Source organism: Nicotiana tabacum, chromosome 15, assembly GCF_000715075.1.
Source record: "Nicotiana tabacum cultivar K326 chromosome 15, ASM71507v2, whole genome shotgun sequence".
Taxonomy (NCBI): Eukaryota; Viridiplantae; Streptophyta; class Magnoliopsida; order Solanales; family Solanaceae; genus Nicotiana; species Nicotiana tabacum.
The window spans coordinates 82,857,103-82,929,191 of record NC_134094.1 but is presented as its reverse complement, the minus strand read 5'-3'; the positions used below and the strand labels follow the sequence as shown (position 1 = coordinate 82,929,191).

The window sequence follows — 72,089 nt, the reverse complement described above, 5'->3', positions numbered from 1 at the left end:
TCATGGCTGGGGAGAATTTGGCGATCGCGAATGCGATCAGTAACCCGCGAACGCGCAGTGTTGGGGCAGGAAAACCTTCGCGAACGCGACTAGTGGCCCCCGAACAGGATGAAGGGCCTAGCAGAAGCTTTATAACGGTGAGCTCGATGGTTAAGCTCATTTTATCCAATTTCTCTCTGTTGATGTGATTTGGGGAGATTTTGAAGGGGAATTTTCACCATCTATCACAAGGTAAGTGATTCCAACTTGTTGTGAGTTAAATACACGGATTATGTATGTATTTAAATATGAAAATTTATAGAAATTGTGAGATATTGGAAGAAAATCTAGAAATGGTATTTTGAGTTTTGACCACAAAAGTGGGCATCAAATTTTGAATAAGTTATATATTTGAGTTCGTGGTGCTATGGGTAATATTTATCTTCAAGAATTATCGAAATCCGGGCGCATGAGGGCGGGGGTTGACTTTGTTCACTTTTCATGCGGAGTTGAGAAATGTTTCTAATTGTTAAATTACGAGTCTTTGAGTATATTTTGATTGGTTTACATGCTCTTTGTCTAGTTTCTGATCGTTTGGCATTGGTTTGAGGCGTTAAAGAGTCGTTGAAGCCGATTATCGGATTTCAAAGCAAGGTAAGTCTCATGTCTAACCTTGTAAGAGGGAATTTACCCCTATATGTGACATATTTGTTATGTGCTATGTGTTATGGGAGCTACACACGTATGAGGTGACAAGTATCTGTGCGTATGCTAGATTCTTGATTTTGTCCGGGTAGACATAGACTCACACCATGATTTAATTGTACTACTTGAGTTATTCTTGCCTGTTTAAATGCTTTAATTTATGTTTCAGCCTGAGACTAGACTTGCATAGAGTATCGAACTTTGCTATTCTAGAAACTTGGCGGACTACTTGGCTAGCTACAAAAATTATACTTTCTCTTATGGATTTCTCCCGTGTTGTGCATATTTGTCCGAATGTTTCTTGATTTCATAACTCGCATATATATTCGCGAGTTAGGTTAATGACCCGTCAAAAGCTTCACTATTCTTATGGGACCAGATTGAATGCCTCGACAGTACTATTATGGGATCGGGTTGAATGCCTCAGCAGTACTATTATGGTATCGGACTGAACACCTTAGCAATACCATTATGAAATCGGATCGTTCGCCTCGACAGTATTATGATATGCATCTATGGATCGGGCCGTATGATCGTGACTGTATTATGGGAGTGGATCGTACGACCATGGCGGGATATTGTACAATCACTATTATAGGATCGGGTCATTCACCTCGGCAGACTCGTGCGTTATAGTCGATAGGGAGTTAGCGTGCATATGAGTTTTCCTGATTTGAGATTTGACATTGTATATGATATTGGTTAGCTTTGTTTCCTTTATAGAAGTTTAAGGTATTAGATAATTTCATAATTATTCTTACGTTGGGAATCATGTTATTTATAATTATCGATTTCGTCGCTACTTGTTGTGTTTCATACCTTTCTACTTTTATATACATTCTTATTGTATTACTAGTAAGCATCGATGTCAATCCCTCTATACTACTTCTTATGGGTTAGACTAGATACTTACTAGGTACGCGTTGATTTACGTACTCATACTACACATCTGCACTAATTATGCAGGCACTGAGACATGTACATTTGGTGGTCATCTAGGCACTTAGGCACAACTGCTGAGAAGACTTTGTGGTGAGTTGTATTCCATATTACGATCCGCAGCACACGGAGTCCCGTCCTATTTATTTACTGTATTCTGTGTATTTTTTACTCTAGACAGTTGTTGTAGTAGTATTGTATATTCCAGCAGATGCATGTGCACTTGTAACATCGGGTTATGGGAAATTAGACTATTATTCTTGGGTTCTTTCGCTTATTTATTTTACCATTGATTAATTATTAACTTGCCTAATAGCAGCGTTGGGCACAATCACTGCCTATGATGGAAATTGGGCCATGAAAACTAGACCAAATCCAAAAGGAAATACAAGAAGGATATTTCTAAGTATGGAAGCAATTCAACGCAAGGTAAAGAGCCACAAAAGAAAAACTCACAAAAACATTTCAATTAATAACAAGGGGTCTGAGATCGGGAATTATAATAAAAAGCTTAAGAAGGATCAAGAAGCCTAGAACTAGGATCTGATGCCAGGATTCGAGGGCCAAAAGTCGAAAGTACATTTGGAGTTGTAATGGCTGGAGGAGGCGAAGACTCGGGATGTGAGGCAAGATCTTTTTCTTCATCACCTTTGCCACTGCCCTCCAAGTCATCTTCGCCCAACCAAAGGCTATGATGTTGCCTCTCAGGAAATGGGATATTAAGCATCCTCCAAATATCTCTTGCTTAAATCTCAAGGAAAGGAATATCATTTTCTATATTTGGCTTAAGGGCATGAATTTCGTGGATAATATTTAAATGAGACTCAAACGCAACCCTGTATGGATCTACTTTATATTCCTTATGATCACATTGAGCTTATGAGTTCCTCGAGGGTCACTCAATCGGTATTATTGACCCGGGCCCTTTCTTTAGCTTCTTCTAGATTGGATCTCAGCTCTCGCTTTTCGGCCTCTAAACTGGGAGCATCTTAACTAAACTTATGTGTCCGCCTTCGAAGCTAACTTGACTTGGGTGAATAAGAGTCTGTCATTGGCCCTATTTCGTTCAACAATAAATGTTACCTCGTAGTCAAGAATCTCTTGTCGTCTTCGATCGGTACTTTTCTTAGCCGCTTTAGTCCTTACAATGAGAGTTTTCTTCTCAAACTTAAGGCTATTGATCTCCTGCCTAAGATTCTCATTCTCATCTTTCAACTCTCGGTCGATCTTCACCACCTCCTTCCCAAATCTTGTAAAGCTTCCGAGAAGAGCAATCTGAACTGCATAAATAAAAAAATACAAGTTAGTAAGAAGAGCATAATTTCGATACAAATAAGAAATAAAAAAGAGTATAACTTACCTTGATAGCTTCATAATCCATTTGGGTGGCCAACCCCTTTGCAGCTATCTCTGCCATTTTTCCCTTCTCCTTGGATCCCACTAGCTCATGGAGAAAGGCAACAACATGTTTGAGATCTCTAAAGAGATCAACTACGTTGGGAACAGAGAAGGTGATGGACTAATGCTCACTGCCAACGGTAGAAGGGAAAACTGTACCCTCTGAAACTTGCACTACCACCTCCCATGTGCCTTCCGACTGAACTCCCTTTTGTGTGAGAGGATTATTTAGGATGATAACACTTTCTGTCCTTGAGGAAGCTTTATGGTTTCTCCTCGAGACATCTTTAGCTAGATCATTCGGAATCAAGTTTGCATCTTCTTCCCTAAAAAGGACAATATCTAGTGGACCTTCTTCTTCAAACTCAACCACTACAATGTCATGGCATTCAAGTTCTCCTATGGTGCCATAGTAATGTAATGACCTGATTGATCATTTTGAGCTTTAGCGTTTCGTTTGGTAGTTTGAAATTTTCAGTAATTTTATATGATGTATTATTACTTACGAGTATGGTTTGTTTTGTTTTTCGAGTGGTTCAGAATTGATTTAGAAGAATGACCCTCAATTTGGAAGCTTTAAATTGGAAGAGTTGACCAAAGTTTGACTTTTGGGTAAATAGACTCAGAATCTGGTTTCAATGGTTCTGATAGGTCGTATGATGATTTTGGACATGTATGTATGTTCGTATTTGATTTTGTAGGTTGCTCGAAAATTCGACACTATTTGTTGAAAGTTGGTAATTTAAAGAACTTAAGAGTTCATCAGTTTGACCAAGGATTGACTTAAATATTATTGGACTCCAATTGGTGTTCCAAGACTTTGGATAGGACTATATAGTTGAATATAACTTATTTGTAAAGTTTGGAAGTAATGCGAAGTGTTTAAGTATAATTCGGACACTCTTTTGGAAGAATGATGATACAATTAAGAGAAATTCCTTTTAGGTTTGAGCCTCAATTCTTTGACGTGATGTTCTCATGGGTGTTTTGAGGCTATAAAAAATTTTGGATAATGTATTTGTACTTGTTGGCATGATTGGATGGGGTCCCTAGGGGCTCGGATGTGTTTTATTATTGATTGAGAGACTAGTTAAGTTCGGGATTTAAAGTTTGACCACGATCAATATCGGGCCAAGATGACCTTTTTTGGTGTTTTGAGTGCACGAGCGGCTTCGTGTGTTTTCTGATTGAAATGCATTTATGGTTTGTGTCCGGAAGGTTCTGAATGAATTTTGGGTGCTAAAACGAAGATTTTGTAATTACTGATTTTTTGGTGCAATAATTCAGAAAATACCAGTTATGTCCCTGAGTTAGTACATAAATTTCAGCCTTTCTTTAAAACTTAAAAATATTATATCTCCCTCATTTTAAGACCAAATTGGGTGATTCAAAAGGCTATCATGGGTGTAATATCGCACGGAATATATTAGGCTATTCAAAAATAAGTTTTGGGGTCCACTAGTATCTTATTTGAGTTGGGATGGCTGTTGTATGTGTTTTACTTGTTTCGGGATATAGTCACTTAATTTTTGAGGATATTTTCATCACTACTTTGTGGGCACATAATTTATACTTAGATTTGGTTATATATATATTGATTCTCCATGAATTTCTATATCTAAAATATGGATTTTTAAAGTAAAATTTGGGGATTTTGTCTACAAAATAAGAAAGTATATTTTGGGGGTTTAAACACCGACTTGAACTCGGTTTTGGAATTCAATCATATATTAAGACTCGTTGGGTTATGAATAGTCGGGATCTACCTCTCGACTTGGGTTTTGATCGAGTGAATCCGGGGTTGACTTTTCTTGATTTTTTGGTTATTGGATAAAGATTAAAACTTTATTATTTGGAATTTATTTTTATAGCGTTATTTGATGTTATTGAGTTATTTTGTGCTAAATTTAAGACGGACTGAGGTGATTTTTTAGGGAGGAGTCTATTTTAGAATTTTGATTTGGGCTTATTGAGGTAAGGGTCTTGCCTAGCTTTGGTTTGAGAGAATTTTTCCTAATAGATAGTAATGTTTGTTGCATGTGAGGGTAATGTATATGAGAGACGACGAGTATACATGCATGTGCCATGGGTATTCATGCTCGGGGCAAATTCTAGGTTACCTGATGCCCTGTTAAATTGTGTGTTCTTATTGACTTATGATTCACTTGATTCATATGATAACATTAGCACAAATATCCATGCTAGAGATCATATCTTAGTTTATGATATTCTAATTGAACATGATGGACTATTCTTAAGATTGTTAACTTATTCGATTAAGTTGAGGTCATACTTTATATCATAAACACATATCTATATCCGTTATTCTTGTGATACTTGAGTTTTCATATCCATGCTAAAAATCATGCTTAAGTTTTGTTAAGATACTTGAACAATATGGTTCTTGAAATGTTAGTTTTCCTATTAGTGCAAAAGATATGATTATCTCTCACGCGAAGTATTATGCGTAATCACTCTTCTTGATGTTATCTATGCTCCCCGCCTTACTTGGTACTGTTTTATATAAGCTTGGTGAGGAAGAGTGTATTGCACATAGGGTGTTTTCTTTCTTGTGAGAAAGAGTGATTTATGCACGAAGGGTATTTTCGTGCCTCTTGATATTATTAATTATGAAAGAAGAGTGTTTCCATGATTCTTGACATATTATTATTGCACGAAGGGTATTTTCTTGCTTGTAAGAAAAGGTGATTTATGCACGAAGGGTATTTCCATGCAAGTGAGGATGAGAGTTCTGGCACGAAGGGTGTTTTCGTGCAAGCGAGGACGAGAGAGATGCATATTATATTGTGTTACCTTTCCCCTACGTATATATTTATGCTTTTATCTTGATTTGTTATTGTTGCACCTATGCGTTCTATCTTACTTGTTGTTGTTATATATATGCCTTGTACCTTATTTGTTATTGTTCCCTCTATGCCTTATATTTATTTGTTATTGTGCTACCTATGTCTTCTATTTTTCTATTATTGTTACATTCATGCTTCCTTTCTTGTTATATTTACATATGTACCTTTTAGCTCGTTTGTTGTTATTTTATTTATACCCCCTATCTTGTCAGTTATTGAAATCTGTTTTCTCCTACCTTATTTGCTATTGTTACTTCTATGCCTCATACCTTGTCTTTTACTGTTATCTATATGTTTCTTCCTTATATGTTACTGTTATCTGCATACCTTCTACTATTGTTACTGTTATTAGTATACCTTCTACCTAGTTTGTATTGTTATACATATTCTTGGTGAGGATGAGATAGATGCATAAAGGGTATTTTCATCCATTTGATTTGACATACATACATACATATGTTTGGTAAGGATAAGGTAAATGCATGAAGGGTGTTGTTGTGCCATTTGATTTGATATCTTGAACACATTCCTCTTATTATGCAGATTTCGGGGTTGACTATGTCATTTCGGGGTTGACTATGTCATTTTCGTGGATGTTGCCTTAACCTCTTGACTTGAACTGTTAAGAAAAGGGTTGGTTGTGATATTGATGAACCTGATCGTTATTTCTTTTAGTTAATCATTTTACCATTTCTCGTATTTGTTCATGTTATCTACATTGCTATTTCTATTATTGTTTCTATTGCAATTTAATTGCACAGGTTATATTAGTGAGTATCTTTTGACTTAAAAATTTCGTCACTACTTAACCGAGGTTAGTCAAGATACTTACTGAGTACACGGGGTCGGTTGTACCCACATTACACTTCTGCACCTTGCATGCAGATCTTGGAGCTGAGCTGTTGTGGATGACGAAGGCTGACATTGAAGTTGTAGCGGTGTTCTATGTTCAAGCTATCATTTGTTCATGGTAGGTTAAGACTTCATTTCTGTTTATGTAAACTTTAAACAAATATTGTATATATTCTTTTACCAGCTTTGTGAATCTAAATCTTAGTAGCTCATGACTTATACTACCAGTCCTTGGAATAGTTGTATTGAATTCTTTTGCTATTTTATTCATTACCGTTGTTGGTTTCTCATTATAATAGTGACTTATGTTGTTTGGCTTACCTAGCGGGTTAGGTTAGGTGCCATGACGACTTGGTGGAATTTTGGGTTCTGACAAGTGAACGGCCTGGGGAGTGGCTTGGGACTGTCCTCTTCAAACTCGGGTTGTACAATTTTTCCTCTTAGAGGACTAAGGAGGCATTACTACAGGATTATCCTATTTCCCCCTGTTGTTGACTGTAAAGTAATTTCTTAACTCTCCGGGAGGCATTATTTCCAAAATTAGGGAGACCCACAGGAGGTTGCACTCGGGGCCAGGTACTCTTGTCAATTCCCACACTTGCGAAAATCTACCAATATTAAGAAAAGTACATGAATAAACAGTGTATCAAAATCGAAAGTGAAGTTATTCTGATAATTCTCTCGAAGGCTGCCCAGTTCGGCGACAATGGATTTTCGGATTTTCATAGAGGTGGAGGAAGGCCTACAACTTTAGATGCCCAATCCACAATGTTGAAGACCCCGTTGAGCTCTAGATCAGCGGGTGCAAGTCATGGAGACGTTAACCAAAGTTCTCAAATAAAAAAATGAAAAGAAAGAGATGGTTAAGGTTAAGGTTCCTTTTTTTCGGGAACCAAAATTTGTCATTTGAAACAAGGTACTTGGTCTCTATCACCAAGTACCACTCAAACTATCTCTGATCGAAGTCATTGCCACAATTGGTGTAGATTCATATTAATTATTCCCTCGCAGTAGACTTTGGGAGAATAGAGATGGACGTGGTACAAAAAGGTAAAGGGGACACCAACCTTCATAAAAAAGTGGCAAAGGCATGTGAGCAACCTCTATACCTGGGGACCAATCAGGGCTAGACAAACATGGTACCTCACGCAAATCTCGGCTATAATTTTATCCCATAGAAGCCTAAACTCAATAGTAAAAGGGTACGTGTAGAAGGAGTGGCCAAGTCAATAACTGTTAAGTTTCTCATCCTCTCGGGGACACATAACAATGAGGCCTTTTTTATCAGTCCACCCGCCGTTCTTCCAAACTCAGGGAAGCTTATCCCTAGTAATAAAGGAAGGAAATATGAACACATGAGCATTTTGATCCCCCGTCTGCTTCTCTGTCTTCTCCTTGACCTTGCAGTCATTTTCCTTCTTCAACTCCCTCGGGATGATGTCAAAAAAAATCTATTTTAGCAAAGTTATAGGATCAATGTTTTCATCTGTCCTTCTCATATTTGCCAGTGGTAAAGCAACCTAAGCCACTACCATTTTAGCGGCAGCAGGAGCAACAACGATGCCGGAGGTACATTCCATAGTACCAAGAATGTAAGCGGATGTAAGACGCACTTATGATGAGTTTCCACTTTGAGAATCCATTGATGAAGGTTAAGAAGTTTGAGGAAGAAATCACAAAGTCTTTTATATCAGAGAAGGCAAGGTCTTTGTAATTGCTAAAGGGAATAAGAATTTGGAGAAAGTAAAGGTTGAAGATAAACACGGTAAGAATTGCTCCTTTTATAAGAAGAAATCACTATTACCTCTAGCCGTAGATGATGTCATCCACAATCGGATCCGGCCACATGTGTTGAAAATTAAATGGAAGCAATATGTGATATTTCAGATTCGAAATCGTGGTGTCAGATATGATTCGTTTCCCACCCAAAAAACTCCTTCCACTTCCCGAATACTTTTCAGAACCTCCTGAAAAATGAAGAGATTAGGGTACAATTATGTTACGTGCAAAACGTGATGCATGTTACAAACGTGTCAAGCGACACTATATACTCGAGGCCAAGAAGTTTTCGGTTAGTTGAGTATCGTGCTCGATTTTCGGGATCATACCTCCAGGGGTCGGAAAAGAGCCCATCCAGAATGAAACATCCGAGATAGCTAAGAAAACTTTTGGAATATCTGAAATATTCAGGAATGCTAGGAAACATTTTTGTAAAATATTTCTAAGGTATAGAAAAATATGAAAAACATAACTCGTTCATTGATAAAAGGCTCAATGGCCAACAAAAAGAGGTGTTCGATTAACACCCATAACTAGCAAAAAAAGGTAAAACAATAAAGGAAAAACTTTCAAAACATCCAAATACTGGTCACTAATAACTTTACTTCACTGGTCTCCAAACAAAAAAGAATGAGCTTGAGGATTCAGAGAGGCAGAATTAGAAGGCGGTAGAACAGAGGAAGAAGGATCAACTTGAGGAATTATGGAGTTAAGATGTGATTCAGTACGCTCTTCTTAGGCATCCTCATTCAGAAGGTCTGCAGATGTTCCCTCTCCGAAAATCTTCTTTGGGAGAAGACGAGTTTTTATAGCCTAGTGGGTCGTTTCCATTGTTTGTCTTGTCTTTTCAATCTCCTCCTCAAGGTATGGAATCCCTATATGAATAGATTCTAACATTGATAGCTTAGACTCCAAGAAAATAACATTTTGAGCAAGGTCGTTCCACTATCAATCTGTTAAAATCCGAGATTACATTATATTGTTTACTCCGAAGCTTCTACTCCTCAACCTTGAAAGATTCGGTAGAGTCTTTCCAAGATCAAAGACCCTAAAGGAATCTCCCTCGATCTTTCGCCCGACTATGCTTAGTTACTAGCTTCACATGCTCATCAACAAGATAACTTGAATACACCTCCTTCCAAGCGAGCGAAGCCTCAAGGCACCCATGCTCTTTACCTTGCTCAACTCCTCCTTAGCCAACTTAGCCAGAAATTCAAAAGTCTATTTTTCTTCGTGTACCTTTTCAAATTTAGACTCTCAAACTTTAATACTTTCCCTTAGCTCTAATATTGTTTCCTCGTAATGTAAGAACCTTTTCACAATTTAGGTTGAAACCAAATTAGCATGCAATAAAAATATGATATAAGTGTACGACACAATGCCACTTACAAAACTAAAAAGGTTTTAGCACATAAAAAGAGGGGAGGTCCTAAAGCATACTCGAAGGGTGTAAGCAGTACATCATTCACTAGGCCAACATCGGATAACAACTTATTCAAACACGCAGGATTCTTCCTTGGACATTCCAGGAGATCCACGCATTCGGGTACTTCAATTATCTCCCAACGTTTGACAGCACTTGACAAAGGGTCGGCTTGGGAAGGGTGTTAGATCGGAATCTCCAACAAAGTGGCGAGGTTAAGCTAAGAAACTCAAAAATCAAACGACCAATCATAACCGTCTTCCATAGCAACCTTTCTTAGGGCTAGAGTGGAAACCCCATCTCTATTGGTTCCTAAATCGAGGATTCCATTTCCTCGATTTCAATCAAAATGGACTCATTGTCTTGAAGATGTACAGACCGAGGGTTCACTCAGGTACTATCTCGAATTTTCTCGAACTCTATCTTGAAATTTGACCTATCTCTTCCTTGGAAAAGCAACAGAACCACTAGCCAGAACAAGCTTCGATGAACTTTCTTTTCTCTTCAGTGAAAATAGTTGTCGGATCCTATCTTGGGGGCATCAATGGTCACGGGAAGATCAATCATCACTTGAGTAATAGTTTTTCTTGTTGCAATGCCTACCATAGAAAAGGTAACATAGAGACATGAAACATCAAACAGAAAGACATCGACACAAAGGCTTACCATGATTCTTAGCCCTCCATCTTGAGATCTCAGAGATATACTTCCAGGACCTCTCAGTTATTGGGGAAGATAATAACATTTTCTCAAACCATTATTTAATATCGGGAACTTCATTGGGCGCCTCCAGAACACCTGTAATTAAAAAATCATAAGTCATAAAATAGAAGATATATATCAATCCGAAATAAAGAAAAGATATTTACGCTTGTTGTTCTACCTTTTTGAAAATAAGTAGACCCTCAGAGTGGATTAGTTCTCTGGTCAGGACGCAGAAGAATAACAAACTTACCATATCCTATTATTATTGTTCTCCGTATTCGTAAGAGCCAGCTTGCCGTGATTAACAACAATTATGATACTACCCTTGAATGGCTTCGAAGCATAAAGATAGATGAGATGCTGTCACGACCCAAAATCCGTCAAGTCGTGATGGCACCTAACCCAACCCGCTAGGTAAGACAATTAACCACTAACCAATTTCAATAACAATTTATAAAAAAATTGAAGTAAAGAAATATCTGAATCGGATACATTCCCCAAGGACTGGTAGTACAAATCATGAGCTTCTAAGAATAGAGTTTACAAAGCTGATATGAAATAAATACATCATCTGTTTGAAAAGTACATAAACAAATTTTTTTTTATGAATCTAAGGCTACCATGAACAAGAGGTAGCTACAACCGGAAAGAAGGTACATCTTCAGATCCAGCTCCCAACGAACACTGCAACATCAGCAGCCATCATCTGCACGCAAGGTGCAGAAGTGTAGTATGAGTACAACCGACCACATATACTCAATAATTACCAAACCTAACCTTAGGTTGAAAGTAGTGACGAGCTTGTACCAAGGTCAGAGTCCAACTCTAATAACTAACAACAGTTCATAACAACATACAGAAAGTAATACAAGAAGTAACTCAAGGATAAAATTCTCAGCTTAATCATGATTTCTGAAAATAGTTCTGCCTTTCAAGTATATCAGTGAAAACCCAAATCGTTTAACGAAATTGCCAAACATAGTAAGTTTGAAAACAGTAATTTTCCCAAAAATCCTTTCAATAATAAATAAGATATTTCATTTTCTTTCTAGATAACCAGTGTAAAACATATGCATCACTATGCCAATATGTCAACATGTGTGAGAAATCATGAATGACGTGATACTGTACAACATGAGGAAAATACATCTATATGCTTGTATGTCATGTGTGCATGTCAATGCAACGTATCTCAGAGATGAACTCATGTACTCACACTCTCATAGTACTCAATCTCACTTTCTCACACATTTCACTCATCATGCTCAATCACTCGGTACTGTATATGCCCAATCCGACCCAAGGAAGATCCATCCCGGAATATACACATCAACTGATCATCAGTCACTCAGTATCAAGTAGGGCCAATCCAGCCTGTGGAGAAGATCCATCTCCAGGTATATAATGCTTCGGACAAGATCCATGTCTAGGGAAGATCCATCCCTCAATAATATCAACAGCGATCACTGGGGTGTGTGCAGACTCTGGAGGGGCTCCTGCAACCCAAGCGCTATAATCCGCACGGACAACTCACGTGCCATAGTATCAATATCATAATCAATCAGGCCCTCGGACTCAATCAGTCATCAATCTCTCTAGTCTCTCTCTCACGGGCTCGCAATGTCATGAAACTAGCCCGAAAATGATGATATGATGTATCAATAAATAACAACAGAAACTGAGATATGATATGCATATGAATGCGTATGACTGAGTATGTAATGCAATGAAAGCAGATAACTCAACAGCAGAAATGACCTCGGTGAGTCCCAACAGGATAAGCATGTAGCCTAAACATAGTTTATAGCATGAATCACATTTTGATAACTCTAGTACGTAGAGATTTTATGATTTCAGACAAGTTCGGGTAACTACACAGTACCACAAAAATAATAGAGACACAGCTCACACGGTGCACGCCCACACGCCCGTCACTTTACATGTGCGTCACCTCAACACCAAACACATAACACGTATATTCAGGGTTCATACCCTCAGCTCCAAGATTAGAAGAGTTACTTACCTCGAACCAAACAAATCCAATGTCGAGCAAGCTACACAATGCTCCAAAAATTCCATTATGCACATATCAACTCCTGAACGGCTCGAATCTAGTCACAATTAATTTGATTCAGTCCACACAATTTATAGAAATTAATTCCATATCAAAATACTAATGTTTCCCACAAAAATCTAAAAATTACACTCCAAAAATCACATGTGGGGCCCACGTCTCGAAATCCGACGAAACTCACAAAATCCGACAACCCATCCAATTACAAGTTCAACCGTACAAATTTCACTCAAATCAGACTTCGAATCGATGTTCAAATCACGAAAATTTATTTTATGAAATTGTAGAAAATTCCTCCGATTTCTCTCGAAAAATCATAATCTAACGCCGAAAATGAAGATTAATTCATGGAATATAATCACAAGGGAGTCAAGAACACATATCCCAAGTTGTGTGGAAACATTCCACTCCAAAATTGCCCAAGCCGAGCTCCAAAATCCAAAAATGGCTACAAATAGCGAAACCCCGAATTTAAGGCTTCTGCCCAGCGACTTCCGCATCTGCGGTGGAATAGTCGCATCTGCGACATCCGTTTCTGCGGACGAAGCTCGCACCTCCGAATGTCTCTTCTGCGGACGAAGCTCGCACCTCCGAAGGTCGCTTCTGCGGCGTGAAAAATGCATTTCCGGTCGCGCGTTAGGCCGCTTCTGTGCCCTTTGCTTCTGCGACTGCCTTGTCGCACCTACGACCATCGCACCTGCGAGCCCATTTCCACAGGTGCGATCACACCAGAACCAGAAATCTTCAGCAATGCAACATGAAGTGAAAATGATCTGAACCTCGTACAAAACTCACCTGAGCCATTCAAGACCCCGTCCAAATATACCGACAAGTCTCATAACATAACACGGACCTACTCGAAGTCTCAAATTACATCAAAGAACGTCAAAATCACAAATGATACTCCAATTCAAGCCTAATGAACTTTGAAATTTTCAAATTCTACAAACAACGTCGATACTTATCAAATCAAGTCCGATTGACCTCAAATTTTGCACACAGGTCATAAATGACATAATGGTCCTATTCCAATTTCCAGAATCGGATTCCGACCCCGATATCAATAAGTCAACCCCCCAGTCAAACTTTCCAAAATTTTAACTTTCGCAATTTCAAGCCTAATTCTACTACGGACCTCCAAATAATTTTCCGGACGCGCTCCTAAGTTCAAAATCACCATGTAGAGCTATTGGAATCATCAGAATTCAAATCCGAGGTCGTTTACACATAAGTCAACATCCGGTCAATTTTTCCGACTTAAGTTTTCAATTATGAGACTAAAGTGTCTCATTTTACTCCGAAATCCTTTCATACATGAACCAACTAATACGGTAAGTCATAAAACAACTATAAAGCATACGTTGAGCAGTAAATGGGGGAACGGGGCTGTAACACTCAAAACGACCGGCCGGGTCGTTACATTCTCCCCCACTTAAACATACGTCCGTCCTCGAACATGCCAAGAGTTGTTCCCAAGCCATCAAATCACTATTCCATCTTACCACGCACATACCCGGGGGTGATCCCACGCCACCTTATTCCGTGTAGATTGTATAAGCCTAACAACACAACATAATTGAAAGTCATTAATTTAACCTTAGCCCATAAACCTTGAAATTCAATTTCCAACCTTCAAAATTTCATTTCAAGACCCGAATCTCACATCTACACATCGTATGAGTCTGAACAAGTTGTATCAAGCTATAACCATAACCCCAGATATAATCACATACATACTACACAACTCGCATGCTCGCAGCACCATTCCCGATCACCGTAACTACTCCAACTAACCCGGTACTAGCATTAAACCCCATATCAAATAAAACCTCGTTCCAAAGCCTTCGTACACTGCTGCTAATGAAATAAACACACAGAAATCTCATGACCCCTTATTAGATCAACAAGTCATGGAGCTCTCTCGCCCCGAACAGAACCATAATCACTTTCTAAGATAATTTTCAATATTATGCTCCCGAATATACCGTAATCAAACCTGATAGTACCCATTCTAGGTCCAATGACCTTATATTATTAAACACAACTATCCCACAGACACGCCACACCAATATAATTCAGAGCCACAAACCGTGACATCCGTGCGCCAATACGCAACAATTCAAATGTACTCAGTCATGGAAAATGACTCAAATGAGAAAACTGTCCCGCAAGATTAACAAGTACCGCCACAACGAAATGCTGAAAAATCCATCACACCGTAGAACCATTACACGATTCCAACACAAGGTTCATACCTTAACATAACTCCGCTGCAATGCGTGACCCTATCCAAACGCTGGTCCATATTATATACCTCGATCCACCCTACTCAAAATCAATAACCACGGAGAGGTAAATGACACAATGCCAGACAAAACCTGAAAGAACATAACCAATATGCAATCGATCATGCAATACCCAAATACTCACCTCGCTCAAATTCAGCCATCAGACCCTCAATGGAACTGCACCGTGTGTGCATATAACCAATGAATCACAACTCCTCGTAGCATAAAAGAGTAACTCACAGATCATTTCAGAGCACGAATAAGTCCAACACCAACCGAATGACATATCCCTCAATAATAGCAGTGTGGAGCCAAACAATCCGACTCGGTGTAGAATACACATCCTAATTGGGCCTACCAATGGACCCCAAATCAACTCTGGTCACCCATAAATAGATAAATAACCCTCAGAAAATCCACAATGACTGAATCATAATACATACTATCACCTGGCTAGCTTCGGCCACGACTTCACAGTCCGCAACCACGAAACAATCTGCTCATGTAAACTCCCAGTCTCCAAATCCATAGAACACACGAATCACTATATCTGATCCCATCTCCACCGCCCGAATGTCTAACACATATCTCATACACGATAATCCCACGAGGAATACTTCTCCCACTCCTTTGTGCCACATAATAACATCTTAAAACCAGCAGACGATCAATCAGGAGAGTGCCGCAATACCTATGACATGTCCATAATTCAAAACATAGTGCGTGTTCTGAAATGTACACTCTATTCACGAAATACCAATAGTTATAGCATTCATCTAAACATCGAAAACTATCCATGCCATCTAAGAATTTATGACCTCCCCTTCAAAACTAAACCGTGACCTTGCACATGCAAACCTTAATCCCGCAAAACTTTACCACTGAAGCTATCGAGCTCAAGCTGTAGTCTAACCATGGCCTCAAGTCCTCTAGACTAGCCCATCACCAAAACACATAATACACATCTCGAACCTCGTTCATAGAATCACAAGCCGGTGATGCACAGCTAATATCGAGCGCTCATGTGCGAATACGAATGCGTGGAAGAAATTCAAAGATTTATGTCATAAGATGAATCAATTCCGCACGATAAGGAAAGAAAGATGGGAAGTATATATACTAAATGCCCTGTAGCCTCTCGAAGATAGGTATGAACGTCATCATACCGATCTGCAAGACTCTACTAGATACTTGCTCATGACTTGTAGAACCTACGAACCTAGAGCTCTGATACCACCTTGTCACGACCCAAAATTCGTCCGGTCGTGATGGCACCTAACCTAACCCGTTAGGTAAGCCAATTAACCACTAACCAATTCCAATAATAATTAATAAAACAATTTAAGAAATATCTGAATTTGATACATTCCCCAAGGACTGGTAGTACAATTTATGAGCTTTTAAGAATAGAGTTTACCAAGCTGGTATAAAATAAATACATCATCTGTTTGAAAAGTACATAAACAGAGTTTTTTATGAATCTAAGGCTATCATGAACAAGAGGCATCTACAACTGGAAAGCAGGTACACCTTCAGATCCAACTCCCAACGAACACCGCAGCATCAGCAGCCAACATGTGCACGCAAGGTGCAGAAGTATAGTATGAGTACAACTGACCCCATGTACTCAATAATTACCAAACCTAACCTTAGGTTGAAAGTAGTGACGAGCTTGTACCAAGGTCAGAGTCCAACTCTAATAACTAACAACAGTTCATAACAACATACATCAAGTAATACAAGAAGTAACTCAAGGATAAAATTCTCAGCTTAATCATGATTTCTGAAAATAGTTCTGCCTTTCAAGTATATCAGTGAAAACCCAAATCGTTTAACGAAATTGCCAAACATATGAGTAAGTTTGAAAACAGTAATTTTCCCAAAAATCTTTTCAATAATAAATAAGATGTTTCATTTTCTTTCTAGATAACCAGTGTAAAACAAATGCATCACTATGCTAATATGTCAACATGTGTGAGAAATCATGAATGACGTGATACTGTACAACATGAGGAAAATACATATATATGCTTGTATGTCATGTGTGCATGTCAATGCAACGTATCTCAGAGATGAACTCATGTACTCACACTCTCATAGTACTCAATCTTACTTTCTCACACATTTCACTCATCATGCTCAATCACTCGGTACTGTATATGGCCAATCCGGCCCAAGGAAGATCCATCCCGGAATATACATATCAACTGATCATCAGTCACTCAGTATCGAGTAGGGCCAATCCAGCCTGTGGAGAAGATCCATCTCTAGGTATATAATGCTTCGGACAAGATCTATGTCCAGGGAAGATCCATACCTCAATAATATCAACCGTGATCACTGGGGTGTGTGCAGACTCTGGAGGGGCTCCTTCAACCCAAGCGCTATAATCCGCACGGACAACTCACGTGCCATAATATCAATATCAGAATCAATCAGGCCCTCGGCCTCACTCAGTCATCAATCTCTCCAGTTTCTCTCTCACGGGCTCACAATGTCATGAAACTAGCCCAAAAATGATGACATGATGTATCAATAAATAACAACAGAAACTGAGATATGATATACATATAAATGCGTATGACTGAGTATGTAATGCAATGAAAGCAGATAACTCAACAGGAGAAATGACCTCGGTGGGTCCCAACAGTTATAAGCATGTAGCCTAAACATAGTTTATAGCATGAATCACATTTTGATAACTCTAGTACGTAGAGATTTTATGATTTCAGACAAGTTCATGTAACTACACAGTACCACAGAAATAACGGAGCCACAACTCACACGGTGCATGCCCACACGTCCGTTACCTAGCATGTGCGTCACCTCAATACCAAACACATAATACGTATATTTAGGGTTCATACCCTCAGCTCCAAGATTAGAAGAGTTACTTACCTCGAACAAGACGAATCCAATGTCGAGCAAGCTAAATAATGCTCCAGAAATTTTATTATGCCCATATCAACTCCTCAACGGCTCAAATCTAGTCACAATTAATTTTATTCAGTCCACATAATTTATAGAAATTAATTCCATATCAAAATACTAATATTTCCTATAAAAATCCGAAATTACACTCCAAAAATTGCCCGTAGGGCCACGTCTCGAAATCCGACGAAACTCACAAAATCCGACAACCCATCCAATTACAAGTTCAACCATATAAATTTTACTCAAATCTGACTCTGAATCGGTATTCAAATCTCGAAAATTTATTTTATGAAATTATAAAAAATTCCTCCAATTTCTCTCGAAAAATCAATAATCTAACGCCGAAAACGAAGATTAATTCATGGAATATAATCACAAGGGAGTCATGAACACTTACCCCAAGTTGTGTGAAAACATTCCTCTCCAAAATAGCCCAAACCGAGCTCCAAAATCCGAAAATGGCTAAAATTAGCGAAACCCCGAATTTAAGGCTTCTGCCTAGGGACTTCCGCATCTGCGGTGGAATAGTCGCATTTGTGACATCCGCTTCTGCGGACAAAGCTCGCACCTGCGAAGGTCGCTTCTGCGCGCGTTGGGCCGCTTTTGCGCCCTTTGCTTCTGCGACTGCCTTGTCTCACGTGCGACCATCGCACTTGCGAGCCCATTTCCGCAGGTGCAATCACACTAGAACCAGAAATCTTCAGCAATGCAACATGAAGTGAAAATGATCCGAAACTCACCCGAGCCACTCGAGACCCCGTCCAAATATACCGACAAGTCCCATAACATAACACAGACCTACTCGAGGTCTCAAATTATATCAAACAACGTCAAAATCACAAATCATACTCCAATTCAAGCCTAATAAACTTTGAAATTTCCAAATTCAACAAACGACATCGAAACCTATCAAATCAAGTCCGATTGACCTCAAATTTTGACACAAGTCATAAATGATATAACGGACCTATTCCAATTTCCATAATCGGATTCCGATCCAGATATCAAAAGGTCAATTCCCCAGTCAAACTTCCCAAAAATTCAACTTTCGCCATTTCAAGCCTAATTCCACTACGGACCTCTAAATAATTTTTCGGATACGTTTCTAAGTCCAAAATTACCATACGGAGCTATTGGAATTATCAGAATTTAAATCCGAGTTCGTTTGCATATAAGTCAACATCCGGTCAATTTTTTTAACATAAGTTTTAAATTTTGAGACTAAGTATCTCATTTCACTCCGAAATCCTTCCAGACCCAAACCAACTAATCCGGTAAGTCATAAAACAACTGTAAAGTATAAGTTGAGCAGTAAATGGGGGAACGGGGCTGTAATACTCAAAACGACCGGCCGGATCGTTACAAATGTCGAAGGAAAAAATAAACCTTGGCCAAATTCAATAAAAATCGAAGGCACGCCACTAATCTTCAAACACTCATGCCAACTTGGGCTAAGCAAATATCGAAGTGCCAACAAATGTCCAAAATCACCGGGTCGATTGGAGGGTCGACCCCTAGGGTGAATGAATAAGTATAAACAAAGGAAAAACTGGCTTGATGACCGGTAATCCTTTCATTCTTTAAGTCCACTTGAAAGACAACATGATCGCTCCAACAACGTTTTCTTTTAGACGAGGGGGATGTGATCCACACGAACAAGAGAATTAAATCTATTCATATGAAAATTTTCAAACTGCATCACTACTTTTAGTCTCATATTTCGCCTTTTTGCCTTTAGATGGCTCCTGAATTTTCTTCCCCTTTTCATGGGAGATTGATGGAGTTTCTTCTGAAGGCTCTGATCATACTGACTATGTAGAAAGCCAAATTTGAGCAAAGTTTTTGTTAATTTTGCATTCTACTGTCTGGGTGCCTGTTTGAGCCCATACACTAATTTTATGAGCCTACAGACTTGCCTTGACTCCCACTAGCTTTGAAATCCTTGAGGAGGATTCATATATATATATATATATATATATATATGGAGGACGCCGGAGACGCATTTTTTCGACCATATTTTCAAAAACTTGTTGCGACCAAACACACTCACGCAAGTATACGCGGTCGTCAAGTAATAAAGTGACTCAAAGTCGGATGTCGAACCCACGAGGACTTATGATTAGCTATTAACTAAATTAGCCTATCTTAATTATCTAAATAAGAATTAAATCTAAAAATATTTTATTCTAACTAATTAAATAAGAAAAATATAAATAACAAACTTTGAACAGAGGAAGAGCAGATTTTAATGATATCAATGTAATGAAAACGATCTAGGGTTATGGGCTATCTAACAATCCTATTGTATTCTTCAATTGAATTGTCCGATTAATTTATCTAGCTTATTGGTTGACAGGGTTAATATTGCTCATAAGAATCTATCGAGTTCTTACTCGCCTATTCAAGCTAACCTAACGCCTATATGTCTATGGAGTTAGAATCAACAAGAACGCATTTATAATTCCTGTAAATCAACCAAGCAAGGTAATTAGGTATATGTCTATCCTAACCACGAATCCGTTCCCCGATGCCCGAGTTCAAGAACTTGCCCTACTCAATCCTATATGCAATATAGAATTCCCACTTTCGAGTTCAATTCTAGATTCGTCGATAATATTCAATTGGTGATCAAGCAATTAAATAATTAAGCGCAAGATTGAATAAATAAACTAATATGATAAATCAAGAAGTCAAAATCAATATCCGAATAACAATAGTCATGAAAGAACCACAACCCTAGAACGTGAAGTTTAGCTCCACATAGACATGGTAGCCAAACAACAAATCATACAAAGAAACATAAAAATTACTAAGTTTGGTGGGAGAAAGATGAAACTTGATGAATTCCGGCCTTCACAGCTTTTTCCTGGTTTTTTTCTCTTCCCAATATGTTAGATAACCTAAAAGAGGCGTTTTTAGCTTATATATTGCGTACAAAAGTCGTGGGCCAAAGCTCTCCCATTCCTAGTCCAATTCGGCTTCAGGGATTGATGCTAAGGTGGATGCGACGCATCCACCTTGTCCTCCATTTCGATTTTTGCCTGCGAAGGCGGATGCGACGCATCCACCTTGTCCTCTATTTCTCAGCTTCGCATGCGATGGTGGACGCGACGCATCCAACTTCACTTCTACTTCCCAGTTTCGCACGCGATGGCGGACGCGATGGCACAACTTCACTGCTAAGGTTGCATGCAGGATGATGTTTTCCTAGGTTGGATGCGACGCATCCAACCCTTCTTCCTCTAGCTAAACCACCTTTTCTTCATATTTTGCACTCCGAACACCTTAAATCGTCACACATAACTTAATTAGTCATCAAACCAATAATTACACCATGTTGGGTGTTTTAAAGATTAAATAACATCAAAAAGTGGTTAAAGCATGGGTAAAGTAACATTAACACATATCGAAATATGCCAAACATCACTACCCCACACTTAAACCTTTGTTCGTCCTCGAACAAACCATCATATAGTAGACGAAACAAAATTAAACTCTTATCGTTCAAAGCACACTGCACCTATGACCGTGGTTATTTGCTACAATTAGGCTCTAGACTATGCATCAACACACTTCCCTTTTCTTATGCCCTTCTTTAAACATATTCGAACAAAGACAACATGCTCACAACAATCCTAACCTCAAAAACCGACTCAATGTCACAATGCACTCATGGCTTGAACAACCAACATCATAGAGAAGTCTAATAACGTTACCTATCCCTCGTGAAACCATGTGCCCTCACAACAAAAGCAAAGAGAGTAGAATCAATCCACACATTCGAATCTCATGCTCACAAAGAAAATCGCTCACTCTCACAAAAGAAGTCGCATGCATGCAGTTGGTACCATAGGCTTGCCCTTAATGTAAATCTCTACTAATGTAAGCTCGCTCGATCTAAAATCAATTAGGACTTTTTTTCATGGTTGTAATGTGGGCTAAGGGACGGGTAGGATATATTTAAGGAATAGTGACTCACCCTCCTAAGCACTTTAATACATCACAAAATTACTCTAAGCATTTTTTTTTTCCTTCAACCCCACTTCAATTTCACAAACAATATCACCCCCAAAACAGTCCCTTTTTCTTTAAGCACTACTTTAGTTCATACCCACTAGCAAGAACAAGATAACAATTTATTCATTTATATTTTTCTTTCTTTTTTTTTTTTTTCTTCAGATTTTTCTCTTCTTTTTTTTCTTCTTTTAATTTCCGCTAGTGGTGTATTATTTTACAAAATAAGTGCACCCTTCTTTCTTTCATTGGTTCCACTCAAAAGTCACCCCACACTTAGTCCCTTCTTACTTCTTTTAGCGCTCATCTAACAATTAAAGTGCTTTAAGAGGTAAAAGGATCAAAACAATGTCAATTAAGAATAAAAAGGGTATAGGCTTGTAATGTGGGTACCAAATAAAAGGTCTACAGGCTCAAAAGGGTTAACTAGGGATAGATTTTATTTGTGATAAGCAATAAGCTCAAAAAGATCAAAGAAAGCCTAAAATCATTTTTCAAACCGAGCATCACCTAAAATTTCGCTTCAATTCACATACCGGGCAAGTTCTAGACACAAGTACATTACATGGACTACACAAAAACCTCACCACACATGGCACATGACTCGCTAAGGACGGTCACATTCCGACTCTCAAACAATGCAAGTATTCACGGAGCAACGAGATATTAAGTATTAAACACAAGGTGAACATAAGTCATGTAAACGAGACATAGGCGCCACAAAACATGCTATCCAATTTAACAAGGCATCATCAATAAATTCAAATCATACAGAAGATACTACACATGCGAAAGTATAAATATGTTACTATCAAACAAGTCAAGGGCGCCTAGGTTCATCATTCTTGCTCCTTTTATTCCCTAAATTCCTAATCTACTCGGAAAGAAAAAAAAACTACCCGGTTCAAACTACATCCCATGGAAAAGAACCGAGGCACAAAGAAAAACCACAGGGGATTATTACTACCTAAAGAAAGCTAAAAGATATATTTTGAATTTTTGTTTAGACTTTAATCCCTCAAGAAAACTGTCTAGGAGATCAATCGTCGGGAAAAGTCCAATTTTTCTACTTTTTCGTTTTTTTTTTTTTTCACCAAAGCTACTACACTTAAGAATGAGTACTACAACTAAGCTAAAATAGCACAGAAACTTATCCAAACGATCTCCTCACCCCACACTTAAAATTTTGCAATGTCCTCAATGCACATTATAAATAATAAGAGGGTAAACGAGACTCCCTGGTAGGCCAAAGGCCGAAGCAATAGCGGCTCACGAGGTACTCAGACTTCCCCCAGGCATCGTCCTTTGTGTGGGCACCCCACACTTAGTCCTCACCATCTAGCTCGCTTTTGCACTCTTCTAATGGCTTTGCTTCCTATGCTCATAATCCTACAAAACAAAAATAAATACTACAAAATAATAAAAATAAAATAAAATAAAAAGTGAACAAAAATAAAAGAAAGCAGTAAAGTTGGGTTATCTCCCAACAAGCGCCTGATTTAACGTAGCGGCACGACGTGAACCACTTTTTGCCTCCACCTCGAACTTATGAATTGAGCCCCTAACATGACATCCAGTTTGCGGCTATGCTCCAGTGGTGGGGCTACAAAGATAACCAGGCCAAGTAATAAATTTTTCACTCTACACTTCTCGGCCTTTAGATGAGGAATGTATTTTTTGCTTTTTGGCATGACAAATTCAAAAATATAGGCATCATGTTCCTCTTCCATTGACTCCTCCAAAGGCTTAGATGACTCGATTTCCATGTCATCATCCAAATACAATGTCGAAAAATGTTTAGAATGAGGACCAACACGCCCCAACTTTAGAATTGTATTACTATTTATATCCTCATATGTGCACACATTAGAGTCTTCAAATATAACATTATCTGCTACCTCGCATGGCTCTAGTGTACTTTTCTCAACATGGGCATCATCAACAGAAATATGCTCGAATGATTGGCTCTCCACTTTTAGCTCCTCAATTTGGCGTATAAGCTCCTTTTCAGCTTTTGACAACTCATTACTATTTTGTTGGGCGATAGACGCAACAACCTTTGCATTTAATTTATCTTGCAAGTCGTGAATAGTAGTGACAAATTTATAGATCCCTTGTCCCAGTTTAGATCTTCCCTCTATAAAGTGTCTCATCCCATCAGTAAGTTCCTCATGTTGAGCTTCATATATTTCTAACTTTTCAGCCTGTTCTACCAGCCAAGTTTGGCTCAAAATCTCCTCTTTTTCAAAAATTTTCTCTTGCTGGTACTCGCTCTCTTCATTCAATTCTTCCATATTGGCCTTCATTCTTGTGATTGCTGCCTTCATTTTTTTCATATCTTTTTTGAGTTCATCCTGTTGCTCTGCTACTTGCCTCAGAATATCCCTAATATATGCATCAGGCTCCATATCCTGCACTTCATTGCCCCTATCAAACTCAGAAATATCATTAGAAAGATCATAATAAGGGCTCAGAGAAGGATGAACAAAATTAGGACAACCATCCCAATGGCCATCTTGACCACCACACATATTACAAATATTCCACTCAAAGGATTGAGATTGTGCGCACAACTCGCTCCTGGGAACATTCTGACAATTTTTCCACCAGTGGGGTCCTCCACAATATGGACAAGGATCATCAAAATAAGAATAACCATCATTCGAACAATTTTTATTCCAAGATGCCATGCTAAAATAAATAAAAAATACTAACTAAAATAAAATAATAAAAAAAACATGAATAGATAAAAAAATATCTAATCTAGAAAAATAGCTAATTTCTAAGTCCCCGGCAACGGCGCCAAAAACTTGTTGCGACCAAACACACTCACGCAAGTATACGCGGTCGTCAAGTAATAAAGTGACTCAAAGTCGGATGTCGAACCCACGAGGACTTATGATTAGCTATTAACTAAATTAGCCTATCTTAATTATCTAAATAAGAATTAAATCTAAAAATATTTTATTCTAACTAATTAAATAAGAAAAATATAAATAACAAACTTTGAACAGAGGAAGAGCAGATTTTAATGATATCAATGTAATGAAAACGATCTAGGGTTATGGGCTATCTAACAATCCTATTGTATTCTTCAATTGAATTGTTCGACTAATTTATCTAGCTTATTGGTTGACAGGGTTAATATTGCTCATAAGAATCTGTCGAGTTCTTACTCGCCTATTCAAGCTAACCTAACGCCTATATGTCTATGGAGTTAGAATCAACAAGAACGCATTTATAATTCCTGTAAATCAACCAAGCAAGGTAATTAGGTATATGTCTATCCTAACCACGAATCCGTTCCCCGATGCCCGAGTTCAAGAACTTGCCCTACTCAATCCTATATGCAATATAGAATTCCCACTTTCGAGTTCAATTCTAGATTCGTCGATAATATTCAATTGGTGATCAAGCAATTAAATAATTAAGCGCAAGATTGAATAAATAAACTAATATGATAAATCAAGAAGTCAAAATCAATATCCGAATAACAATAGTCATGAAAGAACCACAACCCTAGAACGTGAAGTTTAGCTCCACATAGACATGGTAGCCAAACAACAAATCATACAAAGAAACATAAAAATTACTAAGTTTGGTGGGAGAAAGATGAAACTTGATGAATTCCGGCCTTCACAGCTTTTTCCTGGTTTTTTTTCTCTTCCCAATATGTTAGATAACCTAAAAGAGGCGTTTTTAGCTTATATATTGCGTACAAAAGTCGTGGGCCAAAGCTCTCCCATTCCTAGTCCAATTCGGCTTCAGGGATTGATGCTAAGGTGGATGCGACGCATCCACCTTGTCCTCCATTTCGATTTTTGCCTGCGAAGGCGGATGCGACGCATCCACCTTGTCCTCTATTTCTCAGCTTCGCATGCGATGGTGGACGCGACGCATCCAACTTCACTTCTACTTCCCAGTTTCGCACGCGATGGCACAACTTCACTGCTAAGGTTGCATGCAGGATGATGTTTTCCTAGGTTGGATGCGACGCATCCAACCCTTCTTCCTCTAGCTAAACCACCTTTTCTTCATATTTTGCACTCCGAACACCTTAAATCGTCACACATAACTTAATTAGTCATCAAACCAATAATTACACCATGTTGGGTGTTTTAAAGATTAAATAACATCAAAAAGTGGTTAAAGCATGGGTAAAGTAACATTAACACATATCGAAATATGCCAAACATCAATATAATTATATTTGCATTTTACGCTATTTACATAATTTTGCAATAATAGCCTATATGCTATGCATAATTATATTTTATTTACGTTATTCATGCTAAAATAGTATTTTTATATTTTTATAATGTTAATTTATTATTTTCAATCATTTTATTGCATAAGTAATATGTTATTATTTATTGGAACTACTGAATATGAACTGTAGCTGTGTAGCTCGTCACTATCTTCAGTTCTTTATTTATTATTGTTACTTATTGAGTTGGTTGTACTCATACTACACCCTGCACTTCGTGTGCAGATCCAGGTGTTCCCGGTCATAGCGGGTATTGATTCTCTCGCACAATTGACTTTTTTTTTTGGAGATTCAGAGGTAGCTGTCGTGTTTCGCAGACCTTGTTTCTTCTTCCCTATCTCCTTGTTTATTGTATTTGATCTCAGACTATTATAGACCGTATTTTTCAAACTTGTATTTAGATTAGATGCTCATGTACTCAGTGACACCAGGTTTTGGGAGTGGTTGTATCAGTAATTGTAAGATTTGTGGATTTTATTAAAATATTATATATTCAAACTTAAGAGAAATTGTGGTTTAATGAGATTTTCGGCTTGCGTAGTATTGAGATAGGCGCCATCACGACAGGTGAGATTTTGGGTCGTGACAAGTTGGTAGCAGAGCCTAGGTTACATAGGTCTCACGAGTCATGAGCAGGTTTCAATCACAAAATCAGTCATCATGACCTTGGAGACTATGATCAACGACATAACCAAATAAAACTTGCCATGCCGAGCGTTAAATGAAGGCTGCATATGCCGTCTCAATCAAAGATCACATCACTTCAATAGCGGGATGCTAATACCAAATGGAGTTTTCTTCTCCATCAAGAAAAGATCTCGGACGATATTTTTTCTATCAGAAGTTTTTTGCTAATTCTCGAGAACTACCCGACAAGTGGGAGGGCTATCTATATCGGTAAAATTATGTTTCATCGCGTGGCTCGTCAATACAATAACACACAGCTGAAATAGTTTGGTACCTAGGGGCATGGAAGCCAAAGTTGGAGAGCTGAAGAATCATGATTTGGGGTCGTCCGTTGGTGCCAAACTCCCGGTATAGACTAGTCACCTTTGGTGCCAAACTCCCGATATATCTGAGATCTTCCACAGATCATGACCCTCTTCCATTACGCCCTGACAATTACGGCCAGCGCGTATCTTACCACCAGTTATCCACGTACACGTCGCGTAGGCGTGAAACTCGGAACAAACACATTCCATATAAGCTATAAATACTTTATTCCATGCACTTGCAACACACACTTTCAGATTATATGCACTTTATTCTATACGACATTCAACAAAGCTATTATTTTAGATATATCCTTGAAGAATTGTATTACGTTCGTGTGTAGCCATATTAAAGCCCGACATTTAATAAGAATCTCTTTATATCGTTCTTTAATTCTACTTTATTTATTATTATTGCTCTTTGTCTCAGTAGACGCACTTTAGATAAATCTGTTGGCTAGTGGCTTTAAAATATAAATTCAATTATTTATTCTAAATTCAGTTTTTGGGTTAAACAATTGTATTACTCTATCAGGTTATATGTCAGTCAAGTACTTATTGTAGTTGTTTATAGGAAGCATAAGTAAAGAAAAAAGATTGGTAATTTGTTAAATTAGCATGAAAAATCTTGATATTGTCATTATATATAGCTTTAGCTCGTGGGATTGTAATGCACCGTCTTTAACCTATAAACTCATATAAAAATTATTCTCTTGTGTTTATCTGAATGTTTAATCATCAATCTCAAAAGTCAGAAATATTCAAATATGCTGAATCGAAATTTAATCAAGTGAACGTTGGAGTTGCTCAGAAAGTGCATTAGGATAAATCGAAGACGACGAGAGAGCTCCGCAGTGAAATTCAGCGATGTGAGAGAGACATAGGGAGGGAGTTTTGGTTTTAGAGATTTTGTTTCGAATGAATTCATACGAACTTACAAGTTGCATTAAGAATATACGATCTACGATCGTATTTCTTATTTCGTTTCTGAAATGCATTTTACAAAACGCAATTACTATTATGTCGTTTGTAAAATAATTATTCCTAAATGATATAATAAATGGTCAATTGTCATTTCGGAAATGTACTATTATTTTAGTTTATGTGATATTATATTTTATTAGTTCGTTCCAAAAAAAAATGAGCTATAATTAGTTTTGTACTTTTCATTTTATCGCTAATGATAAATTTTTATGTCACAAAATATTATAGTATGTCTATGGCCACAAGTATCTTATATTTTATAATCACACAAATATTATGACATGTTTAAAGTCATACGCTTTAAAAGTGTTCATTTCTTTTTAAAATTTTTTGTCAATTTAAATTATGTCACATAAATTGAAACGAAAGAAGTATGCTTTACCTGCAAAATGATATAATAATAAATGGTCAATTGTCAGCTTTCTACTTTTTTGACAAATAAAGATACCTCAAAAGAAAAATAATGAGTTGAGTTGAAAGGGAAGAAATAATAGTGCCGGTGAATGTATCAGCAATTAGAAGAGAAGCCTCTACTCATTACTATAACAATTTTAACAAGAGAAGAAGTTTAAAATACCATGATGATATCCCGTGTTTTTTTTTGTTGCTATTTATGGTATATTATATACTACTTATTTAACCTTAATTGGATTTGAAAAAATCACACTGTAAATGAAATGATGGCATCGTCGAATTGTCATCATGATTCATGGACATTAACAGATATATCAACGTCTAAACTTATGGAAAGGGTAATTCTAAAAATATAGATCAGATAGAGATGCAATCTTGTAGTTGTAGTATTTTCTAAAATTAGTTTACATGATATGTCCTTCACATTTCGTCACAATGACAACACTATTTAGTGAATTATATAAGCTTCTAGCCTTGTGGAATGACAACATTGTCACCTCACCAAGTTCAACATAGTCGATGTGGTGGCCTATTTCATTGGCACCCCTATATGACTATATCATATATTTTAACATAGCTTTTTAGAAAATTAACCAATAATCTATTTTTTGAGTATAACCTTTTGATTTTTAAAATTTATTGACCCGACTAATCTAAATTGCATCACATAGGACCCATTTTAAGGGGATACATTCCCAATCAATAATTTCTTATTCCTGAAGCTTGAACCAGAAAACTTTAGGTAAGAGTAAAAAAAATTCATCCTATCATATCCTTTGATGGTAAACAGCAAAATAATTAATTGACTTCCTAAGAGATATATTTTTTGCTTGTATTTCCGTTCTTTAGACAAATAATATAATCAGAATATAAATTACTTACTGTATCGAAAAGCAATGGACGAAAATTATCATAAAGAAAATATAGCAAGACCTTACTTGTACTTTCTCATTTTTTACGTTTGAGGATCAACTATACAAATTATCCTCCTTTTTAGATGCAAAGAAGAAACAAATATAATAGCTGAGAATAGTCAAAATCGCGTTATTTATCATGGGAAAAATTATTAGAGCCTGTTTGAAAAGCCACTTGAGATTTGGATTTGGGTGTAATTATACAGTTTGGTATGTTTGTCTGGTCAAATAATTACTTGATTAACATGTAATTGATTGTAATTGGAGAGGTGTAATTACACTATCCAATTCTCAAGGGGATGTGAAAATTGGTGGTAATTACACTGTGTAATTACAAGGTTACTTTTTAATTTCTTTCCTTTTTGTTTTTATTTTAATTTATTTTCTTTATAACTTTTTATTTCCATTTTTAATTTTTATTTTATTTTATTATTACTTTTTAATTTTAAAATATATTTTTCTTTTATTTCTCTAGCTTTATTTTTTGTGATTTCAAGTAATTGCTCGTATATTTTGTTTTTTATTTGTTTTATTTTCTTCATTTAGCGTAACTGTGTTATTATTCTAGTTTTTGAAAATATACCTCATAATATTAGAAATAATGAGTTATTAACAAACTTGGCATATACTAAGTAATATCATTAAAGTAGAAATTTGTTGTTGAATGAAGGTATAAACTTATTATGTTTCCTAATCTTAAGTTGTATTGGAACTTATTTTTATTATGCTGGAATTTGACATATGATAAACTATTTTATATTTTCTTGAATTTTGAAATTGTGTTATATTTATGGTTTTAATTTACTTGTGAACTATTAGGTTTGTTGTTGTTGTTGTTGTTGTTGTTGTTGTTGTTGTATTGGTTTGTTATTTCATATTGCATGTAGGTTATTTTTTAGTTAGAATTGATCATAGAATAGATTTGTCAAATATTTGAATAATGTTATGACATTATATTTATAATTTTAATTTATTTTATCAAATATGCATTCTATGATATTCTTACAAAATATATGTTTTTAAGTTTTATAATTACTTAAATTAAATATTATTAATATGAAAATTATATATATCAATTAATTTTACAATATTAGTTATAAATATATGATTCGGTAGCATTACTTGGCTATGTGATATCTGACGAGGGTATTAGTGTCGACACTCAGAAGATCAATGCAGTGAAGAATTATTTATAGGAATATATTAATTATATTATCTTTTAAGTCTTGATAATTACTTCATTTAAAATTTAATCTAACTGTGTGATTATACTTGTGCAACCAAATACTACGCTTGCAATTACACTCTAATTACATTATGACAAACAAACATGTCATCATAATTATTATACAGTGTAATTACTAGGCTGTGTAATTACTACCCTACTAATTACACCAGTTCTAATTACCAAATAACTTTCCAAACAGACTTTAATAAAATTTTCTTGTTAAAAACCCGACAAGTTAGCTGCAAACAACCCGTCATTATTCATTGCAAAAGCTAATTTTAACATGTGACAAAAAAATCAGTAATAAAATTATTTTCCAGGGGTTTACTTCTTCTTTGTGTAATGATTAATAATAGCATTTTCATTGCTAAACAGGCAAAACATTCTATTTTTTTTATTTATTTATAACCATTGAGTATTCAATACTCACTAATAAAGATTCGAGTTGCATAAGGTTCATTTAAGGAAAAACACTCTCAATTAGGAATTCTCTCAAACTCGAAAACTGTAATTATGGCCAATATTTTGGCTAATGGAGTCCATCTCACATAAGCATAAGTATTTTTGCAAAGTGTAGAATTTGTTGACAATATTCTTTGGGACCCAAAAATATTGCATTGTGTGTTGGATATCATTTGCACAAGTTGTATCTCTTCTTTTACACCTAAGAGACCAAGACTTTTTTGCCTATAAAAGGGAAGGCCATTAGTTCATTTTAAATACACCAACAAGAGTTGTCTTCAATTCTTGTTTCTTTCTTTCTTCCTTTATTAAGAGTGTTTTGTATGAGAGTTAGTGTTGGGAATCACTTGTGTGAACCCTTTCTTTGGAGTGATCTTGTGAGGTTATTCTCTTAGGGTATTTGGGATTAATTAGAGTGTTTACTCTAATTTTGTACTCTCTTTTGTACTCTTATTGTTATAGTAAATTGCTCCTCTTCGCTTGTGGACGTAGGTCACTTTGACCGCACCACGTTAAATTTGTGTCTTCTTTATCTACTTTAATTGTCATTGTTATCAATTTCCATTGTTTTTGTTCTTGCCATTATACCGTTGTTTGACTATATTCCGCACTACCCGGGTTCCCGATCATAACAAAAACTTTAATTAAGAGTAGCATACAATATTCATCCCACTCTACCCTTCCTTTGGTGGACACATCCAAAATGTTCACATGCATTAAAAATGAAATGTCATTGTCTTTTGTGCTAAAAATAAAATAAAGTAAGAGCAATAAAAGATCTCAACAACCAATTCCAAGTTTTCTCCCGTAACCTTTTTAACAGAGAAATTGTGATCACATGGTTGCAAGTATATGAAAATAATCAGTTAATCACATGCCAACATTTACAGGTTTCAGCTAAACGAACGCTATTTCTTGAAGGAAAAAAATTATTTTTATCCATGAATCGTAATTGTATCGATATATGTCCAAATTATGTATACATCACTATGCCCAAAATGTAATCTAAATCCCAAATTACATATTTGGGCCCTTATATTACTTTAGTTGATTTGTTTTTCAATAAATGACACGTATTATTAATTTTGGCTTAAATATTATATGCCATAAGCTTTATAAAAAAGAACAAATGATGAAAAGCAAGAAACAATAATACTTATATTTCCATTTTATACATATCACTCTTTTTGGAGTCAAATAATTTCTTTCGTAAGGATTTTTTCAAGAACATTTTAAATGTTTTCAGTTATAAAATTTTGTGATCTATAATAGTTTTTATATAATTCCAATATGTATATTTTATTTCATAAAATTCAAGAAATAATCATTCAAGATTATATTTTTAAATGTTATAACTTTTTTTTTCAAGCTCGATCATAGGTGATGGCATGATGAGAAGGATATGTGATTAAAGTCTCGACGAACATAACTTTTTTGGACAAAAGAAGTAGCTAAAAATGGAATTCGAACAAGGTAGAATTATCAAAATAATGCATTTACTACACAAAATATCTTAATTTTATTCTCTGAAGTGTCAGCGTTAGCGATTAGTCTCATATTTTACAACAAAGGATAATTTAAAATTATAATAAAAATACATTGATACATTTAGACTTTTTTTCTCGAAATATTTTGATATGTAAAACTCACATAGTTCGACACTTGATTGTTGCTAAGAGAAAATAGAAAAAACTCAGCAAACGACAAGGGCACAAATTATCCAAAGTATAACGAGAAGACAAAAATTTAAGAAATTTCTATAGTAAAAATGGATAAATTTGGACATTTTCCTATCAAACAATAAGCTTCAATTTTGCAATTTAACCCCTGCAGAAAAAAGCCAAGGTGTAGGTTCCTCTAAAATCTTCTTTCTTAACAAATTTATACGTACATATATACAGGTACATTTGCACCAAATCTCATCAGCAAAAAACCCTCTATCTTCCATTTTTCCTTTTCTCCTTTTATTTCTATCTTAATTCTGGATTTATACCTTCAATAATCGAATTTCACTGTTAGATTCTCAGTCTGCACTCTCAATCCGATTTTTTTCAAACAGTTTTAATCGGATTGATATAATCAAACTTTGATTCGTTTCTATTTATTCATAAAAAACTATCTAATTCTCGATCTATAATCATTCGAAAAAAATCGATTATTAATCGGGCTGTAGAGATTTGAGGAGAGGATGTTTATTAGAAATTGAGGAGAAAATGCCAGGGTTAGCGCAGAAAAATGATGAGGAATATGCGAATGAAGCGGTGGTGTTTAATGCGTCGAGTAAATCGATTTCGAGTAATGGCGGCTTCTGGTCAAAGCACAGTGAGGATGTCAGCTACAATCAGCTTCAGAAGGTAGTAATTTAATTGGATTAGTTTCGTATTGGTTAAACTTGTGAATATATTTGTTGAAGTTTATTGTTTTATTTGGGTGAATTTCGAATTAGTATTTAATTGTTCTATGCAATTGTAACTAAATGCGATTAAATTAGCTACTTACTTACTTGTTCGTTAGTAGATTTTACGTGTTAATGAGGTAAGTAGTATTTATTGTGACTATTTGATTGGACACAGAGTTTTGATGTTAATTTGACTTGTATAGCGTAGTGTAATTGAAGAAAATATTAAGAGTAGTAATAGAAAATATTAAGTTCCCCTATTTGTGGGTCCATGGAAGGGCCGGACTATGTTGGGTCTATTGTACGCTGTCTTACCTTACATTTCTGCTAGAGGTTGTTTCCATGACTTGAACCCGTGACCTCCTGGTCACATGGCTACAACTCTTGCCGTTGCGCCAAGGGTCCCCTTTGTTTAATGAATGTGAAAGTTGTATAAAGATGGAACTACATCAAACAATTTTCAAGTGTCCCAAAATGGAAAGAACGTCACTGTTATATAAGATGGGCAGAATAACAAGTTAGGGAGATTCTTCGAATTAATTACTTTAACAATTAATTTTGGGATAACATTAATAGATTACATTGAAGGTGTATCGGATATGCTTTCATGAAACTATCATCAATTACATACCAATCTGCAATAAAAGTAGTTATTCACTTGAAAATATTCTTTAACATTGGTTAACCATGAGACACACCAATAGCTTCTTGCGAACCTTCCTTGTCTCTGTTGCCCCTCTTACTTAATTAGTGCTGGTCGATACGCGCTCAAGTAGTCGTTTGAATTCAAAGTGATGATTAGTCAGGATGCTCAAGCACCGACATGTTTACAGAAATACTCATCTATGAATGAAGTGCTATGTAGTATTGGATTGAGCGCACGTCACGAGTTTGAGCCTTGCATTTACACGAAGCTGGTATTTAAGTGGAGCAGGTTAGAAGGCTGGGCCCATACTTCCCTCGAGTTTCGAACATGTGAGAACAATTAGAGTTGCGTTGGTTAACTCACAGCTCACAGGGGATTTTTCGCTTATGAAAAAAAAACACTTGGTTACCTTAAATTTCATTCCATTTTCATTTTATTTTATTTTTTTGGTATATCTTGATTTTATTTTACTATAGTTTTAGTTGCTTGAAACAGGAGGATTATTTGATTATAATAGCGAATAAAGGCTAAAGGTTTCTTGATTGTATTGTAGTTCTGGATTGAGCTATCACCACAAGCTCGGCAGAAGCTTCTAAGGATTGATAAGCAAACCCTCTTTGAGCAAGCTCGTAAGAACATGTACTGTTCTAGATGCAATGGGTTACTGCTTGAAGTTTTTTTCCAAATTGTCATGTATGCAAAGTCTTTGCAGCAGGAGGGTGCAGGTGGTCGCCGTCCATGCAGCAGAGTAGGAGCCTTGAAGAATCATTGTGATGGAGAGTTGTGTGCGACAACAGGGTCTGAGTATGATGTTCAAGATCCATCTGTCCATCCTTGGGGAGGTCTAACCACAACACGAGATGGGGTGCTTACCTTGTTGGACTGTTATCTTCATACCAAATCCCTGAAGGGACTTCAAAATGTAAATTTGTTTTAGGTCATAAATATCTTTCATATTTTTCGTCTTTCGTTTTCTGACCTTCCCTTTAAATCAGGTGTTTGACAGTGCACGTGCAAGGGAACGAGAGAGAGAACTGCATTATCCTGATGCATGTGGTGGAGGTGCTAGGGGTTGGATAAGCCAGGGAATGGCAACTTATGGCAGAGGGCATGGTACAAGAGAAACATGTGCTCTTCATACTACCAGACTTTCTGTAGACACTTTGGTAGACTTCTGGACTGCCCTTGGCGAAGAGACACGTCAGTCTCTTCTGAAAATGAAGGAAGAGGACTTTATTGAAAGGCTCATGTACCGGTGCGTATAAGGCCCTTTCTTCAGTTTGCTCTCCTTACTTACTGCTATCCTCTCTTTCCGTCTCACCCATTAAATGTTATTCAAACATTAGATGCGTGGAATGGGCAATTGTAGTTAACTCTGGAATTGCAAGTTTAGTTGAGGGGTTCCATTATTTTGAAGTCTCATCCTATGAAGAACAATGGTCTGTAGATCAGGTGGCTTCTGGATTTGTACTGTTCAAACTCTGGTCTTAGCACTTGGCTTCTTTAAGTTAAGAAGCCATACAGACTAACTGGAGCAACAACAACAACAACTACGCCTATGAATCCTCATTTCTGTCTTTAAGCTCAACTCGTATCATCATCATTACCAAAATAAAGTAAAAGTGATGGAGTTTCAAGATGGAGTTTCACTTTAAGTTATAAATTGTCTTAAAAGGTGAGTGATTTGTATTAAATGTAGTGAAGTTTATAAAAGATCAATTTCACTCTTTGAAAAAGATAGATATTGCACTTCAGTCATTAATAGCACATGGAGTCCTTTCTCCTGATAATTTGTACCAGATTAGAGAATTCCAGAGCTGGAGTAAGATAGCTCCAATAAGATCCAGGTTTTGGGATTTTTTCAACAAAAGCTACCTAGATGAAAGAATGTACCTGTTTTGAATATGTTCAGGATGATATGTGCAGTTTTGGCGCCTTGATTGAAAGTGTCTGAAAGTGTCAGGCTCCACCTTTATAATCCTTCCCTTGTCAAAGTTAATGATGTACATGAGAATTCTGAATTTTTCTCAGCTCTTTGTTGACAAATAAATAAGAAAATCAGTTGTAGAGCTGCCTGAAATGTATGCTTATCAAGGACTTTCTTCTTGGCACTGGAAAGCTGTTCTGATGACTATCTTAATGATGGTCTTCCAATTACATATGGTGAAGGACTGTTGGCACAGTAATTATCCTTCCATTAAGCTTCACATATGCACTACATCTTGTCTTGCTTCGAGGTTGTTTATTTTCTGTACAAAATTTGTGAATGTAACCAGATTAAATAAAAAGATGGCTCGGGATTATTTTCTGGCCCAATTTGAGGATTTACACATTTGGCAGCCAAATATGCTTTCATTTGCTTGATGCCTGTGGGTAAATTTCCAGATCTGCAATTTTCATGAGCCCACATATACGAATATGCTATGGGTTAATTTTTAGTGTGAAGTTCAATGGTACCAGATACCTTGCCTTCTCTCTATGTTATTGTGATTTGGAGAAGTAATTGCATCATAAATGAGGTAGTGGGAAGGTTCAAAATCTGCCAACGCATAAGCTCTGTGTCATTGCCAGTGGATCTTTTTGTTACTGTAGGTGTTTGGTAGCGGGTGTTCTTTGCAATTTGGGGTTCAGGAATTCATAAGATGATTTTAGGCTGTGATAAAATTACTGACATGTTACTGTTGCCAACGAAGAATGGCGGAAAACATTTGTAGATAATACACGGTGCAATTGTAAGTTTCTTTGACTTAATCGTTATGGTTTCAAAAAGTTAGGTTGGCACGGTCTAGAATCTCACTAGATCAGTGGTGTAATGTGCGAAAGCTGAGCCGTTTAGTTTCTGACTTGAAGCATCATCAAATCAATGCTTGCCTTTTTTTTATATCATAGACAGTATATTCTTTAAGGGACTTAATATCAGCTATACTATGAGCATTTGATTCTACCTTTTATCATGGTGGAAGTTGAAGTTCACACAAAAGTTCCGGTTGCAGTGTGGTATTATGTTCTAGGAAAAATCTAGACGTGACATCTTTATTTTTGCCTGCTCTATGTTAGCAAGTTAATATGCACTTTGCAGGTTGTCTTTTGGTTTCTGGGCTGCTGAATATATGAATCAAAATCTGTTGCAATGTCTCTAGTGAGCTTTAAGGCAATTCCATGAGATGATTTACTTACTGTCAAAGTTTGTTGCTCATCACAGGTTTGATAGCAAGAGGTTTTGTAGAGATTGTAGAAGGAATGTTATCCGTGAATTCAAGGTGCTGAAGGAATTGAAACGCATGCGCAGGGAACCTCATTGCAGTAGTTGGTTTTGTGTTGCTGATGCAGTATTCCAGTATGAGGTGTGATCAATTCTTCAAGTTCATCTTTTTCATTGCTCATGTGGTGTGCTAAGTAGAAGCTAAATTTGTGCCTAGTTTCATTTTTGCATGCATACCTTATAGGGGACTGATGTTAGGATTTCTCTACATTTGGATTAACTGATTTGGCTTTTTCTACGCTTTTAGCTTTTACATTCATGAATTATTAGTAAATTGTTACCACTATGGTTAATAGTTCTTTCTGTATTTATATCATTGGTGGTATTTCAGTTGTTAAAAAAAGGACTCAAGAGAGTGAACACTTGTCCCAACTTCCCCTTCCACTACACTAGAGACATTGCAACAGATTTTGATTCATACATTCAGCAGCCTGGAAACCAAAAGACAACCTGCAAAGTGTATATTAACTTGCTAACATAGAGCAGGCAAAAATAAATATATCACGCCTAGATTTTTCCTAGAACATAATACCACACTGCAACCTGAACGTTTGTGTGAACTTCAACTTCCAACATGATAAAAGGTAGAATCAAATGCTCATAGTATAGCTGATATTAAGTCCCTTAAAGAATATACTGTCTATGATATAAAAAAATGAAACACTTGTCCCAACTCCCCGTTCCACTACAGTACTACACTACTCCTGCTACCCGCCAATGTGGAATTAAAAGAGAGCTAATAAAAAAGACCTAAGAATACTAATGCTACTGATCTAACCACTCCCCGAGCTTAGTGCATATAAAGTGAACGCGAGAGTGGAGGTTTAGAGACAGACCCTGGAGTCTAAAGGTTTCAAGTTGAGTAGTAGACTACTTCGAGTGCAAGTTCAGTGACAAGACCAATGAAGCGGGCGTGGACGTGAGGCTTGATGCACAAGTCATCCCTAAGAGCGATAGTTTCAAGTATTTTGGGTCTATTATCCAAGGAAATGGGGAGATTGACGAGGATGTTCACATTGTATTGGAGCGGGTGAGTGAAATGGAGGCTCGCATCTTGTGTTTTATGTGATAAGAATGTGCCACCTAAACTTAAAGGTAAGTTTCACAGAGTGGTTGTTAGACCGCTATGTTGTATGGGGCAGAGTGTTCGCCAGTTAAGAACTCCCATGTTCAGAAGATGAAAGTAAATAAGGATGTTGAGATGGATGTGGGGGCATATTAGGATTGATAAAATTAGGAATGAAGATATTCGGGCCAGGGTAGGAGTGGCCCCGGTGGAGGACAAGTGCGGGAGACGAGAGTTAGATGGTTTAGGTATGCGAAGATGAGAAGCACAAATGCCCTTGTAAGGAGGTGTGAGAGGTTGACCTTGGTGGGTCTGAGAAGAGATAGAGGTAAGCCAAAGAAGTATTGGGGAGAGGTGATTAGGCAAGATATGGCGTTGCTTCAGCTTACTGAGGACATGACCGTTGATAGGAAGGTGTGGAGATCGAGAATTAAGGTAGAAGGCTAGTAGTTAGTCGAGAATGTTTCTTGCCACATGCCGGTAGTAGTAGTCGTAGTAGTGTCAATCTTTTATTCTATTATTGTTAGATTTCTATTACTACGTGATGTTCCTTTTGCTTTGTTTTCTTATTATCTTATTGTTACCAGTGTTGTCAAAGGCGCGCTTAAGCCCTGAAGCGAGACTCAAAACATGTTGAGCGCTTCGCCTCGCTTTGTGGGCGCTTCAGTGTCGCATCAAGGCTCTAAGACATACTTTTACTTGCCAATGAGCGTAATCCTGAAAAGACGACACTAAATAATTGATATTTCACTTTATCGTAATCTTTTTTTTTTTTCAATTTCTTTGTCCATATATTTGTTATTCATGCTTATAATTATTTTTCTTAGACTACATATGCATATTTTACTTTTTTCTTCAGTTGTGCCTTTTTTCATTAAAGTCAATGCTTTATTTGCGCTTAAAGCCCCAAAGGACCTTATAGCTTTTTTGGGCTTTTCGCCTTTGATAACACTGGTTGTTACTGCTTTCTTTTCATCTTTCCTTGAGCCGAGGGTCTATCGGAAACAATCTTTCTACCTTCAAGGTAGAGGTAAGGTTTACGTACATCTACCTCTCCAGACCCCACTTGTGTAATTATGCTGAGTCTTTTGTTGTTGTTGTTGTTGTTGTTGTTGTTGTTGTTGTTGTCGTCGTCGTTGTTGTTGACTTCTGTTATAATGCACCAAGATTAATGCCATTTACTCTCTTGTTTTCAGGTTTCTCACGACACAATCTTAGCTGATTGGCATCAGGCGTTCATTGATACCTTTGGGACATATCATCACTTTGAGTGGGCAGTTGGAAGTGGAGAAGGAAAATGTGATATATTGGACTATGAAAATGTTGGCTTGAGTGGAAGAGTTCAAGTCAGTGGTCTAGACTTGAGTGGTCTCAATGCCTGCTATATCACACTACGGGCATGGAAGCTGGATGGTAGATGTACTGAACTTTCTGTCAAAGCACATGCATTGAAGGGGCAACAATGTGTACATTGCAGACTTGTGGTTGGGGATGGTTTTGTTACAATGACAAGAGGGGAAAGCATTAGAAGATTCTTTGAGCATGCTGAAGAGGCTGAAGAAGAAGAGGTTGTCAAGTTTGTGAGGCTTATTAACCATGCCTGTCTCCACTGTATTGTCCATAATTGCTACCTTTGATGCTACGATATTCTTATTATCAGAAATTCTCACCTTATGGTTGTTGCTTGATGATTTCTTTTCAGGATGAGGACTCAATGGACAAGGATGGAAATGAACTGGATGGTGAATGCCCTCGTCCTCAAAAACATGCGAAGAGTCCTGAGCTTGCTCGGGAATTTCTTCTAGATGCTGCAACTGTAATTTTTAAAGAGCAGGCAAGTCTCTCCTTTGCTTTTTTTTTTTTGTCAAGTCATTAATCAGGTGCTTTAGTCGACTGTGAAGCTGCACTTAGAGCAGCTTTACTTTGATCCTTTTGACTCTTCAACTTATTTATGTTGTTATAATTATTAAAAAATACTTATTTTGCTTTGTTGAATGCCTCTCAAGCGATAGAGAGGTTTATAGTCTACTAGATAAGCAGACCAGAAATCTCTTGGAATTCTAGCTACTTCCTGACAATATCTTTTGGCCAGTACCGCTACCTAACTGAAGTAATAGAAATAATTTCAATCATAAACCTCTATGACTCCTTAAGTAGAGGTTGGCTGTTCTATTTAAACTCATGACTGGGGCAGTACTCCAAAACTTTTTTCTCCACGGAATCTACTTGCAGGGGGCTTGAGGAGAGTAAGGGGTGCATTGGGTATAATTTTATCCAGGATTTTAAGTTTTACTCTGCTTAATGCAGTTAATAACTTTGGAAAGCCAATCTTTGCTTGGAAGGTCTCCTTTTCTTGGACTTAGACTTTCTAAAAGTTGGGAGACCTAAAACAATGTAAAGTAGTAGCATTATCTTTTTTAATATCGTACACTTGTCTTGCAAGTCCGGTTCTTCATTCCTTCTGTGTTGGGGATTTGCTGTGATATGCTTTACAATTAAATGAAGCTGCCTTGTAAAGTTGAAATTCATTGAAGGACTGAGACTTTCTTAGACAATTGGATTGCAGTTTTTGGTCATTGTGGTGCTTGAAAGTGTTTTGACACTGAAAAATATTTGCAGGTTGAAAAAGCTTTTAGAGAAGGAACTGCACGGCAGAATGCACATAGTATATTTGTATGTCTTGCGTTGAAGTTGCTGGAGGAACGCATTCATGTTGCCTGCAAGGAGATTGTTACTTTAGAAAAGCAGGTATTAAAAGTTATAATTCTGGTTTAAGAAGTTATACTTCTTGTGAGATTATTATGCCGTTTTTAAAGAGGTATAGTTCTGAGGCTTAGATAATCTGTTCAGATGAAACTTCTCGAGGAAGAAGAGAAGGAAAAGCGTGAAGAAGAAGAACGCAGGGAGAGGAGGAGGTTAAAAGAAAAGGAAAAAAAACTGCGGAGGAAGGAGAGATTAAGAGAAAAAGAAAAGGATAGAGAGAAGAAAAGTTGCGACTCAAACCAAAGTAATTTTGCCCTTGATAGTGTTCAAACGGATGAATCATCACCTAACGTCGATGAGGAATCTAATCTGATGAGCTATACAGACTCGGTAAGTGAAGCTGGTGAAGTTATTTTATCCAGCCCTTTATCCCCCAATGATGAAGATGATCTATTTTTGGATGGATATAATCACCCAAATATGCAAATTCACTCCGATGATTATCTTGAGGAATTCAATATGAATGACGGCTCATTTGCAACTGGTCGTGCGGGACAGTCTGGGAGTTTGAAATTTCGAAAAGAATTCAAACCAGATTCAACCCTGAAATGGTTCGATGGACGGCGGTTTACTGTTGTTTCAGGCAGTGGAGATGCAGTGAACAAATATGATCCAAGACGTCGCTGTGATAACTTTGAAGCTTCAAGGAGTACCGACAGGTTAAATAAGCAATTAAGAAATAGTGCTGCAAAATCCAGCATGAAAGATGGTGCCTCCAAGTTCACTGAGAAATTTGATTGTTTCAATAACAGGATGTATGACCGATACGACTCCTCAGCTTGCAGCTGTAACAAACACATTGACTACAGAGCAAAGTTGTACCCAAACGCCAGAGGAATCGGGAACAAGAAAGCTGTGAGTAAGTCAGGATCCGAATCAGATATCTCCAAGCCCTACTATGGAAACAAATATAATCAAGTTGAATATGTGCGTGAAAATTGTGTCAGACCCAAAAGCAAAATGGCTATACGTAATAATCTGTCCAGCAGAGATTCATCTGTTACTAAGAAAGTATGGGAACCAATGGAATTGCAAAAGAAATATCCACGGAGCAGCTCTGACTCTGATGTTACCTTTAGATCTTCAACCTTCCAGATTGAGAGCACTGGAATTGGTAAGCATCCTGAGCCTTCTATTTCTAATGATTTGGGAGTATCCAGTACTCTTCGGATAAACGAAGAAAAGGGAATACAAGAATTAAGAAAGTCTAGTTCCGAAACAATAAGCAATTGCGCAAGTGGTTTTCACTTAGAAGATAAATCACTTCGTTATGTGAAAGAAGTGGCTGAAGATGATGAAGTTGGTTCATGTCTGATGCCGAGGTTTTCATCTCAGAGGACTTTGAGTTTATCACAAAGCAGCTCTTCTAATTCTGATAATTGCTCATCCTGCCTTAGTGAGGGAGACAGTACTACATCCTTTTCAAATCCTCATAATTCAGAATCATCATCAACGTCAGATTCAGAAGATTGCAGCCAAAACTCTGAAGGAAGAGAAACTTCTGAAATTGTGCAGGATGGTTTTGCTGACTGTTACGATGTTGCGCAAGGAAAAAGGAATGCTACTGAGAGAGGTGAGGATGTCAGTTGCCTGACACCAGATTCTGCAGGAATAACTGCTGTGGGAAGTTTCCCTACCACAGTTGCTTCAAAAAATGCAAATGTTAATGGGAATCTTGGCATGCGACCTCAATCCTTGCTTCCATCAGTCCACAATCAAGGCATACACTTCCCAAGGTTTCTAGCTCCTGCAACGGATTACTATGATCAAATTCCACCTTCTTGGGCGACTGCTCCTGCAAATGGGTTCATGCCATTTCCTCATCCAAGCCATTATGTATTTGCTAGTCCATTTACATATGGTCTAAATGGGAATACCCATTTCGTCCAGTATGGTGCACAGCATCTAATTCCTCCTCCTGTTAACCCTGGTCACTTGCCTGCTTTTCAGTCAGTTGCTCCATCCAATGACAACTGCACCAAGGAAAATGCCAAGGTTTCAGCTGTAGGTAGGTTAAAAGATGCCCATCATGAAGCTAATTTGAAGAGGATGGCTGCAGTTGGACAGCACCCAATGGAGAAATCAACAACTGTTGGAGCTGGTGAAAATGAGAAGTCTGGAAATTCAGGCTTCTCTCTTTTCTCTTTCACACCCGATCCATTTTCTTTAAAAGAAGGAATGGCGAGGAACATTTCTTCAAATTTGACGGCCAATCACGTTGAGGGTGATAGTGGCTGCAATAAGAAGGAACCCATTGAAGAGTACAACCCATTTGCAAATCGAATACAGTTTTCCTTTTCTGATATAGTTAGATAGAGAGGGTGGCTTCTTGCCCAAGATTTCAGTTTCTATTCTCAGCTGAGTGATGGAAGTTTGAGTACTTGTAATTTTGGTACACAATAATCCACCTCAGGAAAAGTTTTACCATGTTGTCATGATTGCTCTTTATGGTTTGAATGTTATTTTAGAAAAATGTTTTTACCTGATGCAGGGAGAGTAAAGGTTGAGAGGATGCCATATATTTGAAGTTTTGTTGACGCTATGAGTATTTGTCTTTACAGATTATTGTGGTGTTTTGTTGGCAAGATATCCCTTATATTTAGAATCACAAACCATGGATTATGTTCTTTAGTAACTTATGAAAAGTTTGCCTTAGATTGGTTATTTGTTTACTTGGAGTTTGAGCATAGATTGGTTATTTGTTTACTTGGAGTTTGAGCACTCCTTCATTCCTTAAGGATTCAAGTTTTGTTAGACTCCAGTTATCTAGGGAAGTATTCTTTGGGGAACATCAACTACTTAATCAGCTATATCTCAATCCCTCTCAATCCCAAATTAGTTAGGATCAGGTATTACTATTCAGGTCTATTTCATTCAAATTATAAGTTACTCCTATTATCTTTTGATTCAGAACCTGAATTGGGGTGCTATCATTGTACTCAAGGGCCTCTTAGAATGTATCTTAGTTTGAGACCAAAAAAAATGTTGAATCTATTCTGGTAAGAGAAGATGGTGAAACAATTTGAGCAATTTAAGCAAATTACCCATTGAGCTTAAAATAATGGGAGAATTACATAATAATACACTCCACAAGTTAACAATGTCAACCGGATGACCCAAATTTAAGTTTACAAATATGTAACCCAATATTAGTTGGTTCACATAAGAAAACAACATTCATGCCCTTTTTATTCTAACGCAAATTTTTCATGTTTTTTCATTCTCTTTCTTACCCTAGTTTATATATTCCTATTCCATCTATAAAAATACAAAAAACAAGACCTAAACTCTCTTATTCTCCAAGTTCTATATAGATGAATTTGCTCCAAAATTTCTGATTTGGCAAAAAAATCAACAAGGATAGAAAAATTTGAAAGTTCATGATTTAACAGAGAAATCAAGGAAAAAATTAACTTTATACATAAATTGTTCGAAAAAAGTAAGAAAAATACAAAAAAAATTATTTTCAGTTTTAACTGCATCTGTACAGTACGTGTATAATGATGTATAACTTTGTATAAACTTGTATATGAAATGTTGAATAATGTACACCAGTATTTCGCTGGCATAGAAAAGCAAAACTAGTGTTAATAGAAAATATAGAGAATACGAAATAAAAGCAAAAAGAAAAATCTAAACAAAAAGTAACCAAAACAAAAGCAAAAGGGAACTCCGGCAAAACAAAAATAAAAAACATGCAACAAAACTAAAATTACTACTGGGAAAGAGAAACTTACTTCAAAAGAAAGATCAATGTTGTATAACAGTAATTTCACACCTTAATATACAATATTATACCCTTATTATAATTTTTTATAATGTTATATAATATTGTATAATGATGTATAACGGTGTATACAAAACTGGATTTCATCTTCTACTTCCTTCTTCAACTAGTATGGTTCCCAAAACCAATGTTAATCGAACATAATTAACCCATCACTCAAAATTCATATTATTACAAGCTTTTACAATAATTTTTAACTTAACCCAATCACTTTAGAGTTAGATTTCAAATCTGAGTTGAACTTAGAGTTTCAAAGCTCCTTCAATGGAGTTTTTAATATGGATGCAACAAAATTTCAATTTTAAATTTGGACACCCATTAATCGAGATTCAAATATTTAAAATCTATAAATATTTAGGAAGATTAAGCAACTTAGTAGAGAAAATATTTTAAATCAAGTTTGATATATATAAATATTCAGATCTATGTGAGTGATAGAAGAGAAAGAAAAGAGAAAGTAAAGGAAGGCGGGTGGAGAGTACAAAGTGTGCTGGAATGAAGAAAAAAGAAAATAAAGAAACCCTAAAAGTATGTATTTAATAGTGGGATAAAGACTGAAAATTGTCTTTCAGAGTATGTACAACCTGGGCCAAACTAGGTAAGGACTTCAAACGTTGGCCATTTTCGGTTGGGCTGTTATGCCAAGTGACAAGGGCCGTAATTCTTCCTAAAATAATTATCCTTTCTTACCCATTTGAAAATTATTTATAATATATACCTACCCAATTAAAACTAATTACCCCTACCTACCACCCTATCCAACTTTAGCTTGATTTGAATTGGTTTCGCTTGGGTTCGCTTGATTTGGCTTAACTTGGATTGACTTGGCTTTGCTTGAATTGGCTTGATTTAGTAGCTTAGTTTGACTTCATTTGATTGGTTTTGACTGAGTATTAAAAAAATGGGTAGGAAAAAAACTACATAGGCATGGGCGGGTAATTAGTTTCCCGCGCATGGGTATTCCTTAAAGATCCCCATTATTTCTATATTTCAATAATTAAGGTTGCTTAAAGTGCAATTCTTTTTGAAATATTATAAATATATTATTATCCAAAAACAACAAAATTGACAATATTAACAATTGTTACAAAGGAAACAAAACAATGAAGTTAAGTTAATATTGCACACTGTAGGGAGATTAGTGTTGAAAGCCAAACATTTCTTGTAATATGGGTGTTAGGGGCCGGTCCGGGCTAATGAAAAATGAGACCGGCTAGTCTCGGTACCGATCCGACCACCGTTTTAATTATACCGATCTTATCGGTACCGGTCTCAGCCAGTAAAAAAATGAACCGAAACGGTACCAAGATTAATGGGCTGGGCCGGTCTTATTTAAAAAAAATATTTTTTTTGAATTTTGTATAACAATTGTAATGTATATTAAGATAAAGTAAAAATGTAAAAAACTAAAAACTAACTTATAAAAATAATGTTTGAATAAAAACTTCAAAGGCTTTAAAAGCCTTATATTTCAATATTTCATTAAGAATTTAAGATAATACAGTGCAAATGAAAATATTTTAAATGCAAGTTCTTTTGTTAATTTAAACTTGCAAATTAAAGTTTACATTTTACAACTAAATTAAAGAAAAAAAAGTACATTTAAATTTGAATTGTTAAATATAGTTTTCGAACTTCAAAAGTTTTGCATTGCCCTAGTAAGTTTTTCATAGTCAATATGAATTTCTTGGTCATCTTCTGTCCTTGATTTTTTCGCTCCGATCTCATCCAATCTCCGAAACATACTAGAACTTCTAAAGTATTGATTCCCAATGAGTGACATGTGTCTCTAACTGCTATCTTGAATAAACGCGCTCTCTGATGTAACAGTTGAAATTGGCACAATTAGCACGTCCCGAGCCATTTGGAAAACTACTTTTCATTTTCATGCCACCATGCCAACAGTGAAAATTTCTTTGTGCAAGGCTCCGTTTGCTTTTGCAAGTAGAATTGAAGTACATCAATATTCCTGCTAATGGTTTGAGTGGAAGAAAATGTAGATCAAATATTAAAATCATCAAGGCCCTCATCTTCATCCATAGTAGCAGATGTTGAAGTAGAAGTAGTACAATGAAAAGTGGGATTAATATTTCATAGAGCAACATTATATATATATATATATATATATATATATATATATATATATATTCAACTAATCTATATATTTTTATAAAAGAGGGGCATAGCCCAGTGAAGTGGCAAGTCTTACATGTAGGATTTGAATTTATCTTTTTTCCTACATTTTCTTATTTTTCCTTCAATTTTTTTCAATTTATGTGCTCTACACCAAAACTTGAAAAGTCGCGTCCTAAATTTCCTTTATTGCTGTTGCTCTCTTCCTCATCTTTCTCCCAAAAACGTTACTTCACTTCTTTCTTATCATCCCATATTTATGGGTACCACCATTCTAATTCTTTTCTAAGTTATTATCACCCCTTTTCTAACTATTTTCTCTCTCTAAATTATCTCTATTAGTTGGTTTATAATTTACCCACCAGTTTTTGTTACTCTTTTTTGCCGCATACACAGACTCTGAACCAAGGTTAGTATTTTAAATTTTATGCTATTATATTTGTGTTTTTCCTTAAAATATTTTATGGACTTATATTACAAGTTTTTTTTGTTACTATTTTTTGCCGCATGTACGCCGAATCTGATCAAGGTTAGTATTTTAAATTTGATGCTCTTATATTTGAGTTTTTCTTTTTTACAAAAATAATTTATGGTCTTATATTACAAGTTTGTTGGAAAAAAGTAACCATCAATCGACATCTATTATATCAACGTCCTAAATTGTTGATGCTTCACATCCGTTGCATCAACATCTTGAATTGTTGATACTCTTGTGGTTGTATTTTGGTTTCGAGTACGTACAATACCTGAGCAAGTACGTGTGTCACTACAACAAATTTCATTATCAGTGATTAATTATTCTGTCATCTAAAATTCATATTTCGTTACAAAATACTTTTTGTGACGAATTTTTTTTTGTCAAACTTTCGTCTCTAAAACACCGTCACTAATAGATGCAACGACAACTTTATGTTTCGTCACTAAATAAAGTTATATTAACTACAAAATCTGTTTTTGTCTCCAAATACATAGTATTTATGATGAACTTGTTTGTCATAAAAAGTGTAAAAAATTTATAGTTAAAAGCATTGTGTCGTCGCTAAAAAGATCTTTAATACTAACGAATCTATTTTGTCACTAATTATCATTTTAATTGGTGACGATGTCGATTGTCTTTAAAGCTATGCATAATTTGTAGTTAAAAGAATGTGATTTTGTCACTAAATGGTTATGCTTTATGTACAAAAGAAAAGTTTCGTCTCTAAATAGATAAATTAGTGACAAATTTGTTTGTCCGAGAAGGAAACAATTTCGTAGTTGAAAACTATTTTTGTGTCTCGACAAATGATACTATTAGTGATAAGGCTAATTTGTCATTATATATTGTCTTAATTAGTGACAATTTCAATTGTCATTAAATATTAAGCTAATTTGTAGTTAAAATATATTTATATTATTAATATGAAGGCCATTTCTGGAGAAATAATTTTTTGTTACTAAATGTTTTTTTGCGAGAAATTGCACATATATTTATCGCTTTGTAATCGCACTATTCAACACTGTAGTTAAATAGTTTGTTATTAGTTTCATGTCTATTCAGTTTTTTAAAATTAGCTTATGCAAATTTAAAACATCACAAAAATAAAATAGAAAACGTAATACCAAAAATTCATACAAAATCAGATACTAATACATCTATAATTATTCTAAGAAAAACATGTGACTACAAATTCATTGAGTAAATAAAGTGAAATAACTAAAGCATAAAAAGTCTAATTGAAATACCTGAACAATGGTAAACTAAAAAAGACAAGCATGTTGCTTCCTCATGTGCCAATGCAGCGTCCCTTATCTACAAACTTCCCAGACACTTTTTAGACCTTCATATACCTGTGTGTAAAGAAAAAAAATTATAAATACTTTTGATTTCATTATTTTAAATAAAATATATCTTCAAACAGAAGTCATAAAACTAACTTTAATTAGTGAATCAATAATAATAAAATAAGAAAGAGATAGTAACTTCTATACAAAATCGTTAACTATACAATATACCCTACATCAAAAAATTTGAAGAACAAAAAAAATATTTTAGAAAAAAACCCTATATCAATAGAAATTTACCTCCTCATCAAAAGAATATCAAGAATTCCTTCCTTAAGCCATAAATTAAGGCCCTCAATTATAACAAAAGACGATTTTCTCAGCAAAGGATTGTGGAGTTGCTCCTTGTGTTATTCAACTCCTGCATATAAACTAAAAAATAAAACATTGGTAAATGTTGTTAGAAAATTTTATTAGGTAGAGAAATTAAGAAAGTCAAAACCAAAGAGAGGAGTTGGTTTACCTGGTTATAGAGGTCGGGGATGATGGCACCTGCGATAGTTGGATGTGGATGGCCATTAGTTGGGATAACAGAAAGCAATTGGGAGAAAAGGAAGAAGAAGTAGAAAATAAATGGTACGAATTTCTCCTTCTTATTGGAGTCTATGTAGTTGTATTAGAGTTGGATACCTCAAACTTATCTAAGTAGGAGATTGTTCGTGGTTTATAGGGCGGGAATGGATGAGAGAGGGAATTTTACACGAAAATATTGGAGGGAAGATAAAATAATTGAAAGTTAAATTTTGTTATTTTATCTTTCCTACAATATTTTCATGTAAAATTCCCATAATTATGACTTCCTTAAATATTGAGATAAATTGTTTTTCGCGTTAATTCTTACCAAATATAATGATGGAATTATGGCCAATTATTCTGAAAAAATAATTCAAAGTTATACAACAGAACTACGACAAAATTTTGTTGTAATAGCTTTTTACAAGATAAATATTTTATTTATTGCAAGGGATTAGCGACGAATTTTCCCTCATAATTTTAATAAATTAGATGTGGCCGATAAATTTACGTCTAAGAAATAATCAAGACGGCAGATATTGTAACAAGTATAGTATTTTATTTAAATGTTATAAATATTACAGTCTCTATAATTCCTCCGATTCTTCTTTTCAAGGATATAAAATAATTTTAGAGACCTTTGAACTTGATCTTGAATCTATATGGTTGTTACGAATGATAATCTTGAATTCAGCGAACAAATAATTTGCATTCGCATTCCTTGAATCTTAATTTATTCTTAGTTCTTAAGCGTGAGCTTGATCTCTCAAGTGTCTTGTCCTTGCATTTTTATTAAGTACTCTTTTATTTTTCTTTCTTTCTTTTTCATTGATTTATTCTTTCAAAATTTTCAAGGTCATATTAAAATTACTTTTCTTATTCTGTCACCGTAAAATTTTATATAATTAAATTAAATGTGTATATAAAACTAGTAACAACAGAGGATGTAGCATATAGTCAATGAATTTTGACTCATCCTAACTTTTTCGGCATAAAGTATAGATATATGTAAATCGTAATAAATTTATTATCTAAACAAATTAATTTTGAACCTATAATTTTAAAAAAATAATAATAATGGATTCAATGGCAAGAATTTAAAGTTTGAAGCCATGAAATTATATCTAAGAAATATATCTTCATAATAGTGCATCAATCTTCTTGAAATCCTGAATTCACCCTAGTCCTAACAATCTCTAATGTAAATATAAAAAGAACATATTGAACGAAGTTATAATTTTGTCCAATCTAACACATTATTTTTAAATCGGTAAAAACAATGAAAGACAAATATATACCACTTTATTTTTTCAAAAAAGAAAAAGAAAAACTTACATTCGCTTTTGTTTACCCTAAAAGACGGATAACAATTAAATTTGTTAGTGGTTTTAAGGATACATGGGTTAATTCAATACAAACGATAAATTGCGTTAGATTAAACAGATAAAGGACGTAATAAATTGTCAAACCAATCAAGATGAGTGATCCCGAACTTAGTAACAGCTTAATGAAATGCCTGCCTTCGATCCCGGTCTCACGTTACTGATGATTTGATGAACAAAAGTAAGAACTATGAATAACAAAGAAAATAAGAGTATTGTCTTGATGTGCGTGTTACTATGTCTCTAATGAATAATCATACTCTCTTTATATAATATGGGAGTTTTACCCTACGTACAATTACATAAAAGGTAAAAATCTCATGTTTAACTAATCGTCGGTTCTCTGCCAATACGTGCCGAGATTCACGCCCTGGCATCCGGCTGGTCACGGATATCACAGTCTTTTATTAGCCGTGCTCGATTATCTAGTAATGATCTCCGAGGCCTTACCAGATATTTATCTAGTTGCTAAAATATTTATCATTTACTCTATGAGTTCTATCTTTATTGTTTAATTGAAGAAATTTTGATTTCAAAAATACTAAAATGGGTAATTAAGTTAATTGATTATGCTTGACTTGCTTGACAATGGTGTATGGCGCTATCACGGCCTTAATGGATTTTGGGTCGTGACATGACAGTTCCGGTAGGTCCGTATCGTGATTTGGGACTTGGGCGTATGCCCGAAATTTAATTTGGAGGTCCCTAGCTCAAGTTATGACCATTTAATGAAAACTAGTAATTTAAAGGCTTAAGATTTTTAAGTTTGACCACAGAGTTGACTTTTTGATATCGGAGCCGCAATCCGATTTTGAAAATTGGAATAGCTCAGTTATGTCAGTTATGACTTGTGTACCAAATTTGAAGTCATTCCAGATTCATTTAATATGTTTTGGCACGAGATTTGCAAATTGAAAAGTTTAAAACTCAAAAGTTCGAATCGAGGTGTGAATTATAATTTCAGCATTGTATGACGTGATATGGGACCCTGAGTAAGTTCGTATTATGTTACGGGACTTGTTGGTATATTAAGACGGGGTTCTGAGTACCCCAAGTGTGATTTGGATCGAAATCAGATCAAATTGTGAATTTAAGCAAATTCTGAAATTTTGTTGCCTCTGATGTAATCGCACCTGCGAGGGTCTTGGCCGCAGGTGCGATGCCACAGGTGCGGCGGAATTGCGCAGATACGGGACTGGGCTGGCCTGGGGTCTTCGCAGGTGCGGCAATATTGCGCAAGCTGATGTTGCATGTGCGAGAGGAATGTCCGCGATGCGAAACTTCACCCGACAGCCTGGCATCGTAAATGCGAGTCCGCAAATGTGAAACTTTTATCCGCAGATGCGAAAATGACTGTGCAGAGCCCATAAATTCGGAAGTCGCCATTTTTACTCATTTTTTAGTTTTAAGTCTCGGATTTGAGCGATTTCAAAGGGGATTTTCACAACTTTAAAGTGTGTAAGTGTTCTATAACCAAAAGTATTTATATTTCATAAATCCATGTCTATATTCATCACTTATTTCGGATTTAGATGTAAGAAATTGAAATTTTTGTAAAATCTTCCAAAAATGTAAAATGAGGATTTGAAAGCCAATCCGATGTTAGAATTTGGTAATGTTTATATGGTTGAACTCATCTCGGAACGGGTTTTCGGATTTCGTAAGTTTTTTCGAGATTCGAGACGTGGGCTCCACCGTTGATTTTTGAGATGAATTTCGAATTTTAATCCGAAAAATTAGCAAATTCATATGGAATTAATTCCTACAATTTGTATTGAGTATATTGAATTGTTTATGACTAGATTTGAGGATTTCAGACACAAATTCGCGAGGGAAAGGTTTATTGAATTTTTGAATTTGGTTGCAAGCGAGGTAAGTGTCGTGGTTAACCTTGACTTGAGGGAATAGAACCCTTAAATTATTTGTTATGTGAGATGCATGTGTATGACGTATAGGCAAGGTGAGGAGTGTCTATACGTCGTCAAATTAATTGTTTGCATAATTACTTGAAAATCATAAATCGTTTTAAATCATGAATTAATTAATATATTAATTGTTTCACTCATGTTCCTTGTCAAATATTAATTCTTGAATTCCTGTAATAATTGTCACATGCTTATTTGATCATTATTCGTTAAATTATTATTCATTTAATTATTGATGAATATTTTGGAAGGTGAAGCCGGTATTTTGGTATTGAATTTATTGATAAGTGTATATCCCCGCACTTAAATACTCTTTCGAATTTATATTACTATTTTCATGGTAAGGAAGAGTGTAAAGCACGAAGGGTGTTGCCGTGCCATTTGTGAGTATAAAAGTACGAAGGTTGTTGCCGTGCCAATTGTGAGTGTAAAAGCACGAAGGGTGATGCCGTGCCAAATGAGAGTAAAAGTACGAAGGGTGATGCCGTGCCAAATGAGAGTAAAAGCACGAATGGTGGTGTCGTGCCATTTTTATATTATCAATTGCTCATTTTATTGTTGATACATTAATTGGCTGCTAAGTGACACTTCTCCTGCTGAAATTATTATATCCTTTCCTTTCGCATGTTCCCGCCCAATTTATAAATTGTTATTTATTGTATTATTGTTACTTCGTATTTGTATATAATTGTACAAATTATTTATATACGTATCTTGTCATAGCCTCGTCACTACTTCGTCGAGGTTATGCTCGATACTTACCAGTACATGGGGTCGATTGTACTGATACTGCACTCTACACTTCTTGTGCAGATTTCGGAGTTGGTCCCAGCGGCGTACCGTAGATTTGCCCGGATACAGCTACCAGTGGAGACTTGAAGTATAACTGCACAACATTCGTAGTTCTGAAGTCCCCTTCTATATTGTCTCAGATGTGTATTATATTTCAAACAACTTGAATTTTATTCAGACCTTTATTTGTATTATTCTAGAAACTCGTACACTTGTGACTCCAGTTCTAGGATGGTATTTAGACATTGCTATTAATATAGATTATTCACTACATTTCAGACCTTACTTCCGCATTTATTTCTTTGGTATTAATTAATTTAAAATTTTGTTAAAATGGCTAATTATATTCTATTGGCTTGCCTAGCAAGTGAAATGTTAGGCGCCATCACGATTCCGAAGATGGGAATTTTGGATCGTGACAAAGGGGGTTTGAGTTTCTCGAACTTGATAATTTTTATAAGATGGTTATTTCAATCACAAGTGAAATTAGTCGTAAAGAAGTAAGTATATGTATCATGCATGCATAAACTTCAGATTTATAGTTAAATACGAAGTATGAGTTTTTGATTTTGAACTACACATTTTTTTTGTAGCCAATTATTGCATGATTCAACTACAAAGTTAAGTCGTAGCCATTTAAAATTACATATTTTGTGACAAAATTTTATTGTGACTGAATTGTAAATTAAATAGAGACAATAAAATAATTGTCACTAATTGCTTGCACTATTAGTGACAAAAATTAAGGTCACAATTAAATATAAAATTTTATCGCTGAAGTTTACAATGTTTAACTACAAATTCTAATTCGTCACTATTACAACAATATATATTTTGTGACGAAAATTTTTCGTGTCCAAAAGTTAAATAGTTCTAAGACAAATAATGGTTCGTCACTAATTGAGTACATCATCAGTAACAAAATAATTTGTCATCAATAACTTTAAATTTGTGGCTAATATTACTCAATAAATGGCGCCAACTCATTTTTTGGTGGGAAACTTTAATGGACGAAACTTTGCTATGAATTTTTATGTTTCGTCATTAAAAGTATGTGGTTCATATATTTAAAGATAAATTATTATTTTTGTCACGAACAATGAACAATTAGTGACAAATTTTATATCGTAACTAATAATTTCGTAGCTAAATTTCACATTTGTTGTAGTGTGTCTATTTTACTATGTTCTTCCTCCATGGTGGAGTGTTATATCAAAGATAATGTGATGTTCATGGAAAATAAATGGTAAAACCTCAAAAGTGATCGCTTTGTAATTAAAAAACTATGAGCAAAATGTTAATCGGTATTTATATTGTAAATGTTAAAACAATCTGTGTCTCTTACATGAGAAGGCCCAGAATACATAAGTAAAATTGCGCCTTTATGTAATGAAAAGCTTCTTCAACGGTAATAATCTGCAGTGTGTCCAGAACCAACTCTGTTGTAACTTAACAACTTCTTCTATTCTTTTTTTCACACAAAATCTTTCTAATTTCAAATTTTGGTTTTGTTGTTTATTGTTTTCAATCGGTTTCTAAGATTTGCTTAACCATGAGAAAAACTATGTGGAGAAGGATGACAAAAAGTTGAAAGCTCTCAGGAATCAAACGCTCTCGGAATAAATATTTTGTAATTGGTAATCATGAACTCAATTGTAATGTTTCTTCAAATTCTCACATGCACAACATTGAAGTTGTATCATGGTCTTTTCAAATTTTCTCTTTACATTTCTTAAATATATTAGCTTTGCAATACTTGAGGGTGGTAATGAGATATATACTACTCTCTTACTCATTTTTTTGGTGTATTAGGATATTTCTAGGAGTAGTATTTCAGCACCAACTTTCCCCCTTTGTCCATGCCTTATCTCTTTCATTTGTTTAATAATTTTATTATCCAGACACACTACAACAAATTAGGCATTTAACCACACCTAAAAAGTATGATCTAAACTATCAGAAAGTGTGGCTTTTGATCATAGAACACACTTTTCGACCTAAGGCAACGCTTTTAAAGGGGTGACCTAAACAAGCGTAACCTTTGCCCTAAAGCAACGCTTTTCATAAGGCAAAGGCTACGCTTGCCTATGACCACACTTTTCATGTCCTATAACTACACTTCTAAAGCGAGGCCTTTATTACCTCGTAGTTCAAGTGTGGCTCCTAAAGCTTCACTTCTAAAGCGTGGTCTTTGTTACTATGCTTTTAATTTTTTTTTTTTGGTATATACCCTATAATTGCATTTATTATCAAATACATATTTTATGATATATTTGAGGTCATTACTTAAAGTATAAAAATCTCAAGCACTTCATTATCAATAAACAAAAGAGATTGTTTCAAACACATACATGCAATGAACTTCAAAAAAAAGGAATACACTTCATGTAATACAATCAACCAATAAAGCAAATTGCTTCAAGTTGCGTACTAAATATGAACTTTACAAAATCAAATGTATTGTCCAAATATCTTAATCCTTAACTTCAAATGGATCAAACTCACTTTGGCCACCACTTTTAATTGCATCACAAGAATTTTCCTACACATTGAAAAAGTAATCAAATATTAGATAGAAACCAATAGAGTAAAAACTCAAGGGAGAAAATCTCACATGTAATTTTTCATACAGAATAAATAATAATGGAAATTATCATCATAACTGATATTCAACACAACAAAGGCCGGTAAAATAATATTTGTGTAATATTTACTTAACTTCAATTCACACACCAGGTGCACTTGCCAAAATGTTGCATTGGTGGTAACATAACATCATAAAAATGCAATAAGATGAAAACATACAATCAGATCAGAAGCTAGGCTACGTTTCTATTTTTGACGTTTCTATTTTTTATGGTGACTCAAAAATAGAACCCTTTGGCTAGAAAGTGAACCAGTCTAAGAAAAAGGCTATATCAGGGTGCTCACCAAAGAAAAAAATTGTGATCATCAAAAACAACAATGACTTGCATTCTTAAAGCAATTCTAGTTACCAACTGAGAGAACATAATAATTTGGGGAAGCAAGTTAAATGAGGAAGAGAAATCCATAATACTTTTGACGGCTCTTTCCTGTGGATATGTCTACGCTTAGTATATTATTACTCCTCTCCCCAATAAAACACCATCTTTAGCTCTATGTACTAAGCAGTAGTACCAAGTAAAAACCCCTTGTATTCATTAAAAAGATACGAAAATGGTGATACTAATGCATAAAAGAGAAGTCCTCCCATCCCAAGAATAGTACTAACATCTTGCTTTAGCAGGTACTAACAATAAAGAATAAAAGAATTACCTTTTCAAAAATTGGACTATAAGTTTGATCTAGAGGAATCTGGAAGATTTTTGTCTCTTGCAACTTGTGCATTACTTTTTTTTTTTTTTTAATTATATAAACAAAAAGTGTACACCGAGGGGGCATAAACTTTACCTCATGAATACCTTTTTACATAAAGAGAGGAAGAGTATATGGGCAAAAATACATATTAGACCATTTCCTCTCACTGTACACCGAATTAACTTACAAAAAAATTGGATTTTTCATATCTAATTCTAAGCGACGGAACCTGCCACATATCCATGAAGAAGGGTCCTTTGGCCGCTTTTGGAAGCTGACTGAAGTTCGTATAGATGATGCCTATTCTTTGCTTCACGAAGGCAGTGGTTAGTAGTTGTCCTGCATCTTTCCAGATTATCCATTAAGTCCTCGGCCACTTTTTTCAGTTTGTTATTGTCTAGATTCTTGGCTTGGAGCATGTCACAGATCATCCTAGAGTCAATTTCCACAATGAAGTTCGAGAGTCCTTTGTTTTTGCACCAATCACTCACAAATTTGATAGCTTTCAGTTCTGCCTCACTGCTGCTATTACAAAGAATAGGCATCGAGAATGCCATGACAAATCCTCCCTCTTCATCTCTAAGAATCCCTCCAATCCCTGCTTTCCCATTACGTTTGTTAAAACTTCCATCTGTGTTCAACTTCAATTTACCATGGGGAGGCATCTCCCATGACACACTCTTCCATATAGGGATAGGTTTCAGATGCTCAATCATCTCACAATTTTTGTACCAGTAAGTATGGATCTTAATTGAAGGATATTTCCTATTGATCGCAACATTAGTGTTCCAAAATAATTTGCGACTTCATCTTGTACTGGACAAATTTCTTTCCTTCTCCGAACTTGCAAGAGGTATAGCTTTTCCACAATTCCTAGCACATAGTAATAGGAAGAATGTGAAGGGTCATCTTATGGACCATAATCTTTGGTTTCCTCTGCCACCATTGAGTGAGAACACTACTAATGGAACCGGATTGATGCCGGATTCCTAGAGGATTTCCAAAGAATTCTCATAAATCTCTAGCGGCCTCACTATCCATGAAGACATGATGCAAGCTTTCACAATAAGGGATGTTACAACAGTTGCACCTTGACGCATGTTGATTGCCAAACTTCCTAATGGTATCATCAAAGGGGAGTTTTTTCTGAATCATTCTCCAAACAAGGAATGACATTTTGAAGGGAATGCAATCATGCCACACTTTGCCCACAAGGGGATTTCTTTGCTTAATAGTTTTAATCATGTGCCAAGCCGATAAATTGGAGTAGTGCCCATTTTCAGTAAGATCCCAAATAGCCAGGTCGTCGTTGTTCTGCTTCCCTCTAGAGATGCTGATAATATGATGAACAATGTGATTGGGCAGAAGAAGCTGTTCCAATTTGTGAATATTTCACTCATAGTTCCTGAAAAAATAAGAAACTTGAACCTTACCAGATGTGTTAGTGTGATTGACCACTTTAGCAAGTGGTACTTTACTTATCTAGTTATCCCACCAAAAACTGTAGTTGCCTGTGTTAATATTTCAAAGAATATTCTTTTCCGCATTGTCTCTCGCATGAAGAAGAGCTTTCCAGGAATGTGAGTTGCCCGAGGCAATAGCTTTATAAGTTGGGTGGACTCTACTACAATATTTAGCTCGGAGGTAATCTGCCCACAAAGAAGGACGGGTTCTAAATCTCCACCATCTTTTAATGTTGCAAATTTCGCTGATGTCTTCCATTCTTTTGATTCCAATACCACCTTCTTCCTTAGGGACACAAAGATTTTTCCAAGAACTCCAGTGAAACTTATTCTTGTTGTGATCACCCAAAATGTCATCTTTAAATTTAATAAGAAATTCTGTGTTCTAAGACCTCAAAAAGTACCATTTATCATTCCTCGACTTGCGTGTGCAGTCCGTAAAATTTTCCGGAAAGTTTTCATGTGAAAAAAAAATTAAAATGTGAAATAGAACTTTAAAACTCAATTGAGTTGACTTTAGTCAATATTTTTAGCAAATAGACCTGGATCAATATTTTGACAATTCCGGTACGTCCGTATCGTGATTTGGGACTTGGGCGTATGCCCGGAATCGAATTCCGAGGTCCCTAGCCCGAGATATGGAATTTTGATGAAAAATTAAAAGCTTAATAATTTTTAAAAAATTACTAATGTTGGATTTATTGACCTCGGGTCTGTATTTTAGTTCTGGAGCTCGGTGTAGGTCCACTATAATATTTATGACTTGTCTGCCGAATTTGGTGAGAATCGGAGTTGATTTGACGTGATTCAGACATCCGGTTATAAAAATATAAGTTTTAAAGTTTTCTTGAAAACTTCATTTGATTTGGTGTCCGATTCGTAGTTCTAGGTATTATTTTGGCGATTTGATCACGCGAGCAAGTTCGTATGATATTTTAGAATTTGTGTGCATGTTTGGTTTGGAGCCCCGAGGGCTCGCGTGAGTTTCGGATAGGCTACGGGATAATTTCAGACTTAGGAAATCTGATTTTCTACAGACTTCAGGCTTCTGGTGTGTTCTTCTTCGCGTTCGCAAAGGCCAAGCCAGGCAAGCATGGCGTTTGCGAGGTAGCCCTCGCGTTCGCGAAGAGTAAAAATTGGACAGCACAAAGTTGTGCTTCGCGTTCGCGAAGAGTAAAAATTGGACAGCACAAAGTTGTGCTTCGCGTTCGCGAGAGTACCTTCGCGAACGCGAAGGGTAAAAATCCCAGAAACAGAACTTAAGTTCTCGAAATGGGGTTTCAACTCATTTTCAACTCCTTCCCATTTTTGAGCTCGGGTAAGGCGAGTTTTGGGCGATTTTTACTGAAAAATATTGAGGTAAGTGTTCCTTATGTTATATTAATTATATTTCATAATTCCATACTCGTTTATATCATGAATCCGTGAATTTATGGAAGAAAAATAAGATATTTCTAAAATCTTTCAAAAACAAAAATTTAAGATTTGAAGGTCCATTTGACATCAGAATTGGATAATTTATGTATGGTTGGACTCGTCTCGGAATGGGTATTCGGATTTCGTAAGTTTTTTCGAGATTTGGGACATGGGTCTCGCTGCCGAATATTTTAATCAATTTCAGATTTTTATCCGGAACATTAGTAAATTTATATGGAATTAATTCCTATTATTCGTATTGAATATAACAAATTATTTGTGAATATATTTGAAGCTTTCAGAGACAAATTTAAAAGGAAACGCTGTGGTTGAATAATTGATTGGAATTTTCAAAGCGAGATAAGTGTCGTGGTTAACCTTGACTTGAGAGAATAGAACACTTAAATTATTTGTTATGTGAATTGCATGTGAACGACGTATAGGCGAGGTGAAGAGTGTCTATACGTCGTCAAATTAATTGTTTGCCTGCTTACTTGAAAAATCATAAATTATTTTAAATCATAAATTAATTATTATAATAATTATTTTTCTCCTATTCTTTGTCAAATATTAACTATTGAATTCCTGCATTAATTGTTACATGCTATTTGAATTATGTGTTTTAATTGTTATTTGACATTTAGCATATTAAATATTAAACTGCCTATTTTCTCCCTGATTTTCATAATAATTTGCTATTTGTCATTATTTGTTTAATGATTAAAGTATAATTATTGTATGCTTGTTGTCTTATAATTAAAATTAATTGTTACATTTATTGGGAAAATTTCTTCTATAAGAATTGGTAAATGAATATGTTGGAGGAGCGGGTTGCACGCCGCAACATGATTGATTATAATGAATATATTGGAGGATCGGGTTGCACGCCGCAAAAGACTTATTAAAAGTGCATATTGGAGGATCGGGTTGCACGCCGCAACAGACTTATTAAAAGTCCATATTGGAGGATCGGGTTGCACACCACAACAGACTTATTAAAAGTCCATATTGGAGGATCGGGTTGCACGCCGCAACAGACTTATTTAAAAGTCTATATATATACTTGATCGAAATAAATATATAACAGAATTGAATGTGAATATATTGTGAGAGCGGGTTGCACGTTGCAACAGAACTAATGAAAATGATAATTGGTTATGACTGCTGAGTTGCCTTCAATTATTATAAATGAATTACCTGATTTATTTCTATTATTGTTGTTGTTACTAATATTGCGTACATGTTAATGTAAGTGAACCGCCTTAGCCTCGTCACTACTTCGTCGAGGTTAGGCTCAGCACTTACCAGTACATGGGGTCGGTTGTACTGATACTACACTCTGCACTTCTTGTGCAGATTTTGGAGTTGGTCCCAGCGGCGTACCATAGACTTGCTCGGATTTCAGCTACCAGAGGAGACTTGAGGTATAACTGCATGGCGTCCGCAGTTCTGAAGTCCCCGTCTATTTTACTTTAGCTGTGTGTTTATTTCCAGACAGCTTTATTTATTCAGACATTTATTTATATTTATTTTAGAAGCTCGTGCACTTGTGACACCAATTCTAGGATGGTATTTAGACACCGTTATTTTTATGAATTATTCACTATATTTCAGACGTTACTTCCGCAATTGTTCTCTGTTATTAATAAATTTAAAAATTATTTTAAAAATGGATAATATTATTCTAATGTTGGCTTGCCTAGCAAGTGAAATGTTAGGCACCATCACGGTCTGAAGGTGGGAATTTTGGGTCGTGACAGTTGGTATCAAAGCACTAGGTTACGTAGATCTCACGAGTCACGAGCAAGCTTAATAGAGCCTGAAGGATCGGTACGGAGACGTCTGTACTTATCTCTAAGAGGCTATGAAGTTTAGGAACAATATTACTTCTTTCTTATTCTATCGTGCGATTTTATTCTATCATCGATGATTGAACCATTCTGCTCTTATTCTATCGCAGATGGTGAGAACACGTAATACCTCTACCGATGGACAAGGACCAGAACCCCCGGTGGCAACTATGGTAAGGGGTAGAGGTTGAGGCCGAGGTCATGCTAGAGGTCGAGGCAGATGCCGAGGTAGAGCTCAGTCCAGAGCTCGAGCAGCTGCATCTGTTGTAGAACCTCAGGTAGACCTTCAAGAGGAGGTCCCAGTTCAGAATGTACCAGTTGGACCAGTTCCGGTCCCGAAAGGATTCATAGCCACTCCAGTGCTCCAGGACGCTCTAGTCCGATTGGTAAGTCTTATAGAGGGTGTGGCCCAAAATGGTACATTTCCAGTGGCACCAGCCATATCACAGTCTGGGGGAGGAGCACAAACTCCCACTACTCCCGCTCCGGAGCAGATGGCTCCCCAGAATCAGGCTCCAGCAGCCCCGCCAGTTGGGGCAGTTCAGCCAGTTGTTGCGGCCCAGATCGGTGATAGGCTCGCCATGTCTTTTGAGGCCTTAAGAGACTGGATAAGTTTACCAAGCTCTTTCCAGTTCAGTGTTACACCTTATGAGGACCCACATGATTATCTTGAATGTTGCCATGAGGTGCTGTGGAACATAGGTATAGTTGAGACCAATGGGGTTGATTTTGTTGTATTTCAGGTGACGTGTTCCGCCAATAGGTGGTGGAGAGATTACACATTGACCTGACCAGTCGGATCACCTGCACTTACCTGGGAGCAGTTATCTTAGCTATTTCTGGAGAAGTTCCTCCCTATCACATTGAGAGAGGAATTCCGCAAGCAATTTGAGCGTCTTCAGCAGGGTAGTATGACTGTTACTCAGTATGAGTCCTATTTTATGGATTTGGCCCGTTATGCTCTCCCTTTACTACATACGGAGGGAAAAAGAGTGAGGAGGTTTATTGAGGAACTCACTCACCCTATCAGTCTTCAGATGGCCAAGGAGACCGGAAGAGAGATTTCTTTTCAGGCGGCTGCTAATGTCGCAAGGAGGATCGAGATGGTTCTTGCACAGGAGAGAGGGCAGAGGTCCGATAAGAGGCCTCGTCAGTTCGGTGGTTTCAGTGGTGCCTCGTCTAGAGGCACAGGTAATTTCGGTAGGGGTCATCCTCGTAGACCATTTCATTCAGAGCTTCATGTATCTCCCAGTGCTTCAGGGAGTCACGATCCTATTATGCCTTACTCTGGGCAGCCAGTATTCATTGCACATTCATCTCCTATCAGTGCATCACCACTCCAGAGTTACTATAGCGGTTATCCGGCCCATTTGGGTCAGCTTCAGCTTCAGCAGCCACGGTATCAGGATGGGTGTTATGAGTGTGGGAACATTGGTCACATCAGGAGGTATTGCCCTAGATTGGCAAGTAACAGATCTCGGCAAGATTCTCGTGCCATCATACCGGCACCGGTTGCTTCACCGCCTACTCAGCCAGCTAGAGGTAGGGGTCAGGCAGCTAGAGGTGGAGGTCAGGCTATTAGAGGTGGAGGTCCGGCCATTAGAGGTGGAGGTCAGACCGTTAGAGGTAGAGGTCAGCCAGTCAGAGGTCGTCCCAGGGACGCAATTTAGAGTGGTGGGGCCCAACCCCGATTCTATGCTTTTCCAGCTATGCGTGAGGCCGAGTTATCTGATGCTGTGATCATAGGTATTATTCCAGTTTGTCATAGAGATGCTTCAGTTCTATTTGATCCATGATTTACTTATTCCTATGTGTCCTCCTATTTTGCTTCATATTTGGTTGTGCCTTGTGATTCTCTGAGTGCTTCTATGTGTATCTACACCGGTGGGAGACTCTGTTGTGGTAGATCATGTCTATCGTTCGGGTTTGGTTACTATTGGTAATCTTGAGACTAGTGTGGATCTTCTATTTCTTGATATGGTAGATTTTGATGTCATCTTGGGTATGGATTGGTTGTCCCCTTATCATGCTATATTGGATTGTCATGCCAAGACAGTGACCCTAGCTATGGCGGGGTTACCTCGATTAGAGTGGAAATGAACTCCTGGTCATTTTGCCAGCAGGGTTATTTCTTATATGAAAGCTCGGCGTATGGTAGAGAAAGGGTGTCTAGCCTATTTGGCTTATATTCGCGATCCCAGTGCGGATGTTCCTTCTATGGACTTAGTACCAGTTGTTCGTGAATTTCCAGAAGTATTTCCTGCAGATCTGTCGGGGATGCCACCCGACAGAGATATTGATTTCTGTATTGATTTGGCTCCGGGCACTCAGCCCATTTCTATTCCACCATACCGTATGGCCCCGCCGTAGTTGAAAGAATTGAAAGAGCAGTTACAAGACTTGCTTGACCAGGGATTCATTAGACCCAGTGTCTCGCTTGGGGTGCACCAGTATTATTTGTAAAGAAGAAAGATTGCTCTATGCGGATGTGTATAGACTATCGGTAGTTGAACAAGGCTACTATCAAAAACAAATATCCGCTGCCAAGAATTGATGATTTATTTGATCAGCTTAAGGGTGCCAAGGTATTTTCGAAGATCGATTTGAGGTCTGGTTATCATCATTTGAAGATTAGGGCCTCTGATGTCCCTAAAACAGCTTTCCGAACTCGGTATGGGCATTAAGAATTCCTAGTGATATCATTTAGGTTGACAAATGCCCCAGCAGCGTTTATGGATTTGATGAATCGGGTGTTCAAGCCTTATTTGGATTCTTTTATGGTTGTATTCATTGATGATATCTTGATTTACTCCAGCAGTCGAGAGGAACGTGAGCAGCATCTTCGAAGTGTGCTTCACACCTTGAAGAATAATCAGTTATATGCCAAGTTTTCAAAATGTGAGTTTTGGTTAGACTCAGTTGCCTTTTTGGGGCATGTTGTATCAGCAGAAGGAATAAAGGTGGATCCTAAGAAGATTGAGGCTGTTCAGAATTGGCCTAGACCTACTTCAGTTTTAGAGATCCGGAGTTTCCTGGGTTTAGCAGGCTATTATCGTCGGTTCGTGGAAGGGTTTTCATCTATAGCAAGCCCATTGACCAGATTGACCCAGAAAGGTGTCCCATTCAGATGGTCAAATGAGTGTGAGTTGAGCTTTCAGAAGTTCAAGACCGTTTTGACTACGGCGCCAGTGTTGGTATTACCCACAGGTTCAGGATCGTATACGGTATATTGTGACGCGTCTCACATTGGGCTTGGTGCAGTATTAATGCAAGATGATAAGGTAATTACATATGCGTCGCGACAGTTGAAAGTTCACGAGAAGAATTATCCTATTCATGACTTAGAATTGGCAGCCATTATTCATGCACTGAAGATTTGGAGGCATTACCTCTATGGTGTCTCGTGTAAGGTATTTACTGATCATCGTAGCCTTCAGTATCTGTTCAAACAAAAGGATCTTAATTTGAGGCAGAGAATAAAGTTGGAGTTATTGAAAGACTATGATATCACCATTTTGTATCACCCCGGAAAGGCCAATGTGGTGGCCGATGCTTTGAGTAGAAAGGCTGTAAGTATGGGCAGTCTTGCGTATATTCTAATTGGTGAGAGGCCATTAGCTGTAGATGTTCAGACTTTGGCTAATGAGTTCGTGAGGTTAGATGTTTCAGAACCTAGTCGGGTTCTAGCTTGCACAACCGCTCGGTCTTCTTTATATGAGCGCATCAGAGAGAGGTAGTATAATGATCCTCATTTACTTGTCCTTAAAGACACGGTGCAGCACGGTGATGCCAAACAGTTTGCTGTGGGGAAAGATGGAGTTCTGCGAATGCAGGGCCGTATTTGTATGCCTAATGTGGATGGGCTTCGTGAATTAATTCTTGCATATGTAGCTCGGTGTCTGAATTATCAGCAAGTTAAGTACGAGCATCAGAGACCTGGTGGTTTGCTTCAGAAGTTAGAAATTCCTGAGTGGAAGTGGGAGCGTATCACTATGGATTTTGTTGTTGGGCTCCCACGGACTCAGAGAAAATTTGACGCAGTTTGGGTCATTGTGGACAGGTTGACCAAATCAGCACATTTCATTCCAGTGGCAGTTACCTATTCTTCAGAGAGGTTAGCTGAAATTTACATTCGTGAGATTGTCCGCCTTCACGGTGTGCCCGTGTCTATTATTTCAGATCGAGGTACGCAGTTTACCTCATATTTCTTGAGGGCTGTACAACGTGAGTTAGGCACGCGGGTGGAGTTGAGTATAACATTTCATCCACAGACAGACGGACAGTCAGAGCGCACTATTCAGATATTGGAAGATATGCTCCGCGCTTGTGTTATAGACTTTGGAGGTTCTTGGGATCATTTCTTGCCACTTGCGGAGTTTGCTTATAATAATAGCTACCAGTCGAGCATTCAGATGGCTCCATATGAGGCATTATACGGAAGGCGATGCCGATCGCCAGTTGGTTGGTTTGAACCGGGAGAGGCTCGGTTGTTGGGTACCGATTTGGTACAGGATGCCTTGGATAAGGTCAAGATTATTCAGGATCGACTTCGCACAGCTCAGTCTAGGCAAAAGAGTTATGCCGACCCTAAAGTTCTTGATATTGTATTCATGGTTGGAGAAAGAATATTGCTCTGGGTTTCACCTATGAAAGGTGTAATGAGGTACGGAAAGAAGGGTAAGTTGAGCCCTAGGTACATCGGACCCTTTGAAATTCTTGAAAGGGTGGGTGAAGTAGCCTACATGCTTGCATTACCACCTAGTTTATTAGCGGTTCATCTGGTATTCCATGTGTCTATGCTCCGAAAATATCATGGTGATCCGCCCCATGTGTTAGATTTTAGCTCAGTCTAATTGGACAAAGATTTGACTTACGAGGAAGAGCCAGTGGCTATCCTAGCCCGGCAGGTCCGACAGTTGAGGTCTAAGAGTTATCCTTCAGTTCGGGTGTGATGGAGAGGTCAACCGATATAGGCATCTACCTGGGAGTCCGAGTCGGACATGCGGAGTAAATATCCACACCTTTTCTCCAGCTCAGGTACTTTTTCTAACTCCGTTCGAGGACGAACGTTTGTTTTAGAGGTGAAGAATGCGATGACCCAAAATGTCATCTTTATATTTAATAAGAAGTTCTATGTTCTAAGACCTCAAAAAGCGCCATATATCATTCCTCGACTTGCGTGCGCAGTCCGTAAAAGTTTTCGAAAAGTTTTCATGTGAAATAGAGCTTTAAAACTCAATTGAGTTGAATTTAGTCAACATTTTTAGCAAACGGGCTTGGATTAGTATTTTGACAATTCTGGTAAGTCCGTATCGTGATTTGGGACTTGGGCGTATGCCCAAAATTGAATTCCGAGGTCCCTAACCCGAGATATGGAATTTTGATGAAACTTTAAAAGCTTGAAAACTTAATAAGTTTTAAGAAATTACTGATATTAGATTTATTGACCTCGAGTCTGTATTTTTGTTCCGGAGCCCAGTGTAGGTCCACTATAATATTTATGACTTATCTACCAAATTTGGTGAGAATCGGAGTTGATTTGACGTGATTCGGACGTCCGGTTATAAAAATATAAGTTTTAAAGTTTTCTTGAAAACTTCCTTTGATTTGGTATCCGATTCATAGTTCTAGGTGTTATTTTGACTATTTGATCGCGTGAGCAAGTTCGTATGATGTTTTAGAACTTGTATGCATGTTAGGTCTGGAGCCCCGAGGGCTCAGATGAGTTTTAGATAGGCTACGGGGTGATTTTGGACTTAGGAAATCTTGTTTTCTGCAGACTTCAGGCTTCTGGTGTGTTCTTCTTCATGTTCGCGATGGTACTCTCGCGAACGCGAAGAGCAAATTGGGGCTATCACGTTTTGTGCTTCGCGTTCGCGACATAGCGACCGCGTTCGCGAATGCTTGAGGTTCAAAGCTTCGCCTTCGTGATAGAAGCCTCGCGTTCACGAAGGGAAAGAGACTGGCCAGGAAAAATTAGCCTTCGCGTTCGCGAAGGCCAAGCCAGGCAAGCATCGCGTTCGCGTGGTAGCCCTCGCATTCGTGAAGAGGAAAAATTGGACAGCACAAAGTTGTGCTTCGCGTTCGCGAGAGTACCTTCGCGAACGCAAAGGGTAAAAATCCCAGAAACAGAACTTAAGTTCTGGAAATGGGGTTTAGACCCATTTTCAACTCCTTCCCATTTTTGAGCTCGGGTAAGGCGATTTTTGGGCGATTTTAACGGGAAAACATTAGGGTAAGTATTCCTTATCCTATATTGATTATATTTCATGATTTCATACTCGTTTATATCATGAATCCGTGAATTTATGAGAGAAAAATCAGATATTTCTAAAATCTTCCAAAAAGAAAAATTTAAGATTTGAAGGTCCATTTGACATCGGAATTGGATAATTTCTATATGGTTGGAATCGTCTCGGAATGGGTGTTCGGATTTCATAAGTTTTTTTGAGATTTGAGACGTGGGTCCCACTACCGAATATTTTAATAAATTTTAGATTTTATCCGGAAAATTAGTAAATTCATATGAAATTAATTCCTATTATTCGTATTGAATATATCAAATTATTTGTGAATAGATTTGAAGCTTTCGGAGATAAATTTAAAAGGAAAAGTTGTGGTTGAATAATTGATTGGAATTTGCAAAGCGAGGTAAGTGTCGTGGTTAACCTTGACTTGAGGGAATAGAACCCTTAAATTAGTTGTTATGTGAATTGCATATGAAGGACGAATAGGCGAGGTGACGAGTGTCTATACGTCGTCAAATTAATTGTTTGCCTACTTACTTGAAAAATCATAAATTATTTTAAATCATAAATTAATTATTATAATAATTGTTTCTCTCCTATTCTTTGTCAAATATTAACTCTTGAATTCCTGCATTAATTGTTACATGCTATTTGAATTATGTGTTTTAATTGTAATTTGACATTTAGCATATTAAATATTAAACTGCCTATTTTCTCCCTAAATTCCATAATAATTTGCTATTTGTCATTGTTTGTTTCATGATTAAATTATAATTATTGTATGCTTGTTGTCTTATAATTTTAAATTAATTGTTACATTTATTGGGAAAATTTCTTCTATAAGAATTGGCAAATGAATATGTTGGAGGAGCGGGTTGTACGCCACAACATGATTGATTATAGTGAATATATTGGAGGATCTGGTTGCACGTCGCAACAAACTTATTAAAAGTCCATATTGGAGGATCGGGTTGCACGCCGCAACAGACTTATTAAAAGTCCATATTGGAGGATCGGGTTACACGCCGCAACAGACTTATTTAAAAGTCTATATATACTTGATTGAAATAAATATATAACAGAATTGAATATGAATATATTGTGAGATCGGGTTGCTTGCTGCAACAGAATTGAATGTGAATATATTGTGAAAGCGGGTTGCACGCTACAACGGAATTGATAGAAATGATAATTGGTTATGACTGCTGAGTTGGCTTCAATTATTATGAATAAGTTATCTGAATTATTTCTATTATTGTTGTTGTTACTAATATTGCGTACAAGTTAATGTAAGTGACCTGCCTTAGCCTCGTCACTACTTCATCGAGGTTAGGCTCAGCACTTACCAGTACATGGGGTCGGTTGTACTGATACTACACTCTGCACTTCTTGTGCAGATTTTGGAGTTGGTCCCAGCGGCGTACCATAGACTTGCTCGGATTTCAGCTACCAGAGGAGACTTGAGGTATAACTGCATGGCGTCCACAGTTCGGAAGTCCCCTTCTATATTACTTCAGCTGTGTGTTTATTTTCAGACAGCTTTATTTTATTCAAACTTTTATTTGTATTTATTTTAGAAGCTCGTGCACTTGTGACACTAATTCTGGGATGGTATTTAGACACCGTTATTTTTATGGATTATTCACTATATTTTAGACTTTACTTCCGCAATTGTTCTATGTTATTAATAAATTTAAAAATTGTTTTAAAAATGGATAATATTATCCTAACGTTGGCTTGCCTAGCAAGTGAAATGTTAGACACCATCACGGTCCGAAGGTGGGAATTTCGGGTCGTGATAGTTGGTATCAGAGCACTAGGTTACATAGATCTCACGAGTCACGAGCAAGCTTAATAGAGTCTGAAGGATCGGTATGGAGACGTCTGTACTTATCTCTAAGAGGCTATGAAGTTTAGGAACAATATTACTTCTTTCTTATTCTGTTGTGCGATTTTATTCTATCATCGATGATTGAACCATTCTACTCTTATTCTCTCGCAGATGGTGAGAACACGTAATACCTCTACCGATGGACAAGGACCAGAACCCCCGGTGGCAACTATGGTAAGGGGTAGAGGTTGAGGCCGAGGCAGATGCCGAGGTAGAGCTCAGTCCAGAGCTCGAGCAGCTGCACCTGTTGTAGAACCTCAGGTAGACCTTCAGGAGGAGGTCCCAGTTCAGAATGTACCAGTTGGACCAGTTCCGGTCCCAGAAGGATTCATAGCCACTCCAGTGCTTCAGGACGCTCTAGTCCGATTGGTAAGTCTTATAGAGGGTGTGGCCCAGAATGGTACATTTCCAGTGGCACCAGCCATATCAAAGTTTGGGAGAGGAGCACAAACTCCCACTACTCCCGCTCCGGAGCAGATGGCTCCCCAGAATCAGGCTCCAGCAGCCCTGCCAGTTGGGGTAGTTCAGCCAGTTGTTGCGGTCCAGATTGGTGATAGGCCCGCCATGTCTTTTGAGGCCTTAAGAGACTGGATAAGTTACCAAGCTCTTTCCAGTTCAGTGGTACACCTTCTGAGGACCCACATGATTATCTTGAACATTGCCATGAGGTGCTGTGGAACATGGGTATAGTTGAGACCAATAGGGTTGATTTTGTTGTATTTCGGATGACGGGTTCCGCCAATAGGTGGTGGAGAGATTACACATTGACCCGACCAGTCAGATCGCCTGCAGTTACCTGGGAGCAGTTCTCTTAGCTATTTCTGGAGAAGTTCCTCCCTATCACATTAAGAGAGGAATTCCGCAAGCAATTTGAGTGTCTACAGCAGGGTAGTATAACTGTTACTTAGAATGAGTCCCGTTTTATGGATTTGGTCCGTCATGCTCTCCCTTTACTACCTACGGAGGGAAAGAGAGTGAGCAGTTTTATTGAGGGACTCACTCACCCTATCAGTCTTCAGATGGCCAAGGAGACCGAAAGTGAGATTTCTTTTCAGGCGGCTGCTAATGTCGCAAGGAGGATCGAGGTGGTTCTTGCACAGGAGAGAGGGCAGAGGTCCGATAAGAGGCCTCGTCAGTTCAGTGGTTTTAGTGGTGCCTCGTATGGAGGCATAGATAATTTCGGTAGGGTTCATCCTCCTAGACCATTTCATTCAGAGATTCATGTATCTCCCGGTGCTTCAGGGAGTCACGGTCCTATTATGCCTTACTCTGGGAAGCGAGTATTCATTGCACATTCATCTCCTATCAGTGCATCACCACTCCAAAGTTACTACAGCGGTTATCCGGCCTATTTAGGTCAGCTTCAGCTTCAGCAGTGACGGCATCAGGATGGGTGTTATGAGTGTGGGAACATTGGTCACATCAGGAGGTATTGCCCTAGATTGGCGAGTAACAGATGCCGGCAAGATTCTCGTGCCATCATACCGGCACCGGTTGCTTCACCGCCTGCTCAGCTATCTAGAGGTAGGGGTCAGTCAGCCAGAGGTAGAGGTCAGGCTATTAGAGGTGGAGGTCCGGCCATTAGAGGTGGAGGTCAGACCGTTAGAGGTAGAGGTCAGCCAGTCAGAGGTCGTCCCAGGGACGCAATTTAGAGTGGTGGGGCCCAACCCCGATTCTATGCTTTTCCAGCTATGCGTGAGGCCGAGTTATCTGATACTGTGATCACAGGTATTATTCCAGTTTGTCATAGAGATGCTTCAGTTCTATTTGATCCAGTATTTATTTTTCCTATGTGTCCTCCTATTTTGCTTCATATTTGGTTATGCCTTGTGATTCTCTGAGTGCTTCTATGTGTATCTACACTGGTGGGAGACTCTGTTGTGGTAGATCATGTCTATCGTTCGGGTGCGGTTACTATTGGTAATCTTGAGACTAGTGTGGATCTTCTACTTCTTGATATGGTAGATTTTGATGTCATCTTGGGTATGGATTGGTTGTCCCCTTATCATGCTATATTAGATTGTCATGCCAAGACAGTGACCCTAGCTATGCCGGGGTTACCTCAGTTAGAGTGGAAAGGAACTCCTGGTCATTCTGCCAGCAGGGTTATTTCTTATATGAAAGCTCGGCGTATGGTAGAGAAAGGGTGTCTAGCCTATTTGGCTTATATTCA

The 72,089-nt window shown here is 36.9% G+C and overlaps 1 protein-coding gene across 3 annotated transcripts; it reads left to right on the top strand.

The window, feature by feature from the left end:
* The first annotated feature begins 33,095 nt into the window (after positions 1-33,095).
* On the top strand, positions 33,096-43,986 carry LOC107767852 (uncharacterized). Of its 3 annotated transcripts, none has more exons than XM_075230928.1 (9): positions 33,110-33,572; positions 34,816-34,901; positions 34,978-35,184; positions 35,258-35,517; positions 37,465-37,606; positions 39,787-40,158; positions 40,293-40,424; positions 41,210-41,338; positions 41,441-43,986. In XM_075230928.1, the coding sequence occupies exons 4-9, from the start codon at positions 35,351-35,353 to the stop codon at positions 43,667-43,669; spliced, it is 3,171 nt and encodes a 1,056-aa protein (XP_075087029.1). In that variant the 5' UTR covers positions 33,110-33,572; positions 34,816-34,901; positions 34,978-35,184; positions 35,258-35,350; the 3' UTR covers positions 43,670-43,986. The 3 variants fall into 3 exon arrangements, with proteins under 3 accessions (XP_016442436.1, XP_075087029.1, XP_075087030.1); XM_075230929.1 differs by having other exon boundaries at positions 33,128-33,572; positions 34,816-34,891; XM_016586950.2 differs by having other exon boundaries at positions 33,096-33,572; positions 34,816-35,184.
* The last annotated feature ends 28,103 nt before the right edge of the window (positions 43,987-72,089 follow it).

What these genes read in the sequence shown, in the direction of transcription:
- LOC107767852 (XM_016586950.2), top strand. Translation starts at nt 33,432, where the DNA reads ATGCCAGGGTTAGCGCAGAAAAATGATGAGGAATATGCGAATGAAGCG. An exon ending in GCTACAATCAGCTTCAGAAG is followed by an intron (nt 33,573 to 34,815) that starts GTAGTAATTTAA and finishes ATTGTATTGTAG; the next exon opens with TTCTGGATTGAGCTATCACC. An exon ending in ATTGAAAGGCTCATGTACCG is followed by an intron (nt 35,518 to 37,464) that starts GTGCGTATAAGG and finishes TGCTCATCACAG; the next exon opens with GTTTGATAGCAAGAGGTTTT.